Source organism: Ixodes scapularis, unplaced genomic scaffold (assembly GCF_016920785.2).
Source record: "Ixodes scapularis isolate PalLabHiFi unplaced genomic scaffold, ASM1692078v2 PGA_scaffold13__105_contigs__length_92229423, whole genome shotgun sequence".
NCBI lineage: Eukaryota > Metazoa > Arthropoda > Arachnida > Ixodida > Ixodidae > Ixodes > Ixodes scapularis.
This window is the reverse complement of record NW_024609839.1, coordinates 19,025,577-19,097,665: the sequence shown is the minus strand read 5'-3', so window position 1 is coordinate 19,097,665 and position 72,089 is coordinate 19,025,577. Positions and strand designations below refer to the sequence as shown.

General features: G+C 45.1%; 1 protein-coding gene across 1 annotated transcript; it reads left to right on the top strand.

Moving 5' to 3' along the window:
* Positions 1 to 47,371: 47,371 nt before the first annotated feature.
* On the top strand, positions 47,372 to 70,885 carry LOC115327739. The gene is made up of 3 exons (XM_042289586.1): positions 47,372 to 48,419; positions 70,716 to 70,792; positions 70,868 to 70,885. Exons 1-3 carry the CDS (start codon positions 47,378 to 47,380, stop codon positions 70,883 to 70,885), a joined length of 1,137 nt encoding a protein of 378 aa, XP_042145520.1. The 5' UTR covers positions 47,372 to 47,377.
* The last annotated feature ends 1,204 nt before the right edge of the window (positions 70,886 to 72,089 follow it).

Genomic DNA, 72,089 nt, shown 5'->3' with positions numbered 1-72,089 from the left:
ATTCAGTAATTTAAATAAGTAAATATTCAATTACCAGGATACATCCAACACACAAATAGAGCTGCTATAACGACTGGCGCTACCATGTTGTCATTGTGATTATCAACACGACAATAGAAATTGCTATTACTGATTTTAGTGAACCATTTCGTCGTTTACCCTGAGACTGGTTTTTTTTAAGAGCAGAAGTAACAGAAAAAACAGCCAGGTCTCAATTGAGACCTGTCTGTTTTTTCTGTTACTTCTGCTCTTCAAAAAACAAAAACCCAGTCTCAGGGTAAACGACGAAATGGTTGACTTCCACCAGCTAGCCTGTACTTTGACTCTTTTGTCTGATTTTAGTGGTTTGTCTTTGAAGCTTCACTGCATTTTGCTGCTTTTGATGCGAAAGCTCCTAAGTACAATGGTCCAGAGAAAGGTTTTCTATTAGCAGTGACTATTTCGATGTGTACCGTCAGAATATTTAAAAACATTATTTCAACGTCTGTGACGTCACTTTTCTAAAACGTCGAAATAGCGGCTATATGATTTCGACGTGCTTCGTCAATGCAGCCGTCGCATCGGTAGCCGTTTCGAGGTTTCGTTCTGTTTAGTTTTTGATGAAATCGTCGCTGTTGCGTTGACGTGTTGACGAAGCAATGTGTCGCGTACCCAAGAGGTTTCGGTCTTAGTTGGCAGTGACAATGTCTTATTCAACGCGTGTGTGGGACTGGCTCGAGAGTTGATCCTTTCGGACGTGACACTCCCGGTGGCGGTGCTCTGAGCTTTCGCACGTCATTTCTGCGTGCGTCTCAAATACAAATTTCGAATTTAAGACAGAGGCGAGCTGCATAGCCCTCTGTCTTCCCTGAATGTAATAAATTTAAGTGCGTACATTATCTGACACTGAGAAATTTGGCACGCTTTTTGTGCCTTTACATCGTGCGAGAGCATCTTCGTATCGTTGCAGTCTCGCTTTGCATCTGGCTTCCGCCGTTTTTAACCGGGTTTCGTGAGTTGTTGTTTAGTTTAGATTTTCTGTTTGGTTCGTGTATAACGAATGGGTTAAATACGAAACTGTCGGAATCTTAAATAGGACGTTGTAAATGAAGACACTGCCTCTTTGACATCTCTTGACCGGTGCGGGCAGAAAAAGGTGCGGCGCGTTTGTACGAGTATCTCGTACAAACGCGCCGCAGTTGATTGAAAGATGCGTGTATCACGCATCTTTCAATCAACCGCCAATTTTATAAAGCGACATTCAGCGCCATTGTTTGTGGAAACACGTGAAATAAATTATGAGAAGCAACAGTGCCGCATTCTGTAATGTTAGGCACAAACAAGCAAAGGTTACTTGCGGTCTTTGTTGATGCTGTAGTTTGATGTTTTTTTGTTTTTTTTTGCATTGTACAATAATTAACACATTATACAAACTGCAGTAGACTGCGCTTTTGTGTACGGAAAATGCGTGTTGAATGCGATGCCGCCTGCAAAGAAGGCGATATTTGTTTGACCGCCACATTCGGGCACTTTCCAGTCCGAACTGCGAAGCCCCAAATATCCCAAAGTTTTAGTGGGATATGAGAAGAAGGAGAACTATTTTCATGGGGGACGTCAGTATGATTTTTTTTAATTGCCACGTCTCAAAGGAGTGGCGTCACAGACGTCAAAATAATATCTTAAATTATTTTGTACGTGAATGTCGAAATATTTACTACCTTTCCTATGCCGTACTTGTAACAAATAGGAGAAGTGGAACTCTATTGAATACGTACGATGCACCTTAAGGGCATCTGATTTCTCTCTACGTTTTACTGACTAGGAATCTAGAACGGGAATAGCTGTTTTTTGTTGCAAACCTAATAGAAATGCTATAGACAAAAGAAAGAAAGCTGAAGCACTTAAAACATAAAAAAAAAACTGAGTGCGGTGCGGCTTACCGTAGCGTATCTTCTGAATTAGATAATTGCACGAAAACTGGACGGTAGCTAGCGTAAACAACTTTTAGTTTTAACAACTGGGAGGAATTTACATTTTTAGTAAGGAGCGCCGTTTGGGAAATTGCCTGCGCTTTACAATGGAAAGCAGCCCAACATACGTCCGCCCCTTAGAACACGTTGACACTGAGCCGCTGCAGCATTTTTCAATACTTTGTATGTCCCACGCTACCGATACTCAAAAAGAATAACAAAAAAAATACGCACAAATATAGGGGATGACAATGTTGGTCGGGCCTTCGGTGGCCTTCGGAACTGGCGGCATAAGGAAACAAGGTAATGATAGAAGGCCTACGAAAGCGCAGGAGCTTACTGGAAAAAAGTCCATTGCCTCAGGTAATGGCCGAACCTGTTCACCGCGTCTTCTCTGTCAAAGACATGGTGACTTCATCGTAGCAACTTCTCTGAGCCTAGTGAGAGGCGAGCAGCAGTCAGTTGACATCTACGATGACGTCATTTCCGCTTCATTTTCTTCTTCCTGCTTCTTTTACACTTGGCTGGCAGCACGGGGCGGAGCTACGATAGAAGTACATTTGCGGAAAAGTGGCTCTTACGAAAGGCATAAAAAATATACACAGATTATGTTTAAGGCGATTACATTTAGATTTACACGTTTACAACTTTTTTTGTCAAATGCGGCTATAGCTTTGGTTTTCCTGTGACTAAATTCGACCTTTACATTTATGTTTCCACAGTTCCCTGAACTGAAATGGACTGCGGCGCCAGTGCTTTAAATGCTACAATGAGGAAGATTGGGATGCTTCCAAGAAACGCTACGGTCCTGTAATCTCAGATTAAATAAACAATTACGCACCTCATCGCTCTATTTTGCAGTCCTGTTCGCTCTGCTTTCATTCAGTTGCCTGCAAAATATAAATCCTTATGGTAGCGGCAATTTCCCTATCACTTTAGAATTCAGACTCATGCTGCTCCAGTGTTTACACGGTACTCAACTTTGTGGGTCCGACAAGACGAACTGCTCAGTTTTCAATCGAGTCTTTATTTTGAATTTTGTACGATCCCTGTATTGGCGGTATACTACACCACCATGTAAATTTCAGATACGTCAATCCCTGCTATACCTTTGACATCAACTCATCTTCCGATGTGGGCAAAACCATAGTCAAACGGCGACTGCCGTGAACCTAAAAATTGACTTACACGTTGTAAACAAAATTCAAAAGCAGCGCGAGTGACAAGAACAGAAGAAGGGACATACAGAACAGGACAGGTCCCGACTCGCTACTACTGTTGTTTTTTTTTTTTTCTTTTTTGCACTTATAGTAAAGAAAGCAAACACGTAAGGTACACATTCACCTATAAAAAAAAAGGACAAACAACAACGCATCGCACAGTCACACGCCTGTCGTGTATTTTCCTTCTTTGGTCCTGGTCATTTGCGCTGTTTTTGTCCACCATATCTACCGATTACGAACTAGCTCAGTTTTCAACTTCATCACAAAACATTGGCGACGACCTTTGTATTCAAAGTTCTAAAATGCAGGCAACGCAGTAATTGAAAAGTCAGCTTTGAAATTCGTTTTGAAAGACATTCGACAGCCTTTTCGGAAAGTGTAGGCAAACCTATTTTTATTTATTGATCGATAAATATGGCATGTAACTTAGATTGATATTTAGGCCACATGACATGAGTTACTCCACTAAATTTTGCAGGAAGAGTGAGGTAATATGTAGGTCACGTGAGGTAACATTTCCCTCTTAGTTTAGCGGATATACTTTATTGGTTTGAAGGTCTTGGGACGTCAAATATTCTAATAAATTTACCGAAGAAACTCAATAGGTGTACATGTCACGTGACATTAGTTTTCTTGCTAGATTTAACGGGAGAACGCAAAGACGGACGGACGCATGTTTGGTTGAGTTCAATTGAATCATATACTTTAAAAAGAAACTAAACCAACTATGGCCGATCTTTCTTCGTTATCCTACAATAAGTAGATGTAAATAAAACAAAGTTTATATTCGTTATCCTACAATAAGTAAATGTAAAGAAAGCAAAGATTATAAGTTTTTGTTTAAATAAGCTATTGCATTATGACACAACGTTTCGTATCAACAGTTGAGAAATTACGCAAACAAATGCCTGCAGGGGTTTAGGGGTTTGCTTTAAAACTAACTTAAGTCGAAATGATTACATTAGCAACCTGAGAATAAAAATAGCGGGATCTATTGGATATAATATGCCGGCTAAAAACACCTATCACTGAGTGTAGAAAAGAATTACACTTGTGCCTAGATCACTCCCCTCATGTGTATTGTCATCTTATCCTGGGGTATGTGCAATAAAACTGATTTAGATCGACTTCTTTCACTTTTTGAAAGGGCCCTACGAACATTGCTTATGCGTACAACTTTTGCCAACTGCTACCTATATAACAAATTTGTGACACTACCATTTTCTGAGTTCTCAAGTTGCTGCCTAGGTACTTTAACCTATTACAGTTAAACACGGCTTCATTTATTTTGTGAACAAATACTTCTCAGCAAACAAAAGAAACCTACGCACCATATCCTTCGTGGGGTAGCTGGTCCCGAGCATATTATGGTGCCCAAAGTAATGACAATAAAATTATAGCCTCATGCAATACGCACCCTTTTTTTACTGAACTTGCTCAAGAAAGTGGAACCATCTACCAATGAGAAAAAAAAAGACTGCAAATTTCCTTTTTTTTTAGTTTTTTATTATTTATGCGTAATAAAGTAAAGTAGAATATTTCAAGCACAACTCGACAAGGATAACCCCCTCCCCGTCAGTAATTAAAAAAAAAACACCTTATCCTCTGTGTTTTTATTCTCTCGTTATTGTGTATTAATTGAGCTGTTGGCTCCCCTTGCACTGTGCTTGTGCTAGGTGAATATATAAATCTATTGTAAAATGTTTTTAATTTATTGTTTTTTTAGCATGTTTTGCAGTCTGAAGTGCAAACCTCAGGTGATTGCCTCGTCAAGGAGACACATATTGGTCCCTTTTAGCCGCACCTCGTGGGAATTTGTGCTTTGTATGCTTTGTACTTGTGTTCAAACTTCCATTGCCTTGATCGGTTACTACACTTCTAGCAAATTAAACAGGTGATGCTACGATTCTTGTACCTCGCGTGTCTAAGCGGTATTTGCGCGTCTCGCAAGTACCGCTTAGAGCGGATCCCTGACGTTAATGACCTGTGAAACATTCGTTTGTTTTTCAACACAGAGTCAAAATCGCAGAAAAAAAAATAAAATAAACGAGCTGTGTTTAGCCCAATAGATGGGGTTGTGTGGATATTCAGACAGCCATTTCAAAGCTTCGACGAGTCACTCTGTGTAGATGGAAAATTTAGCCAGTGCAGCACAAACGGTAGCCTGGGGTCTTTAACGTGCACCACGCAGTAGTGATACACGACAGCACGCCGGTACAATGCTCATCCAGATCGAAACGGGCAGGGGTGGTGATTGAACCCAGGATTCCTGGGTTCTGCTGCGCGAGCTTTCGCTCCACGTGCTCCGAGCTGGTGTGCGCAAGGCCACTCGGCCACCTATCCTTTTTGTTTTTTCACCAAAAACTTTTATTAAATGTGTGTCTATTTACAAAGTTTTAAAATGATCACATTGGTTGCCATACACCTATCATGACAGGGAACACTGTTTGACAGGCGAGGACCCCGATTCACACACAAATTCAAAATGTATGTGGCTCGGTCATTTCTTTGTAGCGTCACATGCACCGGAGACACTTGCGCAGTGGCCCGGTAATTCTTATTTAGCGCTGAGCCTACAGAGCGCGGTTATGGAAACGCGCTCCAAATAGAGACCAGCATTCAAGCCCTTGTGGCTAGGTCGCCTCAAGAAGTCTGCTCACGTACCGAAAGCCGTCGCAGAAGTGCTGCCACGCGGGCTTGGATCCCTTGATCTGGAACCTCCAAGTGATCTGTCCTCGACCGCCACAGCGCATATAGACCAAGGAGGGAGAGCAGCTCCCATGCCCTGCTCTGTGCACTGTCGCCGAAAAGGAGAAACTTCGCGCTCTTCCACTCCACGAAAATATCTATCTGCAGCACTGCTCGAAGTTCTGCCCAAAAAGTTCCGCATTCGTAGAATAGAAAACCACATGCTCAAGTGTTTCATGCAACGAACACAACGCGCTATTTCCCAAGTAGCACAACACGCCGGGCTGGGGATGGGGCGGTATTGGCCTGCCGGGATAGCGATACCGGCCAGTACCGGAAACGCCCCAAGGGGCGACATCGGCCGGGCCCAATGCCGGAATCCGGCCGGTACCGGGACCTTATTGGGAAACCGGGATGCCGGGAATACGGGATGTTCCCAGTGAGCTCCCGACACAGATCCCCGGCATGGAACCGGTGGTACGGTAGGAAACCATCAGTGTGCCAGAGTGTTTCCGGGTCAGGGCCAGTCCAATTGCGGATTAGTCCCAGCGTAAAAACAGATCAGTGCCAGCGTAATTGCGGGTCAGTGCCTGCGAAATTGCGGATCAGCACCAGCGTATGCGTCATTCAGTGTACCCAGCATAGAACCAGCAGAATGCTAGCTTTGTCGGGCTTTAAAGCCCAGGAATGACATCCTACTGCATTTTTGAACAGCTAGCTTCTCAGTAGATCAAATTGACTTAAACGTGGAAAACCAATAAAATAGTTTGGACTGAGAAATTTAGCAATGCTAAATTTCTCAGTCCAAACTATTTTATTGGTTTTCATATCTTTTATAGGTGCTGACCGTTTTTAACATGTTTTTCCGACTTGAACTGAAAAAAGCCGGTCTAGTATTTGTGCAATTTTAAGAAACAATTCTGTGTGAACAATTGACTTTCTCCATGTATACAGTATACTCATGGCAATTATTGTATATTCGTTGAGACATGTCCCATTCATCTGTCGCCCAGATGCATATTGTGGGTAGTACAAGAAGGGAACATACAAAAGTTTTTTTACCGTGACATTCTTTATTGTGACTCGTGCATCCATAGCAGCTAGCTCCTCAGCCAGAGTGTCCCTCATCGTCAAGGGCGGTTGGAACCACCAGTGGAGTATCCGTCTTTTTAACTCTATTGCCATTGCCCGCCTCCCTGCCCGTCAGCCACTTCTGCACCGCGTCCACGCTGCACGAGTGCAACTTTGTATGGCACCTGTAAAGAGAATTGCCAGATCACACAGATTAGTTGAGGGATAGGGGAAGCCAATATCTTACATATTAGCTACACACAGGGTGCTGCTCACACACTGCAGTTTGTGAGCGTTTCCTTCGTGTAAATATAGGTCCCTCACCTAGCCTGCAATTCAAAGGTAACAGAAAGAGAGCACCACAGAGGTGGAGATTGTGGGTTTGGCTACCACGCTAAGGTGCAGATTCTATGGAGGCATATGGTTATTTCACGCAACATCCTATTAATCTGAAATGGGGGGCGAGACGGGGCGGGGGGCGAGAAGGGGTGGAGTGCAGAGATGAGTGGCTAAAAAAAAAGAGCAAAACTTCCCCAACTGACACTCTAAAGACCAAGGCCTCTAAATGTTCGTCATTAGATTTTCAACCTGGAAACTAACAGGATAACAAGACAAGACCAACAAAAACCTTTTTTTACAGTTCCTTCAAAACGCTGCTTTTCAGTATGAAGGTTCCGAGAATGCTAACACAGGAGATATTCATAAGAGATAATGCAAGTCAAATTTAAAAAAAAAAAAAAAAAAACGACAGGAATTGACGACTTAAATTTTGCATATTGCAAGACTTAACGGGAAACTAAAGCTGTTCTGTATTTGAGGAAGAACACCAAAATCGTCTTGATATGGCCTCCAGGATCACGAATATCGAGTTTATTTTTTCAATCTGGTGCACGGAGGCTGCAGAAATTAATTTCTAAAGTACAGCTGAAGCCCCTCCTTTCCGGGGCGTGACGTCATGCTGGGAGTTTTCGGAATTTCTGCTTTCGCTCATCTTCAGCTCCTGTCAAACCTATGCACGTGAACTCTTGAATTTGTAAAAAGGTCAGAAATAGACGCCACAACTGGCGTCAGTGTGGAAAAATACAACTGGCAAGCTTGCAATTGCACGCGCCGCCCACACGAGCGACACGTGCTTGGCGCCCCAAAGATCCTAGTACGACGTTACGACTGCTCTGAGGTTTTTCGTGTTTTCTCGCCTCTAGTTACACCTTCGGGGAAAACGAAAGCGAAAGCGATATTCAGATTCACAGGATAAAAATATGCCAGAAGTCACCTATAACTCGTTTTTTTTCGTCAAGAAGTGTTTCAGTTTCCCTTCAATTGTCAACATATTTCAAAGATTGTGCTTGTCTATTGAGCTCCAATAGAGATACCATCAATTTAATAGCTAGTAAAGAATATGCATTACCGATGACCACCTTACACATCATGGCGTCCTTGAACCTTGACTTTCCTTGGTAGCCCAGAAGGGCCGAAGAACTGCTCCTGGACTTGCTTTGAGAACAGGCGTCCCACCATCTCTCGCACCACCTTCTGCAGGTTCTTGCTGTCTCCTAGAGACACGAGCTGCTCCTCCTAGAAAGACAAAATGTGTTCTCAATATGTCAATAAAGTTATTTATATGCAGATACAATGGTATGAACATGTCTCAAGTAAGAGAATGTGAATGCCCAGGTAAATGCAGCAAGCCACGCTATACATGCATCAAAATGTTACAATATTTACTAGAGAGAGAATAAAAAATATAAGAATATATGGCAACTCTACCTGTCTTAGACAAAACCACAAAGATTAAAATATTTCCCTCCATACTCCGCTAAATCTCATTAGTCAGTCCAATTTGTTGCAACGTTCAAATTGTGCAAACGTTTCGATGGATCCTCTTTGCCCATCAGCATCCACTCAGTAATTTTAATAATGTATGTGGTTCTCAAAACAGTGCATTCAAGACCCTGCAGATCACATCTTGACTGTTAAAGCTTAGTCTAGCTGCCGGCTAGTCACCCTACAAATTTATCACCTATTTTGCGACTTTACGAAGACTGGAATTGAAAAAGGCATAAAAAGGCAGGAATTGACCAAAACCGTCATCATAGTTGCAAAAAATGGCAACAGCAGCACAGTATGAGTAGTTACCTTTCCATATTTTTGTTTAGTGCTGACTCAGTTGTGGCCCTGTAGGCCAATGAACCAACTTACTCAGCTCAAGCTCGCCTCGTGTAATAATCGCTTGTGCGACTACCGTATGCTATGCCTGGAGACACAGCTACGCATGCACTCACAACCCCTGAATAAAGTGGCGGATGCAATGACAGTTACTCTTTCACCTTGGAAAATTTGATTTCCTCTCATAGGGTGACCTTCGGTTAGAACTGGTTAACATCTCATTTTGGAAATGCACTACTAATGTAAAGTAAAGATGGAATTAATTAAGATTTACCTGGCAACCCCTTACAAATTTGTTTGGGCATACGCATATGGTGGGCACGCTCAAAAGCGATTTTAGACCAGGCTAAAAGTTATTTTCAAGCATGTACCTTTACTTCTGTAGCAGATGCCGAAAGCACAAATGAATTTATTGCCCTAAATATTTAGATCTCCTGACTATAGCCTCAAGTGAGAACAGGAACAAAACCAAAAGAAGCCCAATATATACTACAGCATCTCGATCCTTCTGTCAAGCAAGCATTAAACACAAAAAGCATGCAGGCAGGTTTGTGCGTGCTCCGCACACATACTCACGGCGAGAGTTGTTGCAGGTGCGGAATTTAACTTCTAAGGATAAAACGGGCAGAAGTGTCGTAGCAAATCAGCATGATTTATGATTATTTGCAGGCCGACATATTGTAGGCACCCAAAGGCAAATGTGTTGGGCGATTTTACTTCCCCCGTTGTGAAATGTTTTACTTAAAAATATTTCAAGAAGCGGCAGTTGAAAAAGACATAAAATGCCGTTCAATGAGGATGCACATGAAGGCCTCTTGTCTACAAGACCTTCGGGTGGAAAGAACTGCTCAAAAATGTAATGATGCACAAATATTTCATTTTTGGTGGCCACTGTCCATCATTTCTCCCTTCAGTAGCCTCTATAAAACGCAGTTTAACAATTGCAAAAACTTTACGCAGGCTACTAAAGCTGACTTGCAAAACGTGCAACTGGCGTTGAGTCACCTTGACACAATTCTATAGCAGGGTTCAGTTTAAGGGTACACCTTACAATAAATAGCCTTCCATTGTGCATTGGCTGTGCATGCACTCTGCTGTTATAAATAACAGAAGGCCCGTATTGAAAGTAGGGCAACTTACTCATTTTTAATTTGCCACCGACTGTGCTTAAAGACCGACCAACGAAACCATTTTCCGCAAGGTAGGAAAATGACCCTCGCGCCCTCCTGTTTTCACCCTCTCCCAAAAATCACGTGACGGCAGGGGCTCGTTTCGTGTCGGCTTTTTCCGTAGGGATAATCCTCAAAAACCGCGAAATGAGCGGCTATAGCTGCGAGCGCCACAACGACCTTGAGACGTCCAGGTGTCTTCCCTCGTTGACGCGGGCACGCTCAATCCGCGAGATTGAGGAAGCCAGCGCGACCGAACGCTTTTTTCCATGAGCTGCAGGTCCGAGGCCGCTCGGTCGGTGGAGATCGAGGGGTCTTGGTATGCTGGGTTCGTTCCAGCAGCCGCTTTCTGGCATCGCGCGGCTGCTGGAACCATTCCCGTGTCTGCACAAGGATTGGCTTGCGCAATAAAGGGTTCAGGTCGTTGATAATACATTTATTTTTGAAACTTATAAATCAAGTGGCTTTCCCTAATCTCTTCATTACTGTTTGAAACACATCTCTCATAGGTTTTTCATCCCATTTTGGACTCTTTTACGTATTTATTCGTCCTTACCTCTGCTTGATGACTGTCTGATAAATTGATAAAGACCTTTAAATATTGGCGCGGGCTTGCGAGATCAACGCTGTCCCGGATTTATCCGAAATTGGAAAGATTGGCGTCAGGAGGAGTTGAAGAAGCAAACTGAATATCTTGCTTCTAATGAAGACGGCACAATCGTAAGATAGGACTTTGCTTCACTTGCCTCCACAACGCACCATCGTTTGCACTATCGCAACTTCTCAGTAACATAGCTGTATACCACATTTTACTCGTGGTTACTATAGATGTGGCCCCATAGGCTTTCCCGTTATGAGCTAGTCGACTTTTTAACGACCGGCGACTCTCCTGAGTGAGAATAAATATTATCACCTTCCCACAACATCCACCCCTTTCTCCCCCCTCCCTTTCCTGAGTTGGGGAGATATCAGGCCCCTCCAGGAAGCAGCCTGCAGACTGCTCTTTTCGGCTACTCATTCTCAACACATTCGAACCTGGAAGTAAACACATTGCATGAACGACGCCCAGTTTATTTGCAACCTAAATAATGTGGCTCTATACTATTGGGACCCAATCAATTTCATCATCAATCATTATTTGTTACGATTTCATGGTGAAAGTGTGTTCGTCATGATGCCACAAAAGTGATTGATACAAAGGGAGAAATAGATGATTTGCAATTTTCCCAAGCGCCCCGGCCTGCGCGCGCGAGGAATTGTGGGAGAGACTGTCCCTCGCCTGGCCACTCTGCCTTGAGATCGCATTGCCTTTCGCTTGCCTTCTCTTAATCCCCTGTTTTGCGATTCCATTACCTATTTTTATCTATTCCAGTGTATTTTTTATTGCTTCTAATTGTTTCTATTCTCTTCTGCGCGCGATATTTCTTGTATATATAGTATGTGTGTCTTTATTTTGCCTTTTTCGACGGGAGTGCCGACAGACAACACGCCGCTTCGCGCGTCGTTCCCGGGGTGAGTACTACCATTGCTACGGATTCCTATCGCGCTGTTAGGTGTTCATTTTGGTTTACTTGACCCGCGTGCAGTCGAGAGGAGCCGTTTATGAACACCCGCGCAGATGTCATAGGGGTAGGCAGAGCTCTGAATCAACAATCGCAAGGCAAGAGCCGAGTGCGCCGTGATTTGGCCATCCACGCTCCCTCCGTCGACTCGCACTATAGCCTATGCCTTCGAGTGCCGCTTATTTGACCAAGATACAGCACGCCGCTTTGCCGTCGCGAATCATTTCTGCGAATGCTTGCGAAACCGTAACACCATTCGGCCTATCCAACGCTGCGGCGCCTGACAACTGCACGCAGCGGCTCGAGCCCTTAGCAAGCGCCGGCGGTTCAACGTCGCGGCTTGTATGCGCCTTTGGCATGCATTCATGATCAGTCTGCTCGGTGATTGTCAGTTGCTGACATCTTGACTCGAGCATAAGCTGACATCTTGACTCGAGAAATGAAATTATCGAAGGAACTACGAGTTTCAAGATGACTGCCTGGGCGACAGCACATCTCTGCACTTGAAAAAGGGTGTTTGCGACTGATAACCGCTTAACAGACAGATTAAGAAAGCATACCATAAGCGCATACAAGCCGCGGCATTGGGCCACCGGCGCTTGCGAAGGGCTCGCGCCGCTGCGCGCAGTTTGTCACGCACATCGCACGTTGGATATGATGAACGGTGTTACGGCTTCGCAGGCATTCGGATTAATGATTTGCGGCAATCCACCTCTGCACTTGAAAAAGGGCGTTGGTAACTGACAACCGCTTAGCAGATGGATTAGGAAGGCATGCCATAGGCGCATTCAAACCGCGACATTGAGCCGTCGGCGTTTGCGAAGGGATCACGCCGCAGCGCGCAGTTGTCAGGCGCCGCAGCGTTGCATATGCCTCAGCCTCGCAAACATTCGGACAAATGGTTCGCGGCGACAAAGCGGCGTGCTGTATCTTGGGTCAAGTAAGCGGCACTCGAAGGCACACGCTACAGTGCGAGTCAGCGGAGCGAGAGCGGGCGGCCAAATCACATGCGCACTCGCGGCTCTCGCGTCGCGATCGTTGATTCAGAGCTCTGCCTACCCCTATGAGACGTGCGCGGGTGTTCATAAACGGCTCCACTCGACTGCAAGCTGGTCAAATGAACCAAAATGAACAGCTAACCGCTCGATATGAATCGGTAGCAACGGTACTCACCCGGGGAACGACGCGCGAAGCGGAGTGTTGTCCGTCGGCGCTCCCGTCGAAAAAGGCAAAATAAAGACACAAATACTATTTATATACAAGAAATATTGCGCGCAGAAGAGAATGGAAACACCAAGAAGCTATAAAAATACACTGGAATAGATAAAAATAGGTACGGAAATTGAAAGACAGAGGATTAAGAGGAGGGAAGCGAAAAGGCAATGCGATCTCAAGGCAGAGCGGCCAGGCGAGGGACAGTCTCTCCCACAATTCCTCGCGCGGAGGCCGGGGCGCTTGGGGCATTTTGCAAAAGGTCTATAGGTCCTCGCATTTATTTTGTGGAAATACTCGCTCCTGTGACGCTCTAGTGCGTAAGGTAAAAGCACCCGAGGCAGTGCTCTATCTCTCTCTCTCTTTTTTTTTTATTCGCGCCACTACAAAAAAATAGCGGCCGAGCAACGAAATTCTATCAAAACCTCGATTCTTAGAGAAAGTACACCAGGCTATAGGGTAGTGAATCTGCCAGCGAGTTTGTAGAAATAAAGGGCGACCATTGAATCTATACTCCGTTTCACCTTCCGTCCGAGCACAGCGGACGCTAGGAGCCATCCCAGCCAATGCGGCGTTGAGGGAGTGTCATGCGACCTTGAGCTCCCTGTGTCGCCCCGCCCCACCGGCAGGTCACGCGACTTTCTCCCGGCGCTCGATCGGCTGGGATGGCTCGTGGCGTCCGCTGCGCTCGGACGGAAGGTGAAACGGAGCCTTCTGCACATCCATGCCCGGGATATTTCCATTTTCCTTCTACGCGATTAAAAGGCAAGACGCTGGGGGAATTTATGTGCACTAACATGCTGCTTCTAAAAGAAAGTACCAGATTTCTAGTGCATGTCAACCTACACGTAAATAGTTTAATCAGTGTGCACAAACATTCGCGGCCTGAAGGATGACATGGAAGCGTGGCGTAAAGCAGCTTGTTGGAAATATAAGTCTCTATTGCATTGCACTGGTGTGAAAAGTATTACGTTTTTTTGTTTTATTTCTTTGCGAAAATAAAAACAGCGTTTAGAAACCGAACACTGTGTGTTTCGAGGTGCGCTTCAACCCCTCCTGACGCTAATCTTTCCAATTTTGAATAAATCTGGGACAGCGTTGATCGCGCAAGCCCGCGCCAATATTTAAAGGTCTTTATCAAGTTATTAAACAGTCATCAAGCAGAGGTAAGGACGAATAAATACGTAAAAGAGTCCAAAATGGGATGAACAACCTATGAGAGGAGATGTGTTTCAAACAGTAATGAAGAGATTAGGGAAAGCCACTTGATTTATAAGTTTCGGAAACAAAAGTATTATCGACGACCTGAACCCTTTATTGCGCAAGTCAATCCTCTTGGAGAGACGGGAATGGTTTCAGCAGCCGCGCGATGCCAGAGAGCGGCTGCTGCAATGAACCCAGCATACCAAGACCCCTCGATCTTCACCGACCGAGCGGCCTCGGACCTGCAGCTCATGGAAAAAAGCGTTCGGTCGCGCTGGCTTCCTCAATCTCGCGGATTGAGCGTGACCGCGTCAACGAGGGAAGACACCTGGACGTCTCAAGGTCGTTGTGGCGCTCGCAGCTAGCCGCTCATTTCGCGGTTTTTGAGGATTATCCCTACAGAAAAAGCCGACACGAAACGAGCCCCTGCCGTCACGTGATTTTTGGGAGAGGGTGAAAAGAGGAGGGCGCGAGGGCCATTTTCCTACCTTGCGGAAAATGGTTTCGTTGGTCGGTCTTTAAAACATAATTTGGGTGGGCATCCATTTGAAATATTACGGTAAAAGGCTTCAGTCCACATTCCAACCCCATTTGCATAACTCTTCAGATAACCCAAGTTAAACCACAAAGTAAGAATCGCAGCCTTATGCCCGTCAATATTGTGAAAAAGAGGACACATAAATACCGGCAGTATACTGTTGGTGAAGTTCTTCAGCTGCGCTTCTGCAGCACTAAGCTGTTCCATGTTGCGGAGAGGCATCAGGAACAGCTCGGGTGGTTCAGGCCTGGCCAGTTCCTGGGACGTCGCCTGTTCCCCGGGCCTCGCCTGCTCTCCCTGGTGCTTGAAAGACACCACGTGCCCGAGCACCTGCCCAACAGACTTGCAGTTCCCTGTTCTGCTGCTGTAGGTGCCCATTCTGGATGTGCAGGTCTATCACGGCCTAAGCAGCTGAGCGTCGAAGGCTGCAAGATAACCAAGGCATAAGAAAGCATATTATCCATTTTGCTGATCAACATTATGCACTGATGATGCAAAGAAACTTTTTCAGAAACTTGGGTTTCGGGAAGTTTCAGAAGAACGCTTGAACCTTCAGGTGTTTCGGATGGTTTGGGTAGCTTTGAAACGGTTGCCAGACACAGTGAGTGTTTCACGTTTTTGTAAAAATTTAAGAGACGTTATAATGTGTATGCAATATTCATAAATTTAATAAAAAAAAAATGTGTTAATCAAATAAACTTTTTGAAAAGGAGACATGGCCCCAATTTTCAGAACTTCACAGTTTTGGCTTGTACGGTCAAAATGAATGCTCCCACAAAGTTTTATGATGTGTTTTGACAATCAAAGGAAATAACAATACTGATTCGTCGGCGACAAACGCGAGACGCGCTGCGCTTGGCTGCGATAAGCACCAGTTTAGAAATCTGATATATAGGTCCGTGCCTATTAGGCCTAGCTTGGTGCCTGTACCCTTGTTGGAACTGCCATTTTCTGGGCTTTCAGGACGGCCTTTTTTTAAAACTATCAACCGTCTAAGAATGGGAGAGAATCCCGTTAAGAACACTTTCCCTGGTATAGAAAACAAAATTGGCTGCAAGTGGCTGCTCTGTGGTCACATGATACCTCGCGCCTAGGCATATGACGCTTTAGAGTGAATTGGCACTTTCAAGTAAAGCACAGGTCATCAATTGCGCCCCTTGTTAAATAGCAGAAGTTCCAAATGCAACTTTGTTTTCTATCGTTTCACTTGCAGCATACAGCGTGTAACAGATGATCCACCTTTCTTCGGTTCTGGTAGCAGACGACGCAACGGCGTCTTGTTTCCCGCAGCAAATGACACTCTAGGGCAGACAAATCCTCCCTCTTTACTCACGTTAGCAGGCGACGTGTCTGTTAAAGAAAGGTCAGCTCCCTCAGTACAAGCCTGCCGAGATCTCAATCTCATAAAACACCAAAATCGGGCCATTGGTACAACATTTCAAGGTACAAACAGAAGCTGCACAGCACGCGCCGAAGCGAACTTGCTGCACCTAAAAACAAGCCTCTAAGCTGTCCGTCGAACCTCTCCAGAGTAGGACAGCACCACGGCCGTTCTTGTCAGCATGCAATGCTTTCCCACAGCATTACGACAAAGTTTTGTGACCAGTAGCGTATTGAAGGACTCGGTCACTACTGTAATTGTGCATGTGTCACTACGAAGATTATGGAGCTAACTAAATTGAGCAACTGCACGCAAGCTAACCTGGTCAAGCATACTAACAGAGGGCAGATCAAAAACGTGTGCTAGCACGTTATCAGGACTTTAGGTGAAAAGGAACAGTACAAAATAATACTTACTGCATTTCTGCAAACTTGATGCTCTGAACGAAGGCCAGTCAGGGTCTGGTGCTCGGCCCGCTCGCAGACGAGACAAGATGTCCGCCCCAAACATTTTGCTTGGCCTCACGCCGTTGTTTCATACTCACATCGAACCACAACAGAGGGACGGGTGCCGCTGTTATTTCGTCATTCTCTTCGATGAACAGTACTCCTCCTCACTAGAATAAAAGGCGTGGTCAGACACGATGTTCATTCAAGTTACTTCACACTGTCAGGTCTTCGCAACCTTTAGCATATATTATAATAACTCCATGGCTATATCCCCATGCACGGCCACAATGAAACACGACGGCGTCGCATTCCGATATACGCCAAGTAATAAAAGTAGCAGTAAAAGAGAAAAACGGTGCTCATTTCGCGTAAAGGTCTGTTTACACCATGCTTTGTAGCTTTTTACTTGCAACGGTTTCTTGATACCGAGGTTTCGTGCAAAAAGCTTATTTACATCCAGTTTTTCAAGCAATGGCAATGGCGTTTCGACTACACTCCGTTCATTTTCACGCTGAGACTAGAAGCTCTGCCTTCAACGCAAACTTTCTGCCTTTCCTAACTCAAGTGCGATCACGCAGGCACGCGCAACCAAAGCACTGCAGAAGCCAGCGAGCTCGCACTTAAGGCGGAGATTCTAGTCTCAGCTTAGGGGCGAACGAAGTATAAATTCCTTGCATAAGACGACACGCTAGGTAAGGACGGGGCCCTGTGCCATGCCGGTGGTGGACTTCACAACGCGTAGTTGTGCTTACCAAGGCGTAGGATGCCGCTAACTGCCTGGACATACCGTAGAATACCGTGCATCCCCCCATTCCGCATTAAGCGCCCATTACCAAATTTGTGAGATCTGAGGAAATACGCACAGTACATTTATATGTAAAATTGACGACCGGACAAGCACCCATCCCCCATTTTTTTGCAATTATTTCTAAAGTTTGAGTGCGCGCTTGCCCGGTATTTAACGGTACACCGTATTTTCATAGAAGGAACCTAGTTTTGTTTGATGTGAACTCGGAAAAACGAGCCGAGCTTACGATTATGACGGTTAGCCAGTACGTGCGGAATTTTTCAGCATTGGTGCGATTGCGCTACGAGCAGAAAGTTTCGATATACCGCTAAGTTATAAAGCAAAAAAAAAAATGTTGTGTCGAAAAGAAAGAAGTTGCATTGCGTGCTGCAAAATTTGACGGGGTCCATATCACAAGAGCGAATGACATTTTAGCGAACGGCGACATTTGAGCGAATGGTCGTTTTAGCGAATAACGGGGGCGCGCGTTAACCCATCCGTCGCGCTGCGCTTTACGCCGCTTCGCGGCGACAGTCTGCGACAACTCATTACAAAAATATGAACTCACTTGGCCCACTCGAAAACGCCGCTTCGCGGCGTCCGACTATTCGCTAAAGTGTCGTTCGATGAAACGTGGGCATTCGCTAAAACGTCATTCGATCAAGCGAGTGCCTCCCCCCACGCACACACACACACTCACTCACGGATTAAGCGCGACGATGGGATGACGAGCTAGCGGGACGGTGAGACGACGCTGCTGACGCCCGACTCCTACTTCTCCCCCACTTTTCTCCCCTCTCACCCTACCCCAAGTCGGTGACAAATGCGCCTAGCGCGCGTACACGATTGACTCTATTCCCTCCCTTCCTTCCCTCCCTCCCTCCCTCCCTCCCCTCCCCCTCCCTCCCTCCCTCCCTCCCTCCCTCCCTCCCTCCCCCCCCCCCCCCTTAATTTTACTTCAACGCTTTGAACAACACACGTAGGCCGCGGCCGACCGATCGCCGTCTCGCCGGGCTAGCGGCGCGACACTCGTCCATACTCGGCCGGGAGCCCCGAAGGTGCGCTCGAAGCGTGGAAACAGCGCGATGCAACGAAAGGCAAAGGGCATCTACACTACGAACGGGCAGAAGCCGATGCAAAAACGTGCGCGAACGTAAACAGAAAAGTGCCGCCGCTCGCCACTACGAAATAATACGCGGCCGCATCCCTTTCCTGCTGCTCGTACTTTCTCTTACTTGACGGCTACTCCGTCTTGCGGGACATGCCGACGAAACGATCGTCGGGATACGGCGAAGGGCCGTCAACACCGTCGAGTCAACCACCAGCAAGCGTTGTTGAGCGGAAGTTGGTTCACTAGGCCTACATACGACAAAACCGACAAAACACGAACATCAAAATCAAAGCACAGGCGGTAACTTCGAGCGACTTCTGCCCCGCATAGATTTACATGCAGCGCTTTCACTCGCCACCACGGTCACATACAATTTTTCAACCCTGGAGCCACCGTACCTGAACCATGCCGCGAACCACGCCAACGTCCTGCTCGCCATTTGTGTTTGCTCACCTTGTCCGGCTTTGGATTGGATGCTGGATCGGCTTTCTAGCAAAGTCTATCAACAGCTGGCTGGATGCTGGATGAGGTCTGTTCTAGTCGAAGTATTATTTATTGCGACAATTATATATTGCGACACGAAGTCGCAAATATATAATTGTGCTACTGTGCTACTCTATAAAAAAAAAAAAACGGGGGCACGAAGAAATACACAACGCTTCGACGAAGTGCCCTCTGGGAACTAGTTGGCCACTCAGTTTCGGTTTCGATTGAGCAGCTTCCTTTCATGCTATCACGCCGTGACCGAATGCGCCGCTTGAGTTTTCGATTATCTGATTCATTCTCGAACGATACAAAACGAAAACTGGGGCAATTTCCTTGCACACAAATTACTGCACACAAATTACTATGATGTCTTCCTCCTGTCATCATATATCGCCGACTCAAATTTTACGCTGATAGGAAATTAGGTTTTCGCAAACGCTGAGGTCGGCTAGCTACGACGGAGGCTCTAAAAAGCGTCTCCTACTCTTCGCTAAGCCTTTTTGGACGAGCTTTTACTGACGCCCAAGATCTGTGTCTGAACGGTGTGTTTGAAATTATCTCGGCATACTCAGTCAGGAAGAAAGCAAACACATAAATATTACGGCCATTAGCAACCGTCAAATGCGCTTTGAATAATTTCGTTCCTTTGGTACACCGCATAGAGGTTCACGCCCGTCCGACGCACTTCCGGCGAACGGTGCGACATTTTTCACACAATTGCTCGACTTTTGCTTTCTTAAAACGGTTTGTGTGTGGGAATGTGCCTATATGATTGCAGAGAAGTTTTATGTGCATACGCGATGTTGAATATTAGTGGAATGCAAGCGGGTGGGGACTTAGCTTCGTGCAGTGCTGCGGGTCAGTACAGATAAGAGATAAGATGTGTATTCAAATTGAGCTTTTCAATGGCGCCTCCAAGTTTTACCTCACGTACTTAGGCGTATTAAGAAAAAGAGTAGTTGCAAAAAATAATATTTCGTCTATGGTCGCACAAAACAAACAAACTTCCTGACCAGCTGTAAAGGTGCTAGTTTGATGTATGCAAACTTATTGGTCGTTACAGCTTGTTGACTCGTACACAAGCAACCCCGAGCTACGCAGCGTCGAGATTTCCAGCACTGGCTCGTTCACATATATCTCGAAATGCAAACAGAAAGGCTCGATAGCGTACAAAAATGCAACAAGCATGTGTGAAGACAAGCTATACGTCTCGGGCTTGTGCTATAGATTCGAGGTCTGGCCATTTAGGTTAGTTTAGAGAGCAAAAATGATGCTCTCGTGACCAAAAAACGTGAGATCACGGCCGTTAATAGTCCACGCTGCCGATCGAAACCGAAACCATGCCACTCTCCTCCCTGGCCAACTAGTTTCCAAAGAGCAACGTGCGCCGTGTTGCACGCAGGGGTTTATGGAAGTAGTCCATAGAGTGGTAGCGAGAAGCAGATCTGGTTTTAATAAGCGCGTAAGAGTTAAATGTAGTGACCCTTTCTGGTTGAATATAGGGTGCACGTGATGTTTCGATTGTGATCATGCAGAAAGATGTAAGAAACGAATGTGCCGCCTAAACTGTGTCTTCCTCGGACAGACCGCCCGGACCCGGAGTAGTTCTCCGCGCAGCCTTTTTCGGGGGAGTACGATCTGTAGTCACTCGCAACATTTCAGTTTCGTTATCAACGTTGCCGCGGGGGAATGAAGGAGTTTCGCTGTTTTTTTGTTTCGATTGCTGTGCTTGCTTTCGTTCCTCTTGTCATGACCGACTGGCTCGGCGCTGACATCGCTGCAGTTAATTTCAGGAGGTCTAATAAAGCGCAGTAGCAGCGAAATCAGCGACAGCGACGGAGATACAAGCTTAGCTCCAGCTCGAGTGACGACGAGGCAGCCGTTCTCGGCGAAGTCTTTGCCGACTCATTCGCCTTGCCGGCGAAGAGGCCCAAGATATGGCGTTACGTCGAAGACGTTGTGCGCACCTATTCGGATGAAGAGCTAGGTATGTCGTTTGCTAGAAGACAATACGACAAATTCCCCTCAGATGGAACTCGCCTTCGGAGATGACGGTCGCTTTACGGCATACTTGTTTGGTATTGCTTAATAGACCCTTTGCAAGACGTACAGCGCCAAGACGGCAGGAAATTTTGGGAACCCTCGGTACAGATCACGCGCACGCGCTTTCTCGTTGCGCCTCCGCGACTGCGCACGCGTCCCGGCAGCTACCGCCAGCAGCCGTTGCAGCCATCCCGCCGAGTCGTACGTCGTTGCCGGCGTACCGTATCTGTGGCAACGTAAAGGCATCGCAAAAGAACTTATTCCAATACGTTATTCGTCGGAACTTACCTTCACGTATTGAAGTGCCACCAAATCCATTTAGTTTGCACCGCAACCATGGCAGGTTTCGACCAAGTTCGACAAAGCGTTGGTGCAGCAGACGACAGAACCGGTACAAAGTAGAGAGATACGAAAGGGGCAGCCGTCGGATCGTCGCTCGCCCAACCAACGGCCCAATTCGGCTGCTTTGGTGCCGTGGTAACCTGCTCGCGTATGCCACGTGGTAGCCGGAGGAGGGGCGTACCGAGGACTCCCATTATTTGAAGCGCGGCGCGCGCGGGCTTTTGGGATTTTTGCAAAGGGTCTATTGCATCCTGCGGCTCGTACAAAAATACTTGTAGTTGTCTTCATCGGGTTTATATAACTGTAAGGTAAAATAAATACTGCCTCAACGTCGGGGTCACTGTTAATAAAATAGTAACAATCAACATTTTTTGTCAAAGCATTAAGTTCCGATCAGAACTTCATGCTTTCAGCAAGATAACAATGGGAACCGAAACTGTTAAAAAGCGAGGGCAGACGCTATGAAAGCGGTGGCAGCGCGTGCAACTGGGAGGATCGCTTACTGAGGCCGACCGCTCAACGACCGCTTGCGCGGAGCGCTCGGCATCTGCCTGGGCGAAGGGCTGGATCGCGCATCCCCGCTTGGTCGCTGCAGCTGCAGCGAGAGAGTGAAGCCACCGATCGGCGATTTTGCATGTTGAACAATCGCGTTTTTGGAGCGTTGCGGAGGCTGGCGGCAACATGCTGAAGACACGTTTTCTACTCGTTCGCAGTGAATCGTCGAAGAAGCTCCTTAAAACCCTGTGTAAGCCCTGAGACTTGTCGTTGAGAACATGTGGAAATTTTTACGGAAGCGCAGTGCCGCAGTAAAAATGCCCAACTCGTCGAAAGCAAGTTTCGCCGCCACGATGCAACGCGCAGGTCACGAGTGACCCGCGCGTTGCATCATTGCACTTTTTTCATAATGCAACGTGCGGGACCCTTGTGACGTCACACGTGACGTCAATTGTGACGTCATTATAGGAAACGTCCCATAATTCAATGCGCGGGTCACGAATGCGACTGCACATTGCATTATAGGACGTTTCCCATGACTCAACGCGTAGTTACGCCGACGGCGACGTTGGCGTCGCCGGCCCGCGCGTTGCATTATGAGACGCTTCCCATAATGCAATGCGCGGGTCACAAATGAGACGGCGCGTTGCATTATGGGACGTTTCCCATAACGCAACGCGCGGTTACGCCGACGGCGATGTTGGCGTCGCCGTCGCCGACCGCGCGTTGCATCATGGGACGCTTCCCATAACGCAACGCGCGGTTACGCCGACGGCGATGTTGGCGTCGCCGTCGCCGACCGCGCGTTGCATCATGGGACGCTTCCCATAATGCAACGCGCGGGACCCTCGTGACGTCACACACGCCGTCATTATGGGAAACGTCCCATAATGCAATGCGCGGGTCACGAGTGAGACCCGCGCGTTGCATTATGGGACGTTTCCCATAATGCAACGCGCGGTTACGCCGACGGCGACTGCGACGGCGATGCCGCTCAAGCCGGAAACGGGCGCCTAAGAGCTGCTCTCTAAAAAATTAATAGATGTAAACCAAATTAAATTTTCATTCCACAGCCATGTTTGATCCCGTCTTTTTTGACAAAACTGAAATAAGCCTTTGTTAACTGGTTTAAGGATGACGCGGCGTTAATACTAGGCCAAGGATAATATTAGGTGTCACCTTTTAGCATATTGAAGACATGCCCAACCTAACGGTCATTTGTAACCATCATATAGTTTCCATATCAGCGAAAAAGCCATGTCGGTTACATATCAAAACTTGCACGGCTCGAATGGCCTGTGAAAGCAGCGAAAATACGATGTCGGTCAGTCACCGAAAACTCAGTGGCTGAACTGGCCGGTGATAACAGAAAGAAAACGATGTCGGCCAGTCAGCGGAGACTCCACGGCTAGACTGGCCGCTGACTACAGCAAGAAAACGATGTCGGCCAGTCACCGGAAACTCCATGGCTAGACTGGCCAGTGACTACAGCAAGAAAACGATATCGGCCAGTCACCGGAAACTCCATGGCTAGACTGGCCAGTGACTACAGCAAAAAAACGATGTCGGCCGGTATCGGGAACTTTCCGGCTGGTGCTGGCCAGTTTAGACAACGAGTCCCCGATATCGGCCGGGGTCGGTTTCTCACCGGCGTCCCTGGCCGGGATCCGCCGTACAGCTCCCAGTACTGGCCGACGTAATCCCAGTATCGGCCGACATGGTGTGCTACCTGGGTTATTCACCACGATTCAATTTTTGTTTACCAGTCACGTTTTGACCGGCAGCACTTCGAAATGGAAGCGTAGAAAAAACTTCGTGGCTGCCGTTCTGACAGGTTACCTACGTAAGCGACGAAATACATCCGATTATTCCCGACTTCCCGGAAAGCTCCGAAAGAGAGGGTGTGGTATGATTATATCAACTGTGTCCCAACAAAGAAGACATGACGGCACGCCGGCAAAACAGCGCAAAGACAAGGACGAAGTAGAAGGAACCACAGGACACAGCGCTCTGACCTGTGGTTCCTTTTAGTTCGTCCTTGTCTTGGCGCTGTTTTGTTTTTATCACGTCTGCTTAGCCCAATCTTCTACGTTACCCATAAAGAACCTTCTTTTTAACTTTCTGCAGCTGCTCGTCGAAAAATCGGGCCCGAAAAGTTCCTTCGCCGCTGCAATTTTCCGGTAGAACTTCAGAACACGAGACTGGAAGTCCCCAATGCCTCCCTCGAGCCACGGCCCTAAAAAGCTTCCTCCCAGCTCTTTAAACGCAGAAATAACGAGGGAATTCTCCTGATCGGGAAAGAAGAGGAAACGCTGTGCTTCAGTTCTACCCTTACAAGACACAAGCCGCCTTCGTCTGGCTTACAAATAGGTTGTCACGCCTCATACCTTCAAAACACGAGTCCCATATAAACTTTGCGAAAAATCGATGAACCTTCGCCACGGGAAAGCACGGCAACACTTGCGCGGCGTACGAAACGGTGGGGAAAAAAACAGAGTTGCAAATCAATGCGCGAGTGAACAAAGATAGTTCCCTGGCATGCCAGCACTGTTGGAAAATCTTGATGTCGGAAAGATGATGGAAAAGGCTCATACAAGCGTAACCGTAATATTGGACGTCCTATACCATCGAAAAGGCGGCTCCATCATAGTGGATTAAGGCGGAAATGGACGGAACCATACAAACGTGTTGTATTATGGGACATCCTATACCAGCGGGGTGGAATATATCGGAACCTTAGGCGCACGGGACCATGCAGGCGTACGGACCCATACAATCATGACGTAATATGGGACATCCTATGCCAGCAAAAATGCGATACCAGCATGGTGGAGCCATATGGCTTCACCATGTTGGTATCGCCTTTTCACTCTTATACAGGGTGATTTTTTTAAGCTTTAAATATTTGTTTAAAAAAGTCGTGAAATCTACACTTATGTGGTTTATGCAGGTTAGTTATACGGCCAGGGGTACGTAGTATAGGGGCCTAATCGTAACGATCATTCGGATAATTAAATACAATTTGTTAATTAACTTTCTAATTACTGAAAATGAACACATGGTTTCAATTAGAAACTTGCTGAGAGTCATCGAAAACCACTAAATCAACTCTTTTTAGAAGGACATAACGCAGGTGTAGCATTTTACGCGTTCTGTAAAAACGCTTTATTTGTATCCATTTTTAGGTTTCGGTTTCTTATTCGAGCGCATCTCTGCGCCCACGGTCCTGTTCCCCAGGGGTTTAGTCGCGCAACGCACATGCGCCTTGCTTCCCTCCATCCTACGAGGGAGGCGAGAAGGTGGCTTCGCACTGCAGCCACTGGTCAGCAGTATCGCAGGTGCAGAGATGCGCTCTGATAAGAAACAGAAGTCTGGAGACGCGTCCAATTAAAGTAAACCCTTTTTTAGAACGCCGTAAAATGCTGTTCCCGTCATATATTCACGAAAAGGGTTGATTTAGTGTTTTTCTATGATGCTTAGCAACTTTCTGACTAAAATTATGGGTCGATTTTCACTAATTAAAAATTTAAGGAACATATTATACTTAAAGGGAAGCTGGAGTTGTTTTATATTTGAGGAAACAGATAAAAATCTTATTCATTTGATTTCCAGAATCTCAAATATCAAAATTATTTGGTAATTTGGTGGATCGAGGCTGCATAGAATCATTTTTGAAGTATCACTGCAGGCACTCTTTCCCGGCGAGAGACGTCACAAAAGGAGCATTCGAAATCTCTGCTTACGCATCTTCAGCGCCAATCAAAGCTATGTACGCACACACTATTTTTAAAAAGGTGAAAAACGACGTTACGACTGGTGCCAGTGCGTGAGAATACACCTAGAAAGCTTTCGATTGGACGCGCGGCCGTCAAGCGACACAGGCTTGGCAGCTGAAAAATCCCCTTACGACGTCACTACTGGTAGGATGTTTTTTGTGTTTTCTCACGTTTAGTTATATGTTTGGAGAAAATGAACGTGATATTCAGATTCACGGGAGAAAACTACACTAGAATCAACCTCCATCTAGTTTTCTGAAAGAAGCCTGGCACTTCCCTTTAATAAGCCGACTCATCATTACAATTAACCCTGTATACCATGCTCCCTTGGCCATAAAACTCACGTGCACAGACCGCATAAGTGTAGCTTTTACGGCTTTATTTCAACAAATCTGTAAAGCATACAAAGAACACCCTATAGCATGTCCCCTAATACGATAAGACTGTATGGTTCCTTCCCCACTTGCATCCTTCGGGAGAGACTCGCAGACATCCAGCCTTCCATTGGAATGCTGGATGTCAGCGAGTCTCTACATCAGCGATTGGTTTGAAACAAGCATGATGTTTGCACACAAATAAGCTCTTGTCCGAGGTCCTCGAGGAGCACTAATAGGAGTGGGGAAATGTAGTGACGTAGTAAATTCAGTAGCAAGTATTTATTTCTAGAAGAATCGCATGCAGCAAAGCTGAACTCTGCTGAAAAGATGATAATTATAAATGCAATGCTGAACAAACGTGTTCCTTGAGCTGTCAGGCCAAGCTCCCACTCCTGCCACTCAGGGGTTTCTAACTTGTGCGTCGCGGATCAGCACAACCCAGATCTGTGCTGCGAGCGCACCTGCGATATAAAAATTGAACGAACATGAGATGAAAAATAAAAGACGTTTACAATTCTTTGTAATGCGAAATTAGAGCGCAGATGTTGAGGAGGAGGATGGGTGGGTATGCTACTCCTCCCCCTCCCCTCCTCCTCTTCTGCTCCCTCCCATTTAGCGGGAAATTTCCCTAAATTTTTGTTTTCCCCCACTCCCTTTTGTAATGCCATGTGGCTTTGAAGGTATTGAAATAAATAAATAAAAATAAATAAATAAAGAAACCAAATTAAAGTCATTTTATGACTTAGAGTGCATTCCCTCTCTCGCAGTCATAAAATCCGCACGAGGAAATTGCGAATAACCGGCGGTCGGAATGTCAACTTACACGAGTGCTGGACTGCCCTCAAGATGACTTTCTGTTCAAGATGACTTTCTTCGACAAGCTGGAAAAATGTGAAGCTCGCTCCGGGAATCGTGCCGTGCCGAGATATACCTGCCCGGTCACTTGGCGCCGATTCCAAGAGATCGGATTAGAATCACCGAACTGCTAACTAATCATCTTGCTAATCAACCAATTTTGTTAAATTATTCTCCCGCCTGAGGCTCGGTTCGAGGATTCCTTGGTTGTAACGTTGCTAGAACCACTCAGTTGGGAAACTGCCATAGAGACTACTCTCAAAAAGTGTCCCCGATCTGTCCCCGAGAACCGAGCTAATGGCGAACACAACGCCGCCATTTCTCCCGCAGCAGTCACTCGGGGAACTGCACGTGACTTCCATTTTGGCTTTAAACTTCCATTTTGGCGCCAAAACAGATACGATGGAAGGGGTTTCAGGGGCGCCACCCCCCTCTCTTAAGCGGACGCACCGCGCATTATTACTGAAGTTAAATGCACCTAGGTCGGGACGCGCTACTTGAAATCACCGCTGAGCATGGTTGTATAAAAACAGCATTGAATGTGCTACACAAACTTGCAAACTAATTTTAGAAAAACATCCCACGCCCCTCATTTTGCACTAAACTCTAATAAAAGTTACTACAAAAAGAGTTTTTTTCTATTGTGTTTTTTTCGCAAAAACATGCTTTCTAAAAGCTGAAGGTGACCACAGTACAGACGAATGATAAAGGATGGCGCTGTTGTCGCATTTAGCTCGGTGTCGGGGGACGCCAACGGCCCAGGTTTCAACGGTGAGTTTCCCAACTGAGGGTTCTAGTAACGTTGCTTGGTTGGAAACTTGTATAAACAAAGAACGCTATTACGAAGGGGAGTGTAACATAGAAACGGTTAGAAGTCATTTATTACTTCCAAAAATACTCACGTCACTCGTGAGATTGCTCAGTAACTAATTTACTCAAATTACTGCGAAATGACTCCAACATGTTGTCGGTTACAAGGAATTTTAATCTTAAAATTAGTACCATACCGGTCTCCACATCGCCCAACTTGGCTATAAACCATCACGTGACTGTTCTTAATGATTTAGCTGTGAGCGTGTTTTATTAGAGCAGTTTCTCAAAACGATGGTGGTGTTCAGATACCCCGCAACTCACGGTTCCGGATCGATGTTGAGCTGCGACCTGTTCTTTGTTTTCATATTCGTTGCCGCAGTGAAGCCATGCTTTAATTTTTTCATGTTCCCGAGACGCTTCGCATCTCCCCATTGGATCTACCGCAATTTTCCCTTCAAACATGACTCCTTGTTTTGGAAACAGTAACGTATTGCTGCGATCCTGAACATAAAACTTCCCAACCCAGCGCGGGTTCAGACCCGGAAGCACGACATGAGGCGCTACGGTATTAAATATGGCAACAACACGGCACTGCCGTCAATCAAAAAGAAAGGAAAGAATCTATATTAATCATTGCTTGTTCCAGACAAAAACTACTCTGCGGGCATGTAAGCTGGTGCATATTGTCAGGGCAGGAACAATGCGCAGCCAGAAAATTAAAAGAAAAAGGAAATATTTTTTAACGATTTTATGTAGCCTCTAAATTGTGGCTTATAATCGCTCGCCGTTTTTCCGGCCGAGATGACGGCGTCAGGTACGATCCTATCATTTTTGAGCACCTGGACGTACTCTCTATAAAGCGGACATATAGAAATAACCATGGCAACGATGGCGCAGTTCTAGAAACACCACTTAGTTTCTAATTGGCACTTAAGTGGATAATGCTGGAAAAAAACAACAGAAACGTCTAACTTCAAAGCGAGAGCAGCCTACAGGGTCTACCGTCGGGAAGGAAAGAGTGATCCAATCAACTTAATAATTCAAGTTCATGGAACTAGGGTACACGGAGCGCACTTATGTTTGAGGGAAATATTGAGTACCGTCGAATATGCTTCATGCGAAGTACCAACCGCGAAATTCTGCGCCGACTCGCATCGAGTGAGGGAGGTGTTCTTGGACACGAACACAAAATCTTATTTTAAATATCAACACACGTTATAAAGTTAGGTGGCAGTCGAATTACGATATAGGTCTTCTCTGAGAGTCATGTCAGCTCTGACACGTTCTATCCAATTCACCCGGAGTGTTTTCAAACCAGAGGCGATCTTACTAGTGACCTTCATCACAGCAACTTTGCTGCCAAGAGGAGTAAGCGCAGGCAAGCCGGATGAGGTGTTGACTTTGAAATCTTTCATCGCATCGGACTTATTCGACCAGTTCCTGTCATCATTCAAGACAGGAAACAGACACCTGGACATATTTGTGCAGCCGCAGTGTCTCGTACAAAAGATGACGATGTTCGCGACGTTTTTGAAACCCTTGTTATATACAGTGACACTCTGGACTGACGGAAGAGTTCAGTTTCTCTCATGCGGCGGTAAACTTTGTCACGCCTTTAGACGAAGTTACGTTCCGATCTTAATTTTTGCATGTAGTAATGATTCTGGTTTGAAATATTTAGTCGATATCATAGCGAGCAATTATTACATGACAGCGCAAATAATTGCCGAAGGAGTGACGTTGAAACCCAGATTGCGAGGTTCTTATCGGAACGTCCGGCTTATCCCAGAATTTCATAAAGCGAGTGGAAATTTCAAAATAACACTCTTTAATGGCACTGCACACATTCAAGACGAGTTCCGAGTTCAGCCCTTGAAAACCATGCTCAACGATCTACAACTTCTCAATCTTCGCGGAAAAGAAAGATTGTGTCGTACTCGCTCTGGAAGAACTTGCACGAAATCTGGAAGATATGAACGCGTATCTCTCCCCAAACAGCTGTCTCTTAATGGAAGTAAAATATTTGTATTTCGCGACAGAGAATATTATGATGACCACCCAGCAATCGACGTTACAATTCAACTATTAACACATCGCTTATCTGATCTCAGACTCAGCAAGTTCGATTTTAAATTCCGTGAGAGAATATCGGGGTCCCTAATAGCACTTTCCAAGGATCCCTCTAGGACCTACGAGGACACCAATGTTGTACAGTACATCACCCCGGTTGGTTTTTCATTCTTTGTTCCAAAACCGGAACACATTCTGAAAGAAGCTGTTCTCGTGTTGCCGTTTTCATGGGAAGTATGGATTGGACTGCTATTATCCTTTCTGTTTTTTATCCTGATCACTGTCTTGATCAACAAGGTTTTGTACAAGAACGCGCAGGACATGTTCACTTTCTTAACCCCTATTTTCGCTTCGCTTCTGCAACAAGGTGTTCGCTTCCACAGCGTGCTTCTTGGGACTCAGTCGTCCCGACTCGTTGTTGGTCTCATCATGTTGACGCTTTTCATCATGTCCACTATTTTCAAAGGTCGGGTCACGTCACTTCTTACTTCTTTGCCATTCCAGAGGGAGCCTCTACAGCTCGTCTCATTAGGCGATATTATGAAGAAAAATTACCGTATTTGTTTTCTCAATCACAATGCGCCTGTCGTATACGACTACGAGAGACTCCCCGACTACTACAATTTTGTCAAATTCGTCAGGCAAGGTTCAGAATGTTTCGTAACTGGTGACGGCGGAGACAATTCGAACACTATAAAAATTAACAACGACGAAATAGACACCTTCTTAATTTCCACAGTACGTCCGGAGCTCTTCGAAGCTCTAAGGCGAGAGCTTCTTGAAAGAGGTTACGTCGAAGCTTCTGATCTTGTGCTGACACACCTCACAGGACCCGAAATAAGGCGCTCCTCTGTGTACCTGGAGGACGTCAAGGACACCCTGAGTCGAGGAGCTGAGACCGGACTCTACACGAGGGCTGACTCACTGCGCAAGTTCAAGACCGCATACCGTCGAGCGAACAATGCTACGCCAGTTCCAGAGGCAATTCTCGGCCTTAGCGACCTCAGACCTGTATTTCTGATCTGGTGCTTCGGAATAATCTTGTCGGTGCTTGAGCTGTTTAGTGAGCTTAACTTTTATCGTTTTGTGTGGAAGTGTTGTAGAGAGATCATGTCTTCGTTATACAGTATCTGAAGGCTACTTTGCTTTATCGTACATCTCAAAGAAAGGATGTTAAATTGGATGGACAAGGTCAAATATTTGACACGTAATGTACCGCGCTTTATGCTGGGATCATTCATGTACGAAAAGCATCTAAGTGTATCAGATGTGTAATCTTATGCTGAAAATATTCATGAAATATATTTCGCATTTATCTGAATACGCGAGCAGCCAATATTCAAGGACGCTATGTTCAATGTCAGTAGGGGCCACGTTCATCGAGTGTGCGGTGTATTTCGTTCAACTGTTCACGAAAAAAGTTAAATTTGGGGGTTTTTACGTGCCAAACCAACGACGGGCATCCGGCACGCCCCAGCGGAGGACTGAGGATAAATTTCGACCACCTGGGGATCTTTTGACGTGCAACCGAAAGCTCTGTTACACGGCGCCTTCTCCGCAATAAACCTCCGTCAGGTTGCGGGCACCTCGGCCGAGATTCGAACCCGCCACATGGGGATCCCTAGGCCAGCGCTCTCGCCTCGGAGCCACCGAGGCGGCTCAACTGTTCACCATTCGGGATTCTTGAATTTGAAAACTCACAACACAGGGTAGTGTAATGTCTTGCTTAGATGTGCTTTTAAACCCTTCAGATCCTTACACTCCCACAGTGCTTCAGCAGTGTCGTTAGTCCTTTTGATGTGGCTATCATCAATCGTGTTTACCGATTTACTATTGCAAACATTTAAGCCTACTGCATTTTAACCTTCATTCTAACGCAATGTACAAGGTCTGAAAGTCCGTCACCAATAGGTTTCATGAATAATATAAAACTTAGGAGTGCCTTTTAATCGTACGCGTATTTTATTTCCCCCAGAACGTTCCTTACAAATGCACGTTGATGCACTGTGAAAACGACCATTTTTAGAGCGTCGTTGCAACAAATTCATGGCTCATATTTCAAGTGCACAGACGGTACTTGCGGACCCATACTAGTCATTGTGAAATAAAAAAGAACTATTTGATTAGATGGTAATACACTCCCTTTCTCGTTCGAGTCTCACACAAGTTATTTTGGTAAGATTACGTAGACTGAAAAATATATCTTTGTATCAGTATTTCTCACGCCGCCCTGCATAAACCTCATGTACGCACCTCCCTGAGGCAGCCTCGAATCATGAGATTTACGGTCCGTGTCCCTAGTTTGTAGAGTTTACGTCAGTGTTGCCCGGCTGCAATCGGCTGCGTGGTTTCTTCTTACTGGGATCTGGCAACCTGCGTAGGCGCAATAAGCGATACATGAATACAAAGATGATGTTAGGAAGTGTGCTTCCGGCGTAGCCCAGGACCTCGCGGAAGAAGAGAGAGAGGTGCTCGCCCCTTCCGACTAGGGCGTCTGCTTCCTGCCTGCGCTCACTGCATGCTGGTCACGATTGTATGCGATTGTGTAATCGTTCAACAAGCAACGCAGCCGGAGGTTGGAGTCGGTATGGTCCCCGCAACATCCTCTATGAGACTTCATTTTGCGCGCGGAGAGCTGTTCTGGGGTTGTGGTGACAATCCAGTCGAGAGTCGCGATGGTAAACCAGAAGGAGCATAATAGACACCTATCCTCCAGATAGTGGCGGCGGTATCATAGTTGCGTTTTCACAATGGCAGAAAAGTTTGCCTTCTTGTCATTTTATATCGTCTACGCTGGTGATTTTAGAGCGTTTACGGCATGAAACGTGCAAGCATTTCGCGTTCATGTGCCTTCATGTTTAAGCTATTCGTGGGGTGTACTCTTTGTGTTTGTGTGTGTTGGTGTGGCTCTCTGTCTGAGGAGCGAATATTTCCACCGGGTTTCGACATTTCAACGAGCGGGTTAGGCCTAGATTTTTCTAGGCGTTTACTCGATCTGTGTGGTTTCAAAACATATCCCAGCGTTGCACTTTCTCGGCGAAAATGACAACTGCTTCTATTATGTCAGCAGAAGAATTTGGTGACATCGAGTAACGTTGAGGACGACTTTGTTTCAGGACAGTGTGTCTCTTTGCTTTTTTTTTTTTCTTTTTATTCTGTCCTGCAAGTCTGATACCTGGAAAGTAAAAATAAATAAACTTGTGTCTATCTAAAGTCGCGCTTCTTCTTAGTGCTTCTTGCTCGGCGAAATCCGAGCAAGAGCAGGCGCTAGTGCTTCTTGACTTTCAGTGAAAAACAAGGCTTATTAACATATTTTGGCATTGACTGTGGCTACAAAGATGTTCAATTAAAAATACTGAAATGCAGGTTACGGGCAATAAAAGCTGGTCAACTGTGAAAACAAGTATTGGGAGCTTTATAAATTTAAAAATCATCGTCACAGGTGGCTGTCGCGTAGTGATTGCTCGGTGATTGGCAAATCCCCACGCCCCAAAATGGCGGAAACACAGTGCACGCCACGCGGCCCCAGCGTCGTCTTGCGTGCTACGTGTATCCAACACCACCATCGATAAATAAGTTGCGCATTATTATTCGTTGGTATGTATGGCACAAAAAAACGTCCGGGCTGTCTCTTTGAAATCTTTGATCTCGGTACTATTAAAGCGTCCCTTTAGCAACTGTTTGAGCCGGCGGCGTACTTAATGCCGGGGTATTTTTGCCATGTAATCGCATACCGGAAATACTTCGTAGGCGTCGATCTGGAGGTGCTTTGATGAAAAATTTGCTGATATGCAGCGGTACTATCATCCGTGTAATTAATCGCCACTCGATGTAAAGTTTGATTAGGGAGTGCTAAAGAATAGTGTTTAGAATTCCGGTCGAACTCACCTTCATACACAAGTAGAACATTACGTGATGTCTGAGCGTCCGTTTTATCAGTTCAACTTCGACTTAAAAAATCGTCTCCACTTTTAGTATATGAATGAGGACGTGAAGATATTCAGGCCAGGCAGCAAATAATATTGCGTGATATTGGCCTTAAATTGAAAAGATGATTCTGATATCATTTTGATCCAGTCGATACCTGTGAAGTGTCGAACGGGTCGCGCCGACGCAATCCTGACATACCGTGCCCGTCGCCGTTTTGGTTGAGTGTCGTCAGTATCTTTCATGAATCGGCTATGTCTGCGAGGTATTTACATCTCTATTTCTTGACCGCCGCGGAACCAACATTGAGAAAAGAAAAGAAAAACAAGTTTAAGTGAAACGGTTTCTGCTTAATTTAGCCAGAGAATGAGATAGGAAGAAGGAAGGAAGATTAGCGGCATTTTTCATCTCGCATCGACTTCAACATCTCTCAAGCCTTCCCATTTTCTTTTATAATAATGATAAAACTACTACTACTACTACTAATAATAATAATAAATTTATTTCACATATCTTAAATACAGCATAATGTTACGGATATGTCGAAGACAGTGGAGGCTTAACGGAGAAAATCCAGCGAGTGAAATGACAGAAATATCAAAGAAGTCATAGGAACACATAGCAAGCAAAGAAGTATGCCAGTCTCATGAGTTAAAAAAATAGTCAAAATAACAAAGTGGAAAAATTAATAAAAAATATCCAAGAGCAATAATGAAGAAAAATTGAGAACAGAATTACTTTGAAAAAAAGTTCGATTTTTAGCATATTCTCTTTATATTCGCTTTTAAAAGTAATCATGGACTCTATTGACTAAATATGGCACACAGTAGGAACGACCTCGCTTAACATATATCATATAACACCGAGGGAATATAAGACCAATCTCAGCTGCTCAAATCTCTGCTGGACACACCTGGATGTTTGAAATCATTAGACCAAAAATGAGAGAGCACAACACATTGAAAATGAATTGAACGAATGCTCGACAACTAAGAAGACTCGAAGATGTCTGCCCTAGCAGAAGTTCGAAACTGTACACGACATTTTTTAACAAACATTGAAGAATTCCGTCAATTTTAGTTTTCAAGCTTCTGTGGAGTTACCAAGTAATGTGAAACCGCACCTCAGTATGCTATAAGCAAGACCACGTGCAATTAATTTTCTTACAGTAAATTGTATTAATATCCTAGTGCTATAAAGTAAGCTGCTGACGCTCCTAAGCTTTCAAGATGCATATGATAAATGCGTTGTACATGCGAAATCTGTATAAAACGTATGTACAAGTGCATGTCTCGATACATTTCAGAAACAAAAAACTTTTTACAATCATGGCAATTGAATCTGTGCAAAACAAAGGATTCGTGCAATATCACCAGCTTTAGTGGATTTCTGAAGCAAACAAGTCTGGTTTTAGATGCGTCGACACTGGTAAATACTCGTATGACCGGTCCATTAATACAGTGGCGTCCTGTTGCAATCCATGTACAGCTGGTTGTAATTAACGTGACTGAAAATAATTACTTATTGTAGTATCTAAAGTAACAGGCCGATGGGGTTCTTCGCTGGAACATCTTTATTGCAGGACTGCCGGAGTACGACACATAGCCACGGGTGTGAGCGAGCGGCAGGGCAGCAGCGGGTGGTGCAAACGGAACCCTGGCTCAGATAGATACGGCGCCCAGGAACAGTGCCGCGAGACGCACGAGCGCGCACTCGCTGTTTCCCGCTTATTGTATCACCCATTCAACACTCCCCCACACTTAGTTCAGCACAGTAATACCATTCGACGGCGTTCCAGTACAATACTCACAAATTAACACGATATGACAATTTAACAAAACACGAGAATACTTGAAGATCTCAAAAGTACGAAGTAAAAACAGACGAAATAATTAGTTCTGAAAAATACAGTCCTCGTTTTTTCTCTACTTTCTTAAGGCGCAAACCTATCAGGCGCACGCCGTTGCCGTTCGGGATACCGGCGCTGTGTTTCTTGCGGCTGGGCTCGGGGAGGACCGGAGACTGGAGTTGAACCCCATGTCTTGTCTCCCTACCACAAGTGTCCGAAATGGAGGCAGCTCGTTCAGGAGTCCCCCTTGCAGCAGGTTGTCGGTGATAGCAGGACAATCGGTATCAGCAAACCACCTCCCTCCGCCTCTGGGGAAGAGATCTCCCGCAACCGCAGGTGGTCTTGGTGTCGCCGCCACACGAAGGTCCCCCGCGGTATGGTCACGCGAAGCCAGTAGGAGACAGGTCCCGATCTAGCCATGACAACTCCGTGCAACTTTCTCTGACCCGGCCGGAAGTTCTTGACGTACACCTTGTCACCAGAATCGAAGTGTCGGTGTTTGCCACCGTGCTTCAGCTGTAGCACGCCCTGCTTGCGGTGAACAGTTTCCTTTGTAGAGGATCGCAGTCTGTTCAGACGGGTAGTGAGCCGCCGCCGAAGCAGCAACTCCGCAGGAATCTGAAGGGGTGTGGCGTGCGGTTTGTTCCTCTAAGCTAACAAGAATCTTGCTAGTCGACGGGACAAAGGCCGGCCCGTCATCTCTTTTAGTAAGGCCTCCTTCAAGCCCGGGACTCGTGGACGGCAGTATCGTCCGAACCGACGTCCGATCCGACAGTCCGAACGCCGCTCCGAATTGCCGCACGCGACAGTTTGAGACACACGCTTCCGACCTTGCATGCGACACGACGATCCGTTAGGCTCCGCCCAGACCCCAGGAGATCCCAGCGTTCCAGCGGACCCCGGAGGTCATCTCTGGTCGCAGATTTACGGTTCAGTTCGCACGAGCGAAATTACCAGCTCGTTCTCGCTAGCGCGTGCATTTTTTGCTGGGGCCATCTTTCTCGAATGAGTCAGCAGGATTCATGCGCCCGGCTTCCCCTCGCCCGTCCCGTTATCGTGTTCGTCCCGCCAGATCCAGTACGTCATCATGACGTTCGCGCAAGCTGCGCTGTCATTGGCTGGACGCTTCCGACATTGCGTCCGCCCTGCAAAACTATCTGGCACGTTGGACGCACGCCGGATAGCCGATCCGACGTTCTGAAACGACCAAAGTTTTCGGGTCAGGCAGTCGTACTGCCGGATCGGATGTCCGATCGGATGGAATTTTCGAGCATGTGTCTTCCGCTTCATGGTGCGAATGAAGCCCTCAGCCAGCCCATTACTTGACGAATCTGGGGGGGAGGGGGGGGGGGGCGGTCCTGACGTGCCTTGCACCATTCTGTCGCAAGAAAATCTCAAATTCTTGAAAATAAAATTGGGGGCAATTGTCACTGGCAAAACCATCTGGCAGACCGAAATGACTAAACAGCTCCCTCAGCTTTTCAATAGTTGCTTCAGCCGATGTGCTGTTCATCACAAAAACCTCGGGCCACTTGGAGTAGGAGTCGACGCCCACCAGAAAATAGAAATCGATAAATATTCCAAATACTCTTACCCGATTCAACACAATTGTGTTTTCATTTGAGTGCACCCCATATAAGCGATATGGCTGAGCAAAACGCCAAGCAACGGTAACACGCTTAAGTTGAGCTAGTTGGTCCATGCTTCAAGTAGAGGGTGAGAGAGAGAGAGAGATACTTTATTTTAAAGCAACTACTTCAGGTACGGCCAGCTGAACTACAATGAACATACACATAAAGACAAGACCATAAACATCGTGGGACTAACAACTGATTTTCTGTTTCTTCTAATGCTACTACGAACCCAATTTGAGGTAAATATTCTCTTTTCTATCTTTTTGCATCCTACTTCACCGAAACTTTAACCCCCAAAGAAACCTCTTTTCTTTCTCGTACAGCCCGAGATTAATTGCATTAACGCAGTAAAAAAAAGTCAACAATGCAAATTTGTCGTTAGTTTTTTGTACAGCAAGATGATAGTCTGCCTGAACATGGCAACATTGTTACCCACTGCAGGTGAGAAATTTATCCAGTGCAGTACGACTGCTAGCCTGGGACTTTTATCGTGAACCGCGTAGAAGCGATACACGGCCGAACAGCACACGCCATATCCAAATCCCGTGCTCTGGCGTGGCACACACGAGTAGTTCAGTGGCCCTTCCCTTCTGCTCTCGTTTTGATGAACAGGCCTTTGGCGTTCAGCTCGTCCGCAATTCTGTCCCACAACTCGTCCCCCTCAAGTTTGGTCAGAGGACTGTCAGTGGCGGCCCGCACGAAAAGTTAGTTTTCTGTCAAAAAGTCGTTCAGAAGGCTAATCTGGTGGACCGTCACGCGAGGACCTTACTTCAGCTTCTTCGTGTTGTCGGACATGACTGCCCAGCTGCGCAACGTAAAGGGCTGCAGCTAATTCTAATAATTTTTGTGTAACTTAAGTAAACTATATATTTCACGCGACAAATTTCAACAAAAAATAGTTTAGTTAAATTGCTGTGCACCATACGTGTCGGATACTTAACAGTATTGCTTTCTAGAACCCTTCAGGGCTGAGTTTTGCGATTCTTAAAAATTTCCTGTAGGGAGAAAAATAACAATCTAGTTTCACCTCAATCGCTACAGTTCGGCGACGTCACCGGACACGTCACGGTGCAGTTCTCTCCCGATGTAGTTTGTTGGCGATGGAGATTAGGCTCCTCCCACCGGTGACGTCACGATGCAGCTTCTCCACCCTTTTTCCAGCATAGACAGACTGGTTTATAAGGTGTGCATAGGCACTCAAATGTGGCATCCGGTGAATGCCCACTGTTGAACCTCGTCCTTTCAAAAAAAGCTCGAAGGTTCCACTGCAAATAAATTGCTCTTGGCGTCAAATTTTTTTTTTGCATTTTATGAGCGCACTCGCATTCTTTTTATAGATTTCTTTGTATAAAATATAGTGACGGAAATTTTTTTACGCGGAAGGAAGGCGGCACCTGTTAATTGCTCAGTTCATTCAGCAGGTACATGGCACAAAGTTTTCAGTGTGTGCTCCTCCTTCTCATCTTCTTGGTGAGTGTAAAACTGAGTAAACTTTTACGCGCCAGGTACTAATTTTTTTTGTCTAGGCTAGAGTCACTAGACAAGATTTGCTTTGGACTGACCACACTTCAGCAATCTTGGTTCTTAGAAAACCTTGTTGATACTTAAGTGAAACTCTATCCGAAATCTCAAAAAACGCCTTTTCGTTCACAAGCATATACTATAGCGATGACCTTCTGTGTTCGCAGAAATATTAAAGAAGGAAGAAGCATAATTTATTTCTGCAAATTTGGTAAGTTGAGAAATAGTGTCACATCCATGTGTTTCACACGGATGTGACTCTATCACTCAATTCGCCTGTCTTGAGCTGGTGCAGTGATAAGCAAAATAATCTTCTCTGTCAAACTCAAAATGCACGCGATGCTTCCGTCATGTGTTCGAATATTAATTTCAGCTTTTTTTCTCTCTGCAGTATTCCGTTCACCACAGTAAGTACGCTCCATTCAGGCACTTTACAAATAGTTTATCGTTTACTAATGTTATGACATTTGTTTCTGTTTGACTCAGTCAATAGACCTGTTTCTCTCGGCCAGGGGGCGCTGTAGCGTTCACGAGATGCGACCGCAAAAGAGGCCCTTTCGCTAGCGTTCGCGAGACGCGACCATGTAATGCTGACGTGAAGCGGCGTCCTAGCGTCCCGTCATGCACTTTCCACCTGCGCAAACTGGCGACTGTCAGCGTCCCTCTGCGTCTGCTCACGTTTCACGCGCACTACGGAGAAAACGTGACCTAAAAATTCCCCATGTTGCTCGCCAGGAGTGTTGTTTAAAACTTGAGAGCTACAGGTCTATACCACTTAGAAAACAAGGCCTGGGCTTTTTCCCCCCACACGTCATCAGTAGCGGCTGCACGCAGCGTATCTCCTAGCTTGAGTGAGCTTCACCGTCAGCGCGTCTCACTGCATCTCACAACGAGCACGACGCTTTAACGTGGCGAAGCCAGGCTGGACGCGTCTGCTGCTTTGCTGCGACTCTCGTAAAGCATCGGCGTGTTTGCTTCTTGGAGTGGGTTTGGAATCCACGAATGATGACGTCATGGACAAGCCCCGTCTTTTAGTTGGCATTGGCTTAATTAACTACCAGTTGAGTGGACGGATTTTTGTTTCTAAACACGGTGTCACTGGGCTAGGGAGATGGAAGGCTAAAGAGGTCGCAGTTAAGGGCCTTACCTGCGAGAGCGAGGGAACGGGACCCATTTATTCTAACGTGCTTAAAAAGTTTATAAAACCTCCCATGATGAAGCTGGGATCGCCACGTATGCAGCTGTTATAACTGCTGCAGGTTTCGAAACGAGTGCATATTGTGAAAAGTTCAATGTATTCTCAGAGTCGGAAGGAAACATTTTCATTTGCGAAAGAAAATACGAAAGTGAGGAACGCTTTACAAGAGAAAGGTTGCGAATACGGAAGCGTTCGAGCGCCACTTGTGAATCTGTCTGAAGTCCAGGGCACTGTTTATTTTTACTGTGCAGTACATACCATTTTCGATTCTGAACCGCACGATTTTCTTCACCACGCACGACCTTTTTGAATGAAAGAGATAAAAGGAAAAGCTCCACGTACATAAAAAGAGTGCCGAGCACCGACACTCCGTCGTGATATTGCTGGACCACAATAATTTCCCACCAATTTTCTTATTTTCTTTATAAAAACAGGGAGGGCGCAGGTGCTTATCAGATTAGGGCCTCTATAATTGTTAAACCGGCTCTGGAAGAACCCTTGGTGTTAACGTCGAGGGCTCAGGGCTTAAAAAGTGAATGGCAGGAACCTATAGTGGTGACGCACGGTATTGTGAAGTGGAGGTTCCAAATCGCGTCATGTAAAGAAGCGAGAGATTAAGACAATGTTATGTCTGAGATCTTTGTGTAGTTGCAGCTTATGCACGCGGCAACCTTAAAAGTTTTCGTTTTTTTTTTCTTTTATTTTTTACGTGGCAGTCACATTGTTTATGCATCTCACAAAAACAGAAGTCACTGTGCTCGCTGCCGGCATGTTGACATAATTATATGCAGAAGAAGAAAATGAGGTGTTTAACGGCACAGCGGCAACTAAGGCCATAGTGTGCCAAACATAGGGTAGGTTAAAGGCAGTACTGAAAAGACCTATAGTAGGTAGTTTCATTAAAAATATGGGGAATTAATGTTTAAAAAGTTTACAAGATCCAGGCCTATTAAGGCCTCCAGAAACTTTTATCCGATGCTCTGCTAACCAGAGGCATTCTAAAAGAATTTCATTCACACTAGGAAGTTGGCGAGATTGTGCCAACGACACATGATCGCCGGCACTCTGCCACCGTTAATCTTCAGGCAAACGTAAAATTCATAGCCGATGTAGGATGCCAATACTATATAAAAACTTAAAAACTTGACGGTGCGGCACAAGAGGTTCGTCACCCAATAATAATGCCGGGTGGAACGGGACACGATTCCGGAAAAAGGTAGAGAAAAAAGTGGTGCGTTCGTGATGGTACTTAGGACATACGACAAGAATATGCAAGACACTCCAAGACTCGCTACAGTGTTCACATTTTGGAGCTGCCTCTACCCGTAGGAGGTACGCATGCGTGAGATGGGTGTGTCCCAGTCTCAGACGACAGAGCACAACCTCAAAGAAGCGCTCCCTGTGTCGGCAACTTGCCCATTCCCGCAGGGTAGGTTTCACACAATGAAGCTTATTGTGTATTTCCATGTCCCATTCTAACTGCCATTTTTTCTGGATTGCTGTTTTAAAACTGTGTTTGTAATCAGTGTACGGAATGCACTTGATATCCACTTGCCTCTCAATGCACGTACTGGCAGCTCTATCAGCATCCTCATTTCCCTGAATACCGACGTGACTAGGCATCCAACAGAAATGGATGTGTAAATGTGATTTTGCTGCACTGTGCACAATGTTCCGGAGCCTAGTAACCAAGGTATTCTTTGGTACTTCCAAAGAAGCAAGTGCCTTTAAAGCGCTGAGAGAGTCAGAGTAGATAACAGAATGCTGGATAGCGTTTTCTATAATGAATCCAACAGCTAAAATTAAAGCATATAATTCTGCAGTAAATATCGAGGCTCTGGCATCAAGACGCCTAACAACCTTCCATGTCTCGCTTATAACAGCACAGCCAACAGCAGAGTCACTCTTACTACCATCTGTGAAGAAACTCCTACAATTACTGCACGTATAAGCAACCTGGGCAAACTCCTGCTGCAGGGCAGCAACAGGAGTTTGCCGCTTATTATATTTGATCAGAGTAAAATTGATTATGGGTGCTACGCACTCCCAAGGAGCCATTGCCAGTGGAAGTCGGGCAACTAGGCTGAAACTGTCAAGGTTTTAAGCCTGCGAATATGTTTTAATTCTCTGCGTAAAAGGGGGTACGACAGATGGCTTGTTCTGGAATGTAGTTTCATAGCGAGAATCCTGAATTGCTTCCTGGATCGGATGAGAAGGGACAGAGCGAATTCTTAATGCATACTGGAAGCCTAAATAAAACCGTCTTTTTTCAAGTGAATATTCATCACTCTCAGCATATAGGCTAGGAATATGGGACGTCCGAAAAGCACCAGTGGAAAGCCTCAGACCTTGATGGTGGATCGGGTCCAACACCTGAAGGGTAGATTGACGTGCGGATCCATACACTACACATCCATAATCCAATTTTGAAAGAACCAAGCAGCGATAGAGACGAAGGAGGCATTCCCATTCGCTACCCCAAGACTTGTGTGAAAGCACCGTTAGGAGGTTGATTGACCTTGCGCATTTCTGTTTCAGGTAAAGTACATGACTACGGAAATTCAACTCTTTATCGAATATCACTCCTAGAAACTTGTGTTCATTACGGACAGGAATTGCCTGCCCCCTCAGGGTAAGACTAGGCTCTAGGATCATGCTCCTACGTAATGAAAAGTTGACACCTACTGACTTCTCTGGTGAAAAACTAAACCCATTGGCATCAGCCCACCTCATCAGACTATTAACTCCCAGCTGAAGTTGTCTCTCGCAGACGGAAATGTTACACGAACAGCAAGAGATCTGCAAGTCATCTACGTAAAGGGAATAGGAAAGTGATTGTGGGATAGACTTTGCAATAGAGTTCATTTTTATTAAAAATAGTCTTACGCTATGAACACCACCTTCTGGAACTCCATTCTCTTGGACGAAACTACGAGAGAAGGTTGTACCAAGCTTGACATGAAAATATCTGTCTTCCAAAAAGCTTTTGATGAGTGAGAGCATTCGGCCACGAATTCCGTACGAGACAAGATCGTTCAAAATTAATTTAAGAAGTAAAAGCATATGACACAGCTTATCAAATGCTTTCAACTAGTCTAAGAACATGCAGTCGGCAAGTGATGATCGGTCAAGAATGGTGTTTAGTTTATCAGTGAGAAATACCAATTGAGTTTCGCACGAATAAGGTTTGCGGAAGCTGTGTTATGAAAGTGTGAAAAACGAATTCGATTCAAGAAAATTGGCGAGGTTAGAAAAGAGTATGTGCTCTAAAATTTTACACAGGATGCTCGTGAGCGAATCTGGTCGATAATTAAGGGGAAAATTCTTGCAACCTGATTTGTGGAGTGGAACAACCTTCCCCACCGTCCAGTCAGCAGGAGGGAAAGCACCATCAAGCGATTGTCTTTGGAAAACGTTTGAGAGAGTAATAGAAGACTAAACACTGATAACTTTTAAATATTTAGGGTCAATTAAATCGCAGACAGGGGCAGAGGGTTGTTTAAGTGATCTATTTATGTTTTCAACACCACTGAGATCAATTATAGCAGGAAACATCGCAAGGTAATAACATGAGTTTATATTAGGTAATGGGACGTTTGTAGTTACAAAAAGATTGCGTGAAAATATATCTTTAAGAACGATGGAACATTGATTAGAGGGAATGACATTACCATCTCTGGTTGACGAGGGTGATATCGTTATTATTTTTTGCGTTAATAAGGCGCCAAAACGTTTTTTTGTGTTAGTTGTTAGCATGACTGGCAAAGTATTTTGAAGATACTCTTTTTTAGCTTCTGTTGTCGCTGTTACGTATTCCACAGAAACAAGCTCATAAGAGGCCCAGCGCGCATCGTTTGAAGAGCGTTTAGCTGACCTGAACAGTCGCTTTTTTTTGTTAGATAGGTGTTTTATGCGAACGTTAAACCACGGTGCGTTACTGTTAGAGATGATAGTGCGAGTAGTGATGTACTTATTTTTTAGAGCACTAACTTTGGTTACAAACATATCCCAGTTATTTTGTACGTTACGTTTATCAAAATCCTTCAAGCATACATCAAGAAACACGGATAATTCAGTATTTATGGCTTCAAAGTTCGCACTCCTGTAGCTTCGCAGAGATTTCGCGTTTTTAATGGTTTTAGGTTGCGACCGGTTTATGCGAAGTGAAAGTAGGAAATGATCGCTCAGGCCGGGTAATTAAGTGATGTCAGTTACAAGATCGGGCTGAGGTGTAAGTATAAGATCTAGGAGGTTCGCGACAGATGAGGTCGTTCTGGTAAGTTGTTATAGCTAGTGTGGAAAAGGGGGCCATGCTGGGTGTCTCGCCATCCCATGTTATATTTGGAATATTGAAATCACCAAACAAAACTAAAGGTAATGTGGTTAGCAAGTTGTGACAAGTTTGGTTACATCGTGTCGATCATTTACGAAACTAGAAGAATGAGTGTGGAGGGGGGGGGGGGGGGATAGCAAACACCAATGACAATTCTTTGCTGACCAAGTTCCGTGATAGCCCACACAATCTCTAAGTCATCAGGGACATATATACGCTGAGATGAAAATTCTTCATATATTGGCAAAAGAACACCGCCTCCCTGACGTGTTATGCGGTCACAGCGATAAACAAAAAAACGATACGCGTCTTGGAAAATTTTATGATCTCGGAACTGAGAGTGCAGCCAGGTCTCAGTTAGAGCTATAACGTAAGCATTGCTGCTATCTGCGGCAGAAGTTAAGGAATCATGCTTGTTAATAACGCTCCAAATGATAGAAAAAAGTAACGAAATATTAGATAAAATTCGTCCACTGCCCCTCGCGTTTTCCTATCTCTGACCACGTGTCGAAAGAATGGGCTGGCGGTTATCAGGGGTATGTCCTGACGCAAGTCGTATCACGCTTTCAGTTGCAGTGTCATACATGTACTGCCTCCTGTTTATGACGAGTTTGTTATGGCGAAGCTGAAACGGTGGTGCTCCTCGCTGGTTTTTGAGCCAACTCAATTATTTTTTTTTTTCGAACGTAACGCGTAGCAGGCGAGAAATCTTCGCTAACATTGAGGTTGTTTTCTTTCGATTTGGAGCGTGCTAAAGATATGCTGTCTTTTATTTTGTAGCTTGAAAATTTAACTATGAGGGGGCGATATTTATTCGCCGAACCCTAAGCGATGAGCACGCTTGATTGCACAGCCTGAAGTGTGTCAATAGTTCCCGCAAGAAATGTCCTCAACTGTTTCTCAGATTGTTGCCATGATCCATGAGAATCAGAAATTGCTTGAAATATAAGGTCTTTCATAAGGTGAACAATAACAGACATCTGCTCGGACGGCTCATCAGGTAGAGATTCAACCTCAAGAGCAGCCTCCGATCGACTAAGAGGGCCCGGATTCGTCTCGTCGACGCCGGAGCGTAACAACAATAACAGCATCGAAAATCAATCACAAGCAATATCGCCCAGCTCTCCTGGGTTCGGGAGCAAAAGAAAGCAACGATTGTCGTATTTTTTAGCATAGAGTGAAAATTGTTTACACACCAGCGAAACGCAGAAACGCGGCATGGGAGCCATGTCGTCGCCACTGCTCCCGAGCCCACTGGAGTAGGGTTCGCGTAGCATGCTATTTATGTAGGGGGCGGGAACTGATGTCGCTGTTGCTGACGCCGTTGTGCCGAAGATTGGGAGCATCCGAGATGGCTGATCCAAGGTGATACAGCTGAACAGGCGCATGTGGCTGCTGCACTCAGACGATGGTACCAGCGGAAGGGAGATGCCGGTCGAAACAGGAGCCGAGGGTAAAGACCAGAGCAGGAAAAACGAAAGGATTCCCTACGAAACGCAGAATCGCGGCATGAGAGCCATGTCGTCGCCACAGCACCCGAGCCCACTTGACAGAGCTCTTTATCTTTGGCTGTAAATTGTGCGATTTCTTTGCTTAACGGAAAAGACTGCAGCCGACGACTGAGGAACGCCCCGACGTCATCCTCGCAGTCATAATTCCGGAACCCAGGAACTGCGAGTCGTGACGAGGAATCCAATCGCTACTGATAAGCGAAAGGGTAGTAGCCCACCTCTGCAGACGTGCGACAGCAGTGCTCGCAATTCCCGTCTTTGGACCAAGAATGGTTTGCAGCGGTTCGGGATCAGTGGCCAACACAAATGATCGTCCAAACAAGTAGACGTGAAAATCTTCATCACGCCAAACACAATAGCCAGTGCCTCCTTTTCCGGTTGGCTGTAGTTCTTTTCACTCGATGTCAAGGTTCTCGACGCAAACGCGACAGGCCGTGTGTCGCCGTTGGAGTACACCCTGGACAGGACGGCTCCCAGACCGTATGCCGAGGCTTCACACGACACCTGAAGGCCTTGGGGTCGTAATGTGCCAGGACAGGTGCGTCAACCAGAAGCCTCTTCATCATGCCAAAAACGTCTTGACAGCGCAGGCTCCAGGTCCAGACGACGTCCTTTTTCAGTAACTCGTTCAGCGGCGCTATTTTTGTGGAGAGGCCAGGGAGGAACTTTCCGCAGAATGTCACCATTCCCAGAAACGACCTTAACTGTTTTGAGGCTTGCGGTTTAGGTGCATCGAAGATCGCTTGAACGTTTTTTACCAAAGCAGAGGTCAGGGAGGAACTTTCCGCAGAATGTCACCATTCCCTCGCTGCCGCCCATACAGACACTCCATCCAGTGTTGCTCACTCTGTGGTGACATTGGGCACAGACGGGATATCTGCCCTAATCCGGAGGTGACTGTGTGCGAGCGGTGTCATGAACGAAATCCTGCGCCGGAACACACGTGCACCCCAAAATGTAAGCTGTGTGGACTCGACCACCTGACGGCTAGCAAAGACTGCCGTAAGAAGCTCCGCCCACCACCGCCGCCACTTCACGTCCGGGAGCGCTTTGCTCGGACTACGCCGACAGACTAGCGGCAGCCTCATCACCAGGTTCCAGGAGCTCACCCACCACCTCCCCCTCACACGCAGGCCAACACCCAACGACGCCACTTCCCTTCGCAACAAGGAAGGTGGTCCGCCATTGTCGCTTCCCCAGAAACGGCCCTGAATGATTTCCCCCCATTGCCCGCACAGTTAGCCTCTGTGGAAGATAAAAACAGCCGCATCAAAACACTAGAACGGGAGAATGCGCAACTAAGAAAACAACTTGAACTGCAAGCGGAACGCACCGAGAAGTTAGAACGTCGTATAGAAGAGCTAATGTCCCACTTAGAAATAATCACGAATGCACCGGCGCACAGTGCTGTGCAAGCAACGCCCACTCCGCACCCAACGCCACAGCCCTCCGTGTTTCCAACCCTACAAGATATTGGAAGGCTCGAAAGATTAATTCACGAGCTTGGCCAAAAAATTGAACACCGTATCGATCCGATTGAAAAAAGGCAGGAAGCCAACGAGACAGTCAAGCGCAAGACGCGAAAGAAGACCAAGCAACCCGCCCCCAGTGACCCACCTAGAATTACGCCCTCCGACGATGAATGCGAACAGTACCATAGTGGTGAACCCTAAAAGGTCTCCCCCAACACCACTGATGATTTGGCAATGGAATTGTCGCTCATACCGCGGCAAGCAAAATTCACTATCACTGTTTGCAAACGTACATTCACCGGCCGTTATCGCTCTTCAGGAAACTGGCACAGATCAGATAACGCTCAGCGGGTACACCACGTTTATCACCGATCCTGCCTCACGAACGGCCACTTTGGTCCAGACAACTCAGACAGCGCAGGCACACACCCTCCCCACAACTTTGGAGTATGTTTTCGTAGAACTTATCCCAAAAAAGAAGACACAAGCCAGCCTTTTCATCCTCAACATATATAGCCCCCTATCGTCACCCCTCAATGAAATTGACCGCCTCTTCAAGACCGTTAGACAAAGAACAAAAGGGCACGGACTGGTGATCATTGGCGATTTCAACGCGCATCACACAATATGGGGTTACCATAGGGACAACAAAAAAGGAAGGCAATTCCATGAAGCCATTAGACTAAACAATCTTCACTTGTGTAATACCCCAGATACCCCCACGCGGATGGGTAATAGTGTCTCACGAGACACTACTCCGGACCTTACGCTTACTTATGGACTCAAAGATCCAACGTGGGAATGCCTCACAGAAACATTGGGAAGTGACCATTATATCATACAGCTACAGCTCCCCCATCATGAGGCAGCAGCACAAAGAATAGGCACTGCCCGTCTCACCGATTGGAGAAAATTCCGGGAAATAACACCCACCAGTCCCATCCACGCGATTGAAGAATGGACAGCACAAATGTTGGAGGCAGCTAAAAAGCACACTAAGGAATTACCGTTAACCCAAGACAGCCCCGCAATTGACGCACACCTCTTACACCTATGGGAGGCCCGACGAGGGCTAACAAAACGCTGGAAAAAACGGAGAACCAATCGAAGACTTCGTCTTCGTATAGCCCAGATAACACTAGAAGCGGCAACATATGCCATACACCTCAGCCAACAGAACTGGTCGCAGTTCTGCACGAAGCTACAGGGTACCCTCGGCACCCGGCGAACGTGGCACCTGCTTCGGTCCCTTATGGGCAACAAAGAATCTAGATCGAACGCAGTCCATCAGCTCAGACGGCTTATTCATAATTATCAAGGCACAGAAGAAGAGCTCCTCGAGGAGCTCAAGAAACCGTGGCATGATACGAGCGACAAGACCCAGCCTCCCGCCCAACCGTACATGGGCACTCCCAATCCCGAAATGGACGCCCCCTTCACGCTTGTGGAGATAGAAGCAGCGGTTTACAACTTAACCAGGAACACCACGCCAGGCAAAGACAAGATTCGCAATAAGTTGATCCGGAACCTCGACGTCACTGCGTTGGAGGCCCCCCTAAATTATATGAACGAACATTGGACTGCCGGCACGCTGCCCCCCCCCCCCCCCCCCCAGTGGAAGCATGCTGACATCGCCCTAATACCAAAACCCGGAAAACCGCTTGCTCCAGGTAACCTCCGACCCATCTCCCTAACGTCATGTGTGGGAAAGCTCCTGGAACATATGGTGCAAAACCGCCTCTCTCCATATATCGAAGACCACGGCCATTTCCCGACCACCATGTACGGCTTCCGACCCCATCTCTCCACCCAAGATGTCCTCTTGCAACTAAAAGAAGAAATCATCGATCGGCTCACCAGCACACACAAGCGTTGCATCCTTGCCCTGGACATCAAGGGTGCTTTTGACAACATCTCCCACCAAGCCATCCTTCAAGGACTAACCTCTATCGATTGCGGACAACGAACCTACGATTATATCACGGCTTTCCTCACCGGTCGTACTGCAACTATCGGCATCGGACATCTCCGCTCGAACACATTTAAGACCATCTCCAAAGGCACCCCTCAAGGCTCCGTGATATCACCGCTTCTTTTTAACATCGCTATGAAGGACCTTCCACCACTCTTACAAAATATCCCGCATCTAAGGCACGCAATCTACGCAGATGACCTCACCCTATGGACCCCTACGGGATCCATGGGTGAGCAACAGGACGCCATGCAAAGCGCCATCGAAGAAACAGATCAATATCTCAGCGACAGGGGCCTTGAGTGTGCGCCCAAAAAATCCGCCCTCCTTACTCTCTGCACAAAGACAGCGCACCAATGTAAACGAAGCATCCCGGATCCGGAGATCACTATAGCAGGAAAACCTGTCCCCAACGTTCCCCACCTCCGTGTTCTTGGCCTCACGATCCCCCAAAACGGATCTGGTTCCCACACCATTGCACTGCTTCAACGGACACTCTCCCAACTCATGCACCTAATACACCGTGTATCAAATCGTAGATTTGGCATGCAAGAATCTGACACATTACGGATTGTACAAGCCATACTCATTAGCCGGGTCGCCTATGGCACGCCATATTTGTCCCTCAAAACAACCGAAAAATCGAAACTTAATATTGCCCTGCGCCAAGCATACAAGACCGCCTTAGGACTACCTCCCAAAACTTCAACAAAGAATTTGTTGCTACTAGGAATTCACAACACCTGGGAAGAGTTACAAAAAGCACATCACATCTCCCAGTTAGAACGCCTTAAATTAACACCTACCAGACAAGCCACACTGAGAAAGTTAGGCTACGCGACACCCTCCTTGCAAGACCACAAAGAACGAGTACCTCTGCACCTAAGAAAAGCCATTCGTGTAGCCCAGATCCCGAAGAACATGCATCCGGTTTACAATAAGGCTCGGCGCATCGCTAGGGCACGAACCATGAACACCAAATATGGCGATAGCCCAACTGCAAGATACACCGACGCGTCCCCGTATCCGCATAAGCCAGCCCATGCTGTATGTGTAACCAATGCAGCAGGGCAAGAAATGACCGCACTCACAGTCCGCACAACATCTACAGAAGCCGCCGAAGAAATTGCCATCGCCCTAGCCGCAACGACAGGCGACGATATAATCACAGTGCTCACAGACTCTCAGGCAGCGTGTCGGAATTACCTACGGGGACGCATCTCGAAAACAGCGCTTCGCATCCTCAAGTCCATCCCCCGGCTCCCCGAAGTACACCTAGTGTGGGTACCCGGACACGAACACCTCGAAGGTAATGAGGCGGCACATGCCGCTGCCCGCGCGCATACACACCGGGCCATTACCCGAGAGGGAACAACCTCACTTGTTGCCCCCACGACCGACCTGCTCATCAACTATGCCGACATACTAGCCCACTACCGTCACGACCGAATAAAATACCCGGCACCGCACCCAAGATTATCAAGAGATGAAGCCACCACCCTCCGAAGACTGCAGACCAACACATATCCCCACAGCACCCTTCTTCACGCCATCTATCCCGCTCAATACCCCGCCACTTGTAATTTTTGTCCTTCTCCCGGCAACCTTTACCATCAGGTATGGGAATGCCAACGAACCCCGGACCTCACACCCAAACCCACCCCATCCTACGAGCAGTGGATGGCCTGTCTGACCAGCCCGGACCCTGGGATCCAGCAAGACTTGGTGACAAGGGCCCGGATAGCCAGCCGTAGCCAGGGTATCCCGGACTAAGGATGCCCTCCACCGGGCGGGTGCCCTAACATCTGCACCTGATGCTCGATAAATAAAGGTTTATTCATCATCATCATCACCATTCCCAGAAACGACCTTAACTGTTTTGAGGCTCGCGGTTTAGGTGCATCGAAGATCGCTTGCACGTTTTTTACCAAAGCAGCTACCCCTTGCTCGCTGACTTGGTGCCCCAGGAAGTTCAGACTTGCCTTCAAGAACTCGTACTTTTCTTCCTCGATTCGGACGCTCTTGTCCTCCTATGCAGCGGTACGCTGGTTCAGATAGATATGGCGCCCAGGAACAGTGCCGCGAGACGCACGAGCGCGCGCTGGCTGTTGCCCGCTTTTTGTATCACCCATACAACACGTATCGCCCGCAGTCCGGAAATTTTTGCAGGGAGAAAGCCGTGGAGATGTGATTAAGAAAAGTATTAAATAGCAGAGGAGAGAAACACGATCCCCGTGGCACACCAGCCTTCAACAAACTCGATCGCGTTTGAAGTTTCCTGTAGATACAATTTGAGAACGCTAGAGAAAGAAATTTTGGAGTAAGAAAACAAATGGTGCACGAAAAGGCGTAGTTCTGCATTTTAGGAAGGCCTCTGCAGCATAAAGAAATGGCACATCGATAACAGGTTTGTGCAGAACGCCGGTGTAAGAGGTCAGAAAAGACTTCAACCAGAGGTTAGGTGCTTCTCCCTTTGGCAATGCAGTATTAGATTGGCGTCAGAAGGTTCAACTTTTGTGTGAAGGCGGCAATCCGAATATGCAGATGCTTTCTTAAAATTTCCCCGGCGCAAGAGAAGATGGAGGCTATGCGATAACATTCCAGTATTTTCAGGAGTTCCTCCTTTCAAAGTTGATTTAACAAGAACGGTCTCTTTATCACGGGTAATTACACCGAAACCAAGGATCTCATTAACTTTAGTAAAAAGCTCGTATTCAGTATATATAATGTTGCGGCGAAGGTCATCAATACGAATTCCATTAATACCAGAGACTTATATCATTTTAAGGAAACCAAATGGAGCGCAATGTGAGGAGAGGAAGAAACGCTGACGTGGCTGTACCTTTATTAGGACTGGGCCTGAACAATGCGAAATGATCATCACTTGCAATGCCCGATGAAGCAGCGAAAAACTTGTTAAAGTCGTTGACAACTGATTGAAGGTATGAACCAAAATGTTGCTGAAGAGAGTCAAGCTGGAATTTTTTTTATTTCCGCGTCATCTCAAAAAGTTATTGAACTTCTATGTTTCGCGTGCATTCGATCATAATTTATAAAACGTTTACTGAAAGTAGTGTAGTTTAGCAGGCCTAATGATCGCAGTGTCTTGGTTCCGAGGACTTTGAAACTGCGCTCAAACTTCTATGCTTTTGTTGCCCGATAGCAACACAGATACAACACACCCTTTTCCTTGATGGCAGTCATGAGGTCAGTATTAAATTAGGACGTACAAAGTAATTCGAACGACGGTTCGAATTACTTTGTATTTCGAACAGTCGTTCAAATTACAAACGTGCGATTATTATTTACGCTTATTATTCGTCATGCTTTACTGATTTCCGAACGAAATTTGAATATTTAACTTTTCGTTTCCGTGCCCCTTTAAAAGAGTCAGAATAATCGCCTTGGTCCTGGCCGGTGTCTCTGAGACAGCCATTGAGGCGATATCAGGACATAGCTGCGGCATGACGCTGGCGAACCGTTCTCCACCGCAAAACTGAAACTGAAAACTGGATGATTTCATCTAAAATCGTAGAAGAAACAATAATGGGATCATTAAAATTTAGAAAAAAAAACTATGTTGGTTGAAATCTGTGACTAGAAGAAACTTCAAATTAGAACTACGGAAATCTTTTTGATCTCGAGTTGTGGGTTTCGAAAGGGCAGGAGGTTTCTTGCGATTTTTGCGTTTTTCATTTTGGAGTCTCGAAACGTTCAGGTTTTTTTTACAGCCATACTAACTTTTTTTTTAATACGCTTTGAGATTTTGTATACGAGGGCTGAAATTCTCTAAAAGCCAGATTTTTATTTATTAAATAAACATTTTTCAATCGTGCACCCTTGAAAATAATGGGCAAGTTTGAATCGAGCTAGCTTTCGATGTGCCATTATTTAAGACATAAAAAACATATCAAATGAACGTTTACACCTACGCCTATTTAAATATTATAATGTTGTTAATTCAAGTGTAGTTTATATAAAAGAAACAACGCTGTAAACTTAAAAAGAAAAGCTAAAAATTGAAAATTCAAGAACATTTAAAAAAGTGTTGTTTATTTATTTTAATTTATTTTTATAAAAAGCTGTTTATGTGTTTGTAAATATTCTATAAATCTTCTCTGACATATATCGTTTCGTCATACTAAGCAGTCCGTTTAAAAATAGGACAAATTTGAACTTCCGTCCTACGAAGCATTGCCTCTGACAGTTCACTATTTTACTTCAATGTTTGTTATTTTGTAACAGTATCATATTTTTATTGATTTCCAGTGCACACACAGGTCGGTGAAACTTATACATTAATAGTATTTATCAAATAATATGGTAAGGGGTTGTACCAGACGTTCAGTTTTCTAACTTATATTCCGTTCACTCCGAAGTTGAAAGTGCGGTGGAAGCTACTTTCTCGTTCGTCCAGTCACACCTCCTTTGTGCCACGTGATCAGCATTCCGCCAATAACTACGCGCGGACAGCCAGAGTACGGTGATCAAATGGAAGCTGCTGATTGGTCCTGCGAGCGCGTAGCACTCACCGCACTGTCAGCTTAGGGGTGAACGAAGTACGGCAAGCTACAGAAATGGAAATACTCTTAAATTATTAGAAACTGTCTTAAATAATAATAGTATGTTATATGAGGTTTACGAACATATATACGACGTTCAAAAAGTTTTCCCTCAGATTATTGAGCAATTGTGATGGAAATACAGTTCAAAGCAACAGCCCGACGAGCTCGTCAATCTAGAAGATAAGCGTGTTCGTATTTTTCTTTCTTGAAACAAACTTCCTTTACACGAAAGCGAAGCTAGATTTGTTGAAACCTCCCAATCTCCATATATATTATTGGCACATCTATGTTTGCGAAACCAAACGTACGTTCCAAACCTCGAAGAATGATATGGGGTTAAACTAGCAGTTCTGGTAGCGTCACACTGCTTCGGCGCTTGTTTACACTTGTCTGCAATGTACACGCCTTCGCTAATTTCACCTTTTTATATTTTCGTTTTTCCTGTTGAGATATAAGTACCTTCAAGGCTCTCATAAGCTGAATTGAATCTTTCTCTTCGACGGAAAGTGGGAACGAAAGGGCAACAACGAGCCGAGAGGGACATAGACATGCCGCCAGCCTTTCTAACCTCTAGGAGTGTCGTATTCTCTCGTTAGATAGCTGTTGTGACTGTTTATTTACTACTTAGTAAGGACACGTTAACTATGAAGAAGATAAGAAACGACTATCATATTGTGAAATATGCACATGATAGGAAGAAGCTATAGTCCAAAAAGCGCTACTAGAGCTAAAGCTCTGGTACCGCGTCATCGCCTTTCCCTTTCGTTATGTTTCGCTGACAGGTTTTATGCTGTCCAGATATCTGTTATCTCATCTCAGTTTGTTATTCACTGTTTAATAAAACCAAGAGGGCGAAAAACTAACTTGCGAAAGCTTTTCGGTGACAATGCAGCCCATGTAATTGAATGAAGTTTACCCGCAGCTTTAATAATAATAATATTAATTTTAATATTAATACTAATATTAATAATATTTTTTTTTATTTTCTGTGTCCACAAACAACTTTTCAGTCTCCACTGTGGTGCACTAAAATACTAACCACAAATACCAGAAAAACTAAAATACTGTCACGAATCACAATGAATGAGGCGGTAATAACTGAATAATCTAAAAGTTTAATGGGGCGAACTTGTGCCCAAAACAAACAAAACAAGAAGGGAACAACAAAAGAAAACAGCAGAGTGCCGCGGGCGTCGATGTCGGCGAAACCGCAGGATCGAGCGCTGGGGCGAGGCTTATTCCGGCTGGCCGCGCGGAGCCCCTTTTGTACACGCGTGGGCTTCTGGATAAATCGGCGTGGAAGGTTCGGCGTGTAAAACGTTCGAATCAGTACGGCTCTCGAATTTACCATAACATTACCTTAGAGTCAACGAAAATGCGTACCCGCGGCCAGGAGTCGAACCCTGGCTTTCTGCGTGGAAGACACGCGCGATAATCGTTAGGCCACGAGCGCGCTGCCTACTTAGTCAGCTGCGCTCACAGCAATACCAAATACAAATACCACAAAAAGGCTCGTTAAGATATCTAGGCGAAAGACATCCATTCATGAACAAGCAAAGATAAGCTCCCGAAGGCACATGAAAATATCCAGGTAATGTTCTTTATTGAAGGTGAAGTGAATCCTTGGCGAAAGGGATACAGGGGACCATGGAATTTCACCGCACTTTCCTCCTCTCTTCGGATTGCCACCGAAAGTCATCCCCAAGTTAGAGGGTCGATGAGCGCCTGTTGGGCTGGTCAATTTTTACCTCGGAGCGCTTAAGATGGCAGACATCTTTAGCAGAGGCAGACATCCTTGCCCTGATTACACCAAGAGGCACGAAGTAAAAATCGAATACGACCGACGCTTTCGCCAGTTCTCTGATCTAGACACCGGATTACTGAAACAACTACTACCTGCCGAACCAGCAGCATCCGTCAACGAGTACGGCATTGTTTGTTGACAAATTCCCACTTGGTGTGAATGTGCCGGAGAACTTTATTCTAAAAAAACAGTCCGATTAGTCAAAAGTTTCTTACTACACTAGAGCACTGGACGAAGGCGTTTTAGATCACCTCGAATTATCATTTGACAGCTTCTGTGAACAAAGTGAACGTGCGTTAGGTATTAACGATTTGTGTCTGTCATTTGAGAATTCCGTTCTCTACTGTATAGAAAGGTTTATTCCGACATGTGGCAAACAAATACGGGAAAATAATCCTTTGATTTATCGGGAGGTTTTGCATTTCAAACGTAAAATGAGCAGAATTATAATTCAAAACCAAAGAAACGACAAACCTAGTGCAACACAACTTCTACGGCAAATAAGGTCAATGATTCAGGAGTCAAAACAATAATTCCATAATGTGACTATAGGTAAATGTTTGACGTCCGATCCTAGGAAATTTTGGCGATGTAAGATTAAATCAAAACAGCAAATAATACCATAACACAGAACGGAACAGAGATTGATGACCCATTAGAAAGGGCCCGCTCATTCAACGAATTCTTCTCATCAGTGTATAATACGGATATTAATCAAAATCCAAGAATAGAATTCTTAGAGAAAAGCTTTCCGAATGTTGCAATGTCTAAAGAAGGCATCTCTGCTGTATTGCTTAACCTTGGTACTAAAAAATCGGTAGGGCCTATATATTCTTAAGTTGAGCTAGTTGGTGCATTACAAAGATAGGGCCAGCTCCCAAGTTCTCGAGCCGTCTGCTCGTTTCCAAGTTCAAGCTGGCCCTACCCTAGTGACCATATATAATTCCAAACATATTCTTGAGATGGTATGTGGAATCTTGCTCAAATTGCTTGCTAGGAATTTTTAATAAATCAATTGAATTAAGCCAAATCCTGACGATAGGAAAACTGCATGTAATAGTTCCAATCTTTAAAGCAGGAGATTCCTATTGCGGCAATTACCACCGCCCGGTGTCAATTTTGAACAGCAGTGCAAAATTGATTCAGTGCATTTCGTTGAGGCATATTGGCTCGTATCTCGAAGAGAATAACTATTTTAATCAAGGTCAACTTGGTTTCAGACGCAATCTATCTATAGTTACGCAGCTGGTACTCACTGTGAATAATTTCGCAATGTCAATTGACTCCGGATATCAGACGGACGTAATTTTATACATTTTCCAAAGGCGTTTGACCGCGTCCATCACGGAAAGCTACACCACCACCTGAGATCCTCATTAAACAATGGAAACCTTTTAAAATGGTTAAAAGAATATTTAGATAGCAACAAACAATTTGTACTACTACAGGATTCCCCCTCATCTACATCAAGAGTATAATGCGGAGTTTCTCAGGGAACAGTGCAAGTCTTAAACAGAAGTATAGAGTAGATTTCAGTATGGTGTGATGATTGGAAAATGTCTCTCAATAACCGAAAAGGAGCACATATGGCGATAATAAGAAAGAGAAACCCACTGAATTTTAATTACACTCTTCAAGGAGCAGAATATAAAACGGTATGGGAACACAAATACCTAGGAATAATCTTAACTTCAGATCGACGTTGCCACTCGCATATTAATTTTATCTCCCTAAAAGCAATGAATAAATTATGGACATTAAAAAAAGAGACTGAAGGACTGCTCGAGAATAACGAAACAAACTGCGTACAAAATGTTTGTTAGGTCACTCGAGTATGCCAACGCTGTGTGCGATTATTGCACAAAATCTAATATTAACAATTTAAAAGTGGTTTAAAAGAAGGCATCAAGATTTATATTTAATAAGTGTGGCAGAAACACCTTAATATCGGAGCTTTATATAGAGGCCTGCATTCCGCTTTTACAAACACTTAGAAAGATATATCGACTGAAATTTATTTTTAATTTAATCAATGGGAACTGACACTTAGATTACCAAGATAACTTTCACTTGAACACGTCCAGGGTCCCAAAATAAATACAGTAAATCGATCCCTGAAATAAAGTGCAAGACTGACTGTTACAAATACTCTTGTTTCCCTCGTACTATCCGGGCCTGGAACGCGTTACCCCAACGTATTCTCTCTTCAAACTCTTGAACATTGCTTCTCGCCTTGATAAACTAATTACCAGAGTTTTGAGGCCTTGACACCCCTTAAAAATTTTGTTTTTCTCTTCGTTTGTTCCTGATTATATATGGGATGTGTTCTTTTGTTGTTGTTTTTGCTGCGCTACCACACTTTGTGCTTGCTTTATCGTAAACCTTGATCGATGTGTATTTCCTACCTTGGCTCCCCACGGCTGCCGGTAGTAACAATAAAATAATAAAAGTAAAATTAAACTGCTTCGCAATATTCACAGTAATCTTTATTATTTTGTCGGAACGCTAGACTCCGTGTGACGGTCACCAAATGAAGTCCAAGTTCCACACGAGAAAGTGATTGCCCAAGACGTAATAGAGGTCTTCAGTGCAGCGAACGTCAGCGTTTCACCTTGAAACTTTCATTTAAAAAAAACAACAAGAAAACTTAGCGACAATTATTTTAGACGAAAACAAGCCTAAGCAGCGAAAGATTTTTCAAAGAAGATCGGCCGAACGTTGAGTGACTTTTACAAGACAACTCACACTGCTGAACAGCGGCATTAGAATTAAACTTGCGTTAACTATGCTGCTACTTGAAGACCGCTCACGTGAACAGCTCGTCCGTCCAGGAAGTGTCAAAAATGGACCCTGTTGACTCCCGGGCTGACAAAGGAAATTTTGGCTCTGATTTCTGAAGTAACAATGCACCTTCTTGACGTGTCGAGACTGAAAAAAACAGAAAGCTGTTTGGGCAGTCGTTCTCTCATCAAAGTCACTCCATACGCAGCAAGTATCTTGAGCTTGCCATGAAACACTACACGTAGGGCGCTAAGGATTATTCAAGAGAAATCACCAGCAAAAACGATTTTACGTGCTTATTCTGATGGAAAGAAAACTCTACATCGCAACAAAGCTTCCTAACAACTTACGCTGGATGTTCAAGAACATGAAGGCGGCTCGTCCACACATCGAGATTGGGCTAACAAAGTTACTCACTCCGACCCAAATGGGTAATAAAACGCCCAGTGCACGATGAGTGTCTAAATTTATTGTGCAAACCTCTCTCCGCCTGGCAGCAATAGCAAACGTAGGCGGCCAGGGATTATGTCTCGAGGACATTTATAAACTTTGCCTGTGTGCTAAACCAATTGAGAAGTGTGTTTTGCTTACCTGCAATGTGTGTCCAAAAGGAGATGGTTACACCCTTTCTTCATTTTCAATCAAGGACGACTAAGAAATTGAAATGGCACTGTGGGAATTCGACTAACTGATAAAGAAACAAATGGAAGTCACGCTTTTTGCAATGAGCTCAGAACTACCGTAAAAAAGTACCTCCACCGTTCTTTCATCTGACGTGCTGAGCGGCTTGCTGCAAGCTTAGAAATGTCGCATCTTAAGGCTCGTACTTTTGTATTGCATTTTTACTTTGCGGAATACTAGAGCTTCGTTCTTCCGCGAGTGGCACAAGGCTTACTGTGGAAGAACCAAATGGTGTCCCTATTCACCTGCGTCGCAACAACGAACCGAAATACTTGCAGCTTCGGAGTCGTCAGCGACGACATCGTGCATGATAGAGCACACGCAGTGTTCACTCTGGGCGCTTTTGAAGCGTGGCTGCAATAAAACAATTTGACATTTACAAAACTTTTCCACATCTCCGATGGGGCGGCCAGTCATTTCAAAACTGGGTTTTAACTGTACGAGATGGCAAAAAGAGAACTGGGGACTAAGCAGGTTTTTTTCAGCTACGGGGCACGGGAAGACTGCATGTGATGACGTGGGGAGTCCTCAAGCACCAAATTACTTTGCAGAACATTATACCCTAGAAAATAGAAACCATTGGAAGGGCCGATAATTAGTCAACTAGTCAATGGCATGGTCAATGTTGGCCTTAAAAAGGCCTCGACGAAATCATGCCAGCATTATATTACTGTGGCTGTAAACATCCTGAAAATTATAAAACAAGGGGGTGATGCTGACAGGCAGTTAAGGGAAGGACAAAAAAAAAAGTGGTAATCATGCCTTATATTCAACACTTTTCCCGTCGGCTGAAAAGAAAGTCGGAACCGAGAAACTTCAACTGTACTTATTTCGGCCCCTAAAAGCTGCTCATTTTAAGCAAAACAGTTAATACCGATATCAACCCACAAGTACGCTGTAAAAAAAGACACCGCAGAATGTTTTCTTCCACAGAAAATGTAGTTTATTGTTTTCCTCTTCAATGTGGCAAGAAATATAGAGGGCAAAATGGGCATTGCTTGAATTAACGGTAAGGAGAATATTACTATAATAGACACAAAGTAATATCCGGCCATTTATGTCTACACTTTCGCGGTTGCTGTTGTGAGGCTTAATTTAGGCGAAGTTCTATTATAGGTACAAGTAGCCAGAAGCTTACTAGAGAGATCATTGAGGCAGAAAGAATTGCACGGCTTAAACATGCATTTGTCAGGGAGCCACCTTGATGGTATGCAACAAAGAGCTATACTTTTTGACACGTGGAGAGTTGAGAGGCCAGTGATTTACAGAAAATATTGTTGCGCGTTTCGCGAAGACGAACACGAAGCAGTTTTTCAATCGTAATTCCTCGCGCAGGACCCCAAAATAAAATTGAGTCGCAAGTCAGCTCTGTGTGCCTCTTGGGTGCGTGTCCGGCGTGTGCTATTGTTCTCTGAGCGCTGTTGTTCATAACCAATCAATCAATCAATCAATCAGTCATTCAATCCATCAATCAATCAATGTTTTTATTCATGTGCCTAGGAACAACCTTACGGTCTTGGTCCAGGTGCACTGAATAAACATATCAGGTATAAAATGGTATAAATCAATAGTCCAGACAACACAAACAACGTACAAGCCCTAAAACAAAAATGCACTTAAAGTTTACAAGAGTAAACACAAAGTCATAACACACTATAACCTTGATGGCACTACAGCCCCTACCAATCGTTAGATAGAAAAAAAAAGAAATCCAAAGTATGGAATTCGGGTGTGAACACCGCGAGTTAGTGCATACAGTTCAAACTTCAGTGATGATCTTTAAAGTTTTTACAAACTGCAGCGTAATATTGTTAAATATATCGAGTGTTTCAAAAAAAGAGGAATTACACGTCTGCACCAATCTGGGCATAGGATCAGGGAGGTTACGCAGACGCCCATTGAAGAAGAACGTATTGTGCCTTGTTATTTTTAGAGGAAGTTTTAAGAGCAGTCTCAACGTCAATACTGTGCAATCAGTGACGTCGTGGACAAGTTTGTAAAAAAAAATAAGATATCGGCAAGTTCTCTCCTACGACGACAGGTAGATAGTGCCACGCTACGCTGAAACCCCCTGTAGTTGCGCAGATAATGTAAAAAAGAGAAATCAAAAGAGCCTACTAGTTTGATTTTTTTAAATTAATTAAAAACTTCAAATATATTTCGATGGTCCATCCAAGGCCGAGTCAAAAATGTTTTCAACTATCAGCCCTGCTAAAGTCTTCATTAACGGAATTTTAAATGTTTATAAACTTAGCGAATAAACATTTTTTTGCTGTTCGGACATTCTTACAACATATTCAGGATGTTCAATAGGTGACAGATCCGTCATGGGATGTCTGACACCTGCCGTCCCCAAACATTTGGGAAATTGAATTGAACGGTCAGGAGAAGTGACTCAACAAGTTCAGCTCGTCGAATGCCAGACAACACTTGATGGACATATTTTTATTCGGTTGAACAGATGCGTTTTTCAAGTAAATTCGACATCCACATCCCTGCACTTGGGTGACTTCTATGACATGTTTTATACCCCATTAGTACCACCCTTTTTGTTGTAATAAATTATTTTAAATAGATATTTGAAAGGAGTTTCTGGTAAATTTTAATCTCCTATGACCATTAAACCACCAGGACGCCTATTCCTAAGTATTACTGTCCCGAGTGTCTTAAGTATTGTTGTTCAGAGCTGTGTAACTGGTTCGAAATTTACTTATCCTCTTGTCCAAACAGTGTTCGTATTCATAACAGTTATTTCAACCTTTTTTTCTCAACATCTGGTGTCCCTCAAGGATCTATTCTTCGCGTCCTTTTGTTCTTAATATTCGTTCACGATCTAGCTGCCTGTGTAGATAGTGGTGAGTTACTGATGTTTGCTGATGACATCAAGCTTTTCATTCGTGTAAAGTTTCTTGTTGACTGTCATGTTCTGCAACATGATGTCGTACGTGTTGTCCAGTAGTGTTCACCGAACAGCTTATCACTGAATCCCCTGAAAACAAATGCAGTGACTTTCTGCAGGCATCGCAGTATAGTACACTATGATTACATTATAGACGGAGTGACAATCAAGCGTGCACCTGCTGGAAAAAACCTTGGCGTGTATCTGAATATTGCATTCAAGTTTACTGCTCACGTGTCGTTTATTGTTGGTAGGGTGGCGATAATGTTGGGTGTTATAAGCCGTATTACTCAGCCATTCAAGAACCCGGCCTCCATAATTCGTTTAGTTTGTGCCCTAGTTAGGTCTAGGCTTGAGTTCGGTTCTGTGGCATAGAATTCGTTAACAAGAACACGAGCAATGACCGTTGAAAATGTGCAGCACAAGCAATACGCATCGTTTATGATCGCTACTTCCAACACCGTTTCTATTTTGACTACACTTTTCTGCTTAATAAGATTTGGTTGATACCATTGACCAATACAAGAGCAGAGCGCGACTAAGGTTTTCTGTACAAAATTGTAAATAGCGTATTTGACAGTGGTTCGCTCTTACGTGATGTAAATATTGATGTCCCTCCTCGTTCCACTAGAACCCGCAGTACTTTCGGCATTCACGCCATCTCTAAACCATCTCTTCGGTCACGGATACAATCTATGTTTATCCATATCGAAAATGCTTAACTTTATATATACAGTGAAATTAAGGTGTTCAGGAACGAAGTGAAAGTGCTTGTTGCCGAACTGTAAATATTGTGTGTTTGTTGCTTTGTGTCTGAAACCCGCAATTGTGGTTTTCTTTATTTCATTCATATTTATATATGTCTGCACCAAATAGGAGAGCTGCATGGTTGTTCTTAAACACGCAAAATAAAATAAATTGAAAACAATTAAAAATTATGGCGAAACGTCTGCATTTTATCAACCGTGTTTATACATCAAATGTTTTGGACTTTCTGTAACAACCATGCGACGCATTATGGCGGCAGGAGTAAAAAAACGTCATGGTAGCCATGCGAGAAGGTTCAACATATATTCAGCTTTATTTAATTTTCAAATAACTGGGAAGTGATAAAAACATTGAGTTATAAGTTAATCCCCGAAATTTTCATTGTGAAAATGAAGGCCGAAAGAGTTCTCGAATGCACGGAGTTGAATAGCACCGGCTACCGAAAACGGGCAAAAACAAACACCATTTTTCCATTAATCTCTTCAGAGAATCACCTATAAGTTTTGAATTACATAACGAGAAGTTCCAAAAATTTGACATCTGGTTCTTACCACTAGCGCTACATTTGGGAGGAAAATGAGGTCGTGCAAAGCTTATTTTCACACACAAAAAAAGAAAAAAACTTATGGAGGCGGGGGGGGGGGGGGGGAGGGTTGGCAGATTGTATATTTTTCATCCATGTTTATACTCAGTATTGCCCGCAGGGGTAGGTTTCAGGCGAAGGAAAACTTATTTTAATGAGAATTCGTACCCGGGGCATACTCTCTGCAACTGGCGCATGGTCCGAAAGGGAGAAACTTCTTGTTTACTGGGTGTCTTAAGAAATGCTTGATATACATTATATAATATTAGCGACGATCCTTGTATTATACAAAAATCCTCATTAGCATAATCTGACATTTACAAAATCAATCATGTCTCCCCATAACGCCTAGGGGACGCCGAGTTTACTCAACTTTAGATAACGCCGGGTTTAAGATCCTCCGATCTTAAACCCAGAGATATCTTGAATGCTATGCTTGCGACCGTCCACATAATTGTAAATGCATGAATGTTCGCGGCGATCACTACAACATTCTTATAGCAGATGGACTGTGTACTTAGAAATACAACTAATTGTCGAATGCAAATCGACAACGCGTTATTTGCTGTAATACTCGGAAACAGGCCCCCAAGGGATACAGCTAAGTAGAATGAAATTAAATATGTATTCATTACAATCATATAAATTTATTACAATTTTGATTGCCGGGAAAATTGAAGGATTATTGTTACGTTGATGCTGGGAAGGCCGTATGACGATATCTGCCTTATCTGTACTTGTCCGTGCTTCGTTCGTAATTCTTTAATTCTCTACACGCTACTGTGACAAATCTTCTATATCACGGATTTGTTTCTTTTTCTAAAACCCAATTACACAGATTTGGGATGGGAAAGTTTCATATGCCATCTCCACACTCCGTGAGAACACTTGACTTTGCACAAACATGGCTAAGTATTCGCCCAGTTCTAAAAAAAGCAAACAAAGATCATATTCGGTTTTGGATTAAAAGAAAATATCATTCACATTGCCAATAAAAAAACGTTTAAACGTTACATTATTTCCGCCGAAAAAAGGATGTTTACTTCATAGAAAAAGAAACAATGAAAAAGTATTTCGAAATAAAAAAAATACAAATAAAAAAAAAACAGCACTTTAGCCATGATTGTGTTACAAGTAACCCCTGTTGTTGAGGCTTTTTTATATGAAAGACCGATGGTAAGCAGCTCAAATCTGGCTCACTATTAGCTAACATAAAACAATTGTACTTTTCGAAATTTTCAATATTCGGCCTGTGGCCAGGTATTCAGCTTGACGCCAAAGTTACGGTCGATAACTGTCTTGGCCAAAACGCTATCGTCAGGCCTTCGTCTTTGAGGTGACCGCTACCGACCGCGCGCTGCCGCCAGTAACTCCCGACGCAAAATTATCCTGATGCCGCAAACCTATCGTCGAAATGCGAAACTTAAGAGACTTGAAATGAATCTTCTATTGCTAAATGAGTGTGAAGGACAGGAACGCTCATGGAAATGACAGGAACCGAACGGCCGTTAAAAATACAGACAGAAACAACATTTCGTGCAGAAAACGTTTTAGTACACTCGGATAAAAAATATTCACAGAAAAGATTCCGTTATTATACTTTAAAACTAAGGAAACACGAATAGTCTCATCAAACCGCGACTAATTAAATGTAGCATACAACGTGGCGTGGAGAAACAAGAGCCAACGGATGCAGACGACACCCTCCGCTTCTGCTCGGAAAGCCAGTCCCAGCGCCAGTCCTATAGCGCGGCGGCTCCACTGGTTTTGCGCCACCGCTGCACGACTCCTGCGCTCCTCTGAACTCAGGCAGAACTAGTTCAGAACTTTCTGGTCGAATCGAACAGACCTAATGAACAGCGCCTCCCCCCAGTGACAGTTCGAACTAACATGGCCGCCTCTCCGTCGCTCGTGCTGGACCGGACGGCTTCATTACTTCGTTGCGACCAGAAAAGCAATTCTGTGCACTGTTTCCCCGCGTCCCAACTTCAAGCATCCAGAACAGAGAAAGAAGAATGGGAGGCTGCAATTTCCAGAACGCGCAAGCGACAAAGCAGCAACTCTGTCGATCAATACTCAAGCTAACCTACACTGCAGGCTAGACTTAGCGTCCCTCCGACCTCCATGTGGGGCGGGAGGGCGCTAACTCCCCGTAGAGTTTGAACGCGAGTGTGTTCAAACTCTACAGGGACCCTTCCTGTGTGAACAGCCTCAGCTTTGACCTCAATTGCTTCAGGAGAAGGAAAGGTTCGTCCCCTCATAGTTCTTGTGCCATTTTCGCAGTGGCGACCAGCTGTGCTGTTACGAGGAGCATGTTTAGTGCAGCCTCCGATCAAATCGACTGTTGGATGCAACCTCTCGTCGCACAGTGATAATTGCGTTGATCAGATCTGCTGTTTTGTCCAATATAGAGTACACATAAAGGCTTTTGGATTGCCTTTTCATTATGCAGCAGGTTTTTTCAGCTCTCCAGTTTCTCCAATTCCCCAGTTGTTTATTTTTATTGAAACGTGAAAGAAACGACAACATGAGTGTCGTCTTCCACTTTCTCTGAGGCGGGTTCAAGCGTAGAGTCTTCGTCAGTGTCGCCAGCGGCCTTCCGACGCCCCGCCTTGCTACTGAGAATCCGGAGTTTGAAATCGGATAGCTCAGGTGTATTCCTAGCAAAATAAAGGAGCAATGGCTCATTTCGAGTGCATTGAGCCGACGATACATACACAACTTCAGAGGCGGCCATGAGCCTAACTTGCACCCAATTGGCCAGTCTGTCCATTCCCATCCCTCCTGTCACTGTGCCTACCACCTTAGATGCCACAGAGAGTGAATTTTTGCTTGTTTTTGCTATAAATCGCCGAAAAACATTTTTTCTTTGTGTTACTAGGTTGTCTGAGTGCAAGTGCTAAACCAGCTGAAAAATCATTGCACAGTCCCTTTAAAGATGTCATTTTTAAACCAGCTCGCCCGCATCCTTAAGTTAACTTGAAAAACATGCATGTTAATTGCTTATATATTACACTTTACACTAAGTAGCCGTGGAAATGGCAAGACACTGGGGGAATACAGTGGTAGGGAATGAGGCACAAACACAATTTCAAATATGAATTACAGCATTTCGGCGAAATAGATCTGCTAGGTACGGAGCGTGACACTGTTAGAGTGTACTCTAAACGACCTAATTTTGTGGGCTCAATATTTATGAATTTTGCAAAGCGCTACTTTGAGAAATATTTCACAGTCATAGGCCTTCGCAATTAGGAGTCACAATCAATGTATTCATATTCATGGGGTAACTTATTCGTGTGACTAAATTTTCTCAATTTTTATTAAACCGACAATTTCTTGAAAATTAGCCCATCACAAAAATTAAATTGTTTACGGTGTTACAAAATGAGGTATATACAGCCAACTGTTTTTTTAGGCTGATTAATCTGCTCAAAGTCCTTGCTTGTAAGCAAAATTAAGACACAGTTTTAAAGAGATTTATGCGCATGGAAACTGGTCTGGTTGTTTCGATTTTATATTTAAACACAAAATAAATGGTTACAAGCACTCCTCATGCTTGCCAGGTTGAAGTGATGTAATCTGATTACAAGTGCCCGTGTTGCATGGTCATTCTAAAGAATGTTTTTTTTTTTAAATTGCAAAATGATGATGAAATATTTTGCTGCAAGGCGTGGAAATGAAAAGTTTATAGGTTAAAGATGTTGGAAAAATTTATTTTGAGGCAAATCTAGTTTCATAATGTGACCCCTTTAAAAAGATTGAATATCATGAAAAACAAATTCATACCAGCGTGCTCCAGCTCTCTTGGAGTGAACTCCTGCAGCAAGAGGATGTAGACCGCCTCCACTAGGCAGCGGAGATGTTTCCAGTAGAGTTTATCAATATCCCCAAGGTGCACGGTAGGCAGTAAAACACCAGCCACTGCTTCCACTCGCTTGCCTTCCAAAAGCTCCTGTCGCCGACAGGCCGAGGAAGGCGAGTTATGGAGTGCGGGGGCCGCATACTCAGCAGCCGCTTGTTTACTGCGGCCACTTTAGAGGGACTACCTGCAAGACAAGTGTAATGTTAATAAAGCAGAAGACCAGGAACAAATTCAGTCCTCTGCATTAGTGTCGCAAAGGTTTTTGATTACAACTGCCTTCTCAATCTATCTTTTACTGTAGTCACCTCATCTGGTCTGGCCGATCATTAACAAGATAGAAAAATCAATGACCTCGACGCAGAACAGACACTTTGGCATCGGGTCCCCTTGCTTCTTTACAATATGCTTCATCAGGAAAAACCTTGTTTATTTAAATTCAGATGGTAGGAACGAGCCCCACACCGTCCTGTGACTTGCATTATTCGCCCCTTTCACAACTGTTGCATAATGTTACCTAAACATTTTTGAAGTTGGCTTTTTCAGTTGAAATATCTATGTCTGAAAATGTGGATTGTTGAAATGGACAACTAGAACTGATCTGTTTCAAAGATGCAGTAAACATCACAAGGCTCACATTCTCGCTGTTTTTAGGAACCTGTCTAGTACAAAAGGAAAGGCGCCAGATGCTGCAGTCAGCAAAATGTCAGTAGCCCTCAAGGCACCCAAATTTAGACTGGTGAAGAGTGTGCTCAAATATTGCACTAAATCACTCTAAGCCCATCCTATGGCTATGCCCTGATAACAACTGCCTCTAAAGCAGTTGTTAGAACTTCCCTAGAGAGTGATGCGCATTGTACGGTCATTTTCTGACGGCACAGCTTCATTGGGCAGGACAATTATATAGCAAACAAGAAACAGACAAGCCTAAGAGAGGAGCTCTGACACCCACCGCTAGGTCACCAATGCTGAAAATATGAGCCCTTCGCGATTTTGTTGACTACAAAAAAAATATCAATCTCGTGCCCAACGAGGTGAGGGGCTTAGAGCGATAAACTGGTATCTCGTTCACCAAGCAAAAAAGACCCCCACTTGGCTGCCGCCATCTTGCACAATTTTGACCACTAGACATGTGACCCTACCAAATCCTGAGGCTTTGACGCAAAACTGAGCCGAGATTTGTATTGTGGAATTAACAGCGAAAATACGACAAGGAAGGATAGACAAGGGAGACAGGATAGAGCGCTGAACTAACAACTGACGTTTAATGAAAAAGAGAAAGAGGAAAAAGAACCCAAGAATGCTTTTAAAACATGCATAATAAAAACCCGCAAAAACATATGCTATAGCTTGAGTTGCCTTAAAATGAATTGCTAAGAATACCAAGCTTTAAGCTGCTCGCTTAAATGACTTGTTGAAAACGACTGAGTCCTGGGACGACGTGAATAGAAACTACGGTAGAAATAAGAAAGAGGAAGTTTACGTTTAAAATATTCACAGATGCTAAGGATCGTTAAAGATCGCGACTTAAAAAGTAAAGTTCTTTTGGTGACAAGGCCACGGACGGCGCGTTTACGCAGGCATCCCCACTGGACAGAATAACCTGTGCCTCGTAGAGCTCGCGAGTTCGTCGTTCCCCAAGGCGTTTCAGGATTTTTGTTTTCCTGAACAAGGCGGAGAACTGGCAGTCCCTGACATGTATGGCAAAGTGGCCTGCTGGCGGCGACTTTAGTGACACGGCATGTTCTCTTAGACGATCGTTGACACACCTTCCTGTCTGACCCACATACTCTTTCCCACAAGTACACGATATTTCGTATACGACTACACAATGGCATTCGACGTATCTTTGTTGATGTTGAACTCCGCACACACCCTGTTGCTGCGGCTTGTTGTTAATTTTCGGACACAACTTCTTTAGTTTGTCCGGTGCAGACAACACGACTTTGACGTTAAACTTCGATGCAATTTTCTTAAGGTTGTGGGAAATGCGGTGAATGTATGGAAGCACAGCCGGTCGGATATTTGTGTCCCCTTGTATCGTCTGTCGTCCCCGTGAGGTGATAATAGACTCGGCGACGTCATACAAGATGGAACTTGGATACCAGATTCTTGGCGCTGCACTTGATCATGAAAGCTTTCCCCCGCTGATTGTACACAGGATTTCTTTAGCGCCGCATTTAGAGAGTTTTTTTACAATTCCTCTCTTAATAACCTTCGAATGTTGCGAATCGTATTGCAGGAGGCCTTTCTTGGACCTTGGGGCGTACTCCCAACAAGTATGATGTTCAAAGAAAGACAGTCGTAGATCCAAGAATTGAAGGACGGTGTTAACCGGTAGCTCATGTGTGAACTTGAGCCCTTGTTTTTTTTTTCAAAGGAGGTGGATTGTATGGTGTAAAATATTTGTAATTCGTTGTCTGCCGGACGTTGTGTGAGGAGAACCAGGTAGTCGTCCACGTACCTAAAAATACGGGAAACTTGGCCGATGGGAAGGGCATTAGCTATATCCCGATCACACTGCGATAGAAAAATATCGCAGAGCACCGGAGCCACGCAAGACCCTATACAAATTCCTTTCTTTTGCAAGTAAGTCTTGTCCTCAAACGCGACGACCCTGGCGGAAAGGTAGAATTGCGAAAGTTCTAGAAATGATTCTTCCGAAATTCCACATTCGCTTTGAAAGGGCGGTGTTCCCTTTGCCTCAATAGACTCTTTGACGGCTGCAAATAATTTTTAATGTGGGATCGAATAAAACATTCAAAATTATTTGCATCCCACATTCAATGATACCACACTTGCCGGAAACCGCACGAAACACTAGCAACAGCTGCATAGTGCGGCCGGTATGAGAGCGGCGACGTGACTGGCACAGACACAAAGATGGCGACATACTCAGGGGGCATTACTCGCCAGCCGCAGGTGAATAGACCCTATTGACACCATACGAACAGGCACAGACCAGACTAACTGAGTGCATTGCCGCCATACGCAGTAGCAAATTCCTGAGCAAGAGGCCATTGCGAGAATTTGAGCTTCAAGGATGCCTAACATTTTGAATTCTGCAAAGCGATCCCCGGATCAGCATGGACCTCTTCATGTGTCACTGCATACACCAGTTTAAACGAGTGGTGTACTGCATTCCTATGCGTATGACAGTAGAAGATTCTTGCTATACTGACAACTGAAAAAGAACAAGCCATGGTCATCTTCCGCGTGAAGGTGACACTGAGGGGGGTTCATGCGATACGCTCGGTGGACTCTGATGACTGAGTGGGGGGGGGGGGGGGGGGCGCATTCGACACTGATGGGGTGGAATGCTGCTCTTTAGACTAGGCCGACTCCTTTGGGGGCCCGTTTTGCAACCCCGATACGATTGGGCGGAGATTCAGTATTAGTGCCAGCGGAAGTGCTAACAGCCAGTTTGTTCTTGCTTGTGTTGCTTCGATCACAATGTTACTATCTTGCTCGCTTGAAGCTGCTGAAAATTGGAGTGAAACAAATTGTGGTGATCGTCGAGGTTTCACAGATGTTGCCTGCAATATAAGTTTTCAGAACGTAAGTGAACTGTTGTAATTTTGTCTTACAGAAACGCTGAAGGACCTCCTTGAGGAGATGAAGAGGAAGCACATCCCAGTGCCCCTGATTTTAAATGGGAACTTCGAGGTATGTACGCAGCTTGGTTGCACAGCTTTCTAGCATGAGTAAGGTAAATTTTAAGCGCTCCCACTGTAATTGCAGGTATTCTTGGGTGTTTAAAATTAATAGTTCTCTTGCGAAATCCCCCAAGCGCCTTGGCCCGCGTGCGAGGAATTAGGGGAGAGACTGTCCCTCGCCTGGCCGCTCTGCCTTGAGATCGCATTGCCTTGTCGCTTGCCTCCTCTTAATCCTCTGTTTTTTTATTTCATTACCCTTTTTTATCTATTCCAGTGTATTTTTTTATTGCTTCTAAGTATCTCTATTTTCTTCTGCGCATAATATTTCTTAACATAGTATTTATGTCTATGTTTTACCTTTTTCGACAGGAGTGCCGACGCACAACACGCCGCTTCACGCGTCGTTTCCCGGCTGTGTATTACCGTTGCTGCTGATTCCTATCGCGCTGTTAGCTGTTGATTTTGGTTCATTTAACCAGCGTGCAGTCGAAAGGAGCCGTTTATAAACACCCGCTCACATGTCATAGGAGTAGGCAGAGCTCTGAATCAACAATCGCGGCGCGAGAGCCCAGTGTGCTGTGCTTTAATCGCCCTCGCTCGCTCCGTTGACTCGCACTGTAGCGTATGCCTTTGAGTGCCGCTTACTTGAACAAAATACAGCACGCCGCTTTGTCGCCGCGAATCATTTGTCTGAATGTTTGCGAAGGTGAGGCATATGCAACGCTGCGGCGCCTGACAACGGCGTGCTGCGGCGCGATCCCTTCGCAAACGCCGACGGCGCAATGCGCGGCTTGAATGCGTAATCTATCTGCTAAGCGGTTGTCCGTTGCCAACGCCCTTTTTCAAGTGCAGAAATGTGTTGTCGCAAATCATTTGTTCGAATGCCTGAAAGCCGTAACACTGTTCGTCGTATCCTACGCTTCGGTGCCTGACAACTGCACGCAACAGCGCGAGCCCTTAGCAAGCGCCGACGGTTCAACGTCGCGACTTCTATGCACCTTTGGCATGCATTCACGATCAGTCTGCTTGGCGGCTCAATGTCGCGGAAGCCGCGACATTGAGCCGTTGGCGTTTGCGAAGGGATCGCGCCGCAGCGTTGCATATGCCTCAGCTTCGCAAACATTGGGACAAATGGTTCACGGCGTCAAAGCGGCGTGCTGTATCTTGGTCAAGTAAGCGGCACGCAATGGCATACGCTACAGTGCGAGTCAACAAAGCAAGCGGGAGCGCCCTAATCACAGCGCACTCGGCTCTCGCGTCGCGATTGTTGGTTCAGAGCTCGGCCTATACCTATGACATGTGCGGGG

Excerpts from the sequence above, each read along its gene's own strand:
- LOC115327739 (XM_042289586.1), top strand. The coding sequence starts at position 47,378 with ATGAATGCGAACAGTACCATAGTGGTGAACCCTAAAAGGTCTCCCCCA. Across the intron at positions 48,420-70,715 it reads GTTCTGCACGAAGCTACAGG|AAACGCTGAAGGACCTCCTT; the intron begins GTACCCTCGGCA and ends TTTGTCTTACAG.